The sequence below is a fragment of the Numenius arquata genome, chromosome 9 (genome assembly GCF_964106895.1).
Source record: "Numenius arquata chromosome 9, bNumArq3.hap1.1, whole genome shotgun sequence".
NCBI classification, from domain to species: Eukaryota; Metazoa; Chordata; class Aves; order Charadriiformes; family Scolopacidae; genus Numenius; species Numenius arquata.
The window spans coordinates 36,821,399-36,882,346 of NC_133584.1; the positions used below are offsets into that span (position 1 = coordinate 36,821,399).

Genomic DNA, 60,948 nt, shown 5'->3' on the forward strand with positions numbered 1-60,948 from the left:
CCCCAGAAAAAGCAGTGAAGTGAGGACAAAGGAATGTTCTGTGTTGATAACCGAGGACATGAACGGAAGCAGTCAAACTGGAGAACACTGAGGAATGAGTCGTTCGTTTACATCATGACCAGAAGGCCTGTGCGCTCTCAGCAAGAGAATGGCAACAAGGATGTCACATGTGCCATGCTTCCTTCCGCTGTCCCACCAGGAAGATGAAGATACCCCAAAAGAAGAATCATGGACAACAGACAGTAACCTTGCTGGAGGTTTATGGAGAATGCAGCTTTTGAGGATGAAATGAGGGCCTGGCATTCACTGTTCGTCGTTCAGCGTAAGACTCTGAACCAAAATCTGGACAGCATCACTTTGGGAGTGATTGTACCAGTTTGTTTGTTTTGAAGCTTTTCTCCTGGCCTGCATTACTTGTTTTGGTTTTGGTTTGTTGTTTTGGGGTTTTTTTGTGGTTTTTTTTTTTTTCCTGGAATGAAACACAAACAAAACCTGCCTGCCATCCCACTGCTCTGCTGCTGAGTCACTGAGCCACTCCATGGCTTTGAGCAAGCAGCTGGCTCACCCCCTCTCGCAGCTGTGCCTTCTGAAGGACAGGGTAACGAGCTATGCTTTGCTGATAACGAAAAAGTGAACATGAATGGAATTGTTCCCAGAAAGTAAATTACTAAACAAATATGCATTAACAAGTGATCCCAAGATGAAAATATGGTTGTGGGAGCAACTGCATTTCCACTAAGGGCCAGTCTTGAATAATGCCCCGCCTTATGAAAGGCTGAGAGTCACCGTGACAAAGCACAAGGTGTTACCACCGTTATTAAGGTGATGGTGACTCTTTTCATCCAGTGATATCGCAGGGATTAGCAGAAGATATGGCCCTTTCTGGGCTTTTGTTTGCTCCTGTTGCTGTTGCCCATGGCTGCCCTGCCTGCGGGTATGGCTGGAAAGATCCTGCTTCACAGTCGTATTCTACAAGCAACCAAGTGACTGAGCTTAACCAGGCAACATTTTAGTGGGGAGTATATTTTAAAGACATTGTTATAACAACTCCCAGACCCTTCATTTTAGAAGGAATACCACCAACATCCACACCATCAGGACAGAACCAGTACGGCGATGCTTTCTCATTTATTTGCTTACATTACTGTACATTTTACAGGCTCGGGATTCTTGACGAAGACTTTTATTGTGCACAACAAAGAGATGTTCTGACACAAAGAACTTGGACTGGGAGCCATCAGGTGGAAAGCAACAGGAAACAGAGACAATCCATCCCAGGCAGCAGTCTCAGCAAAGCAGCCACTCAACCATCATCAGGACTTTAGCAGGCCTGAGGACTTTCAGAGAAAATAAGGAGGGGGTTTTGAGGTGTTATTTTTCAGAGAAGAGACAGTGGCTGTGGGGAAAAACACCAGAAGTGCTTGTTTGAAAATGATCAAGTTGGAAGTGGAAATTTGCATCATAAGCTGATCAGAGGTAGGGCTTGACCTCTAAATGCTGAAAGGATTATTTTAGAAGTTGTTTTATCTGAGCAGTCACAGCACGCAGAGTTGTGGTGAGTTCATGGGAATAAGCAATTAATTCTGTGAGCAGTAAATCCGGTGAAGCCTTGTTTATTTTGAACTAGTGTCTTACTTTCTTACCCACCCAACACGATAACCCTGACAGCTCTCCTGACCCTAGAGCTCTGTATGACTTTCTCCTCACCTCAGCAGCACACTCCTCCTCTTCTCACGTGTTCTAAGTACCAGCTAGGTGAAAGGCAGCCCGAACTCCCTCCCTGTCCCAACAAGGGGCATGTGCTGGCTGGCAGCCTGATACCCACGGTGACTGGCCCCGCTGGGGCTGGTGAGCACACACTTCAGCTTTTGCCTCATTAAATCTCCTTTCTTATGTAGAGACAGTCCCCAGAAGTTGTGTAGAAAATTCCGCTATTCCACTCCTCTTCTTCGTCTCAGCCAACCATCCTAACTAAGCAGTAAAGAGAGAAAGGCACCCTTAGTTCATGATTCATCCCATCCCAAAATAGACATCTAAATCAGGTCACTTGAATCATGGTTAAAAGTGCCAACTAGTCTCCACTAACTGTAAGGACGACCTAAGGTGACTATCCATCTCAGATGAACACATTGATACTACAGAAGTCTAAACTTAGGTGAAATGAATCCTACCCCAATGCCTTTGAGCTGTGTGTCTCGCTGCGGCACAATGTTAAAGTGCGGTGGTTGGTTTAGAAGTTATTAGAGTGGGACAGATGAATGGACGTTGTGATCAGCAAAGCCTTCCTTCATCTGCATGCTAGGCTGAAAACCCAAAAAGTATTGCTGAAGAGAGAGAAAAGAGAAGTAGATTTGTGCATATTTCCACAGAGAAAGATGCTACATTCAACGAATGAGTTATTTGTTGGGTCACTCAGTCTGCTCTAGATTCCATGTCTGTACACCAGGTTTAAATATTTAAGGTCTGATCTCCCACCTACAATAAACTACATAATAAAAATAAATAATAAACTACATAAACCTGCACCCAATAGTTCCTACATAAAATTCACAGCTGCTCATTAAAGTAGAGAATACGTGGGAAAAGACAGCAAAGCTCAAATGAAGACAGAATTTTTTCTTTGAAAAAATAAATTCAGAAAATTACATTTATCCCTTTAATAGCTTTAAAAAAACATTGAGCTTCTATACAGCAGGTTTTTCAGTCTTCAAGCCATTCTCTACCACTTTTTAAGCTCTCTCCATCTGCTCAGCAGCCCCTGTATGCGTGTGTGTGGTTAGAGCGGGATGCCCTGTTGCTGGTGTCATCACCATCTTCCCAGCAGTTAAAACCACCGCACATTGCTTGACAGCAAGTACCAACAAGTTGACCTGTCCTACTAAGGTGAAGTAAGCTCACTTTCCTTTCTGTCTGTTGCAAACTTTTCCAGGAATTAACGTATATTTATCCAGTCATACATAAAGAAACAAGGTGATGAGAGAAAGAAGATGAAAGAGAAGTCACACGAGACATATGGGTTCCAACGAAATGAGGATATTCAGTTGTTCTGTGTTAGAAAACAAAAAGAAAACCAGACATTAACTTGTAACAGACCTTGAAATTTTCTCTTGCGTGCCCCCTTTTGAGGCCAGCCCGAGTTCCCACATGCCTCCATCTCTCCAAGCTCGGAGCTAGCCTGCAAAATCCCCACTAAGGGCTACCATGCAGATGCAGAAGTGCTCCACAACTCTGAATCGGTTTCTCAACACACAAAAAAGAGTCTCTATTTTGTGCAACTTCATTGTGAAAAGGCACCCTGAAACACACAGCTGTGCAATAAATGCTCACCACTTACCTTGTGAGTGAAATCCCTGGACAGCTGGGGTGGGGGCACCTCCCAGCATCTCCTACACACCACTTCTCATACTCAGCCCAGGTTGCCACATGCCCATCTCTGCAATTTTGGCGACCGCTTGGTGCTTGCGTCTTTGCCATCTCTGCAAGGGGGAAGTGAGGATCAGAAAGATTTCGCCAAGACTCACAAATTCCCGGTGGAGCTGGGAGGTAACAGCCACTCCCAGGCTCAGCCATCTCACGTAACCTCACCCCGTTAGGAAGCGCAAGCCCCCGGAGCCGGCAAGAAGAGACCACCTTGCATCCTCCTCCCCAGTTCCCCGCAGGGGCAGCTCACAGAATCACACAGAATCACAGAATCTTCATGGTTGAAAGGGACCTTTGAGATCATCGAGTCCAACCACAAAAAAACCCACAAAAAATTGAGGTCTCTCCACCCCCTCCAGCTCTGCCTCCCATGGGCACACATGTCCGTGGGGCTGGATGGAGAACCACATCACAACCCCAAGCCCGATTACAGCTTGCGTTTTTGTTGCCGTTAGCTGAGATTTCAGCCGGATCAATTCCTCTGCCATTCAGCCCAGGCTTGTGCAAACTCCAGGGAGAGGGTAGGAATGAGCAGGTGAGGGAGGCAGCGCTATATTTTTTAGCATCGATTCTGACTAATGTCAGCTTAAAAATAGAATTCCTACCCCTGAACCAGCTTCTCAGCCTTAGCAGAGCAGTCCTTCTCAGCTTTTTCTTCGTGAACGTGGGGGGCACATGACAGTGGCTGTAGCTGGGCCACGCAACTCATGCGGTTTGCAAATAGCAGCAGTTGTTTTGAATCACAGAATCACAGAATTGCCTAGGTTGGAAGGGACCTTTAAGATCATCTAGTCCAACCTTAAAAAAAAAAAAACCAACCAAAAAAAACCCACACCACAAAAAAAAACACCAAACAAACAAAAAAAAACCCCACCAACACTAAACCATGTCCCCCAGCACCATGTCAACCCGTCTTTTGAATACCTCCAGGGATGGTGCCTCAACCGCTTCCCTGGGCAGCCCATTCCAAGGCTTAATAACCCTTTCTGTGAAGAAATTTTGCCTAATATCCAACCTGAACCTCCCCTGGCGCAACTTGAGGCCATTTCCTCTTGTCCCATCGCCTGTGACTTGGGAGAAGAGACCGACCCCCCCTGGCTACACCCTCCTTTCAGGGAGCTGTAGAGAGCAATAAGGTCTCCCCTCAGCTTCCTCTTCTCTAGACTGAACACCCCCAGCTCCCTCAGCCTCTCCTCATAAGACTTATTCTCCAGACTCCTCACCAGCTTCGTTGCCCCTCTCTGGACCACTCCAGCCTCTCAATGTCTTTTTTGTGGTGGGAGGCCCAAAACTGGACACAGCACTCGAGGTGGGGCCTCACCAGTGCCAAGTACAGGGGGGCGATCACCTCTCGGGTCCTACTCACCATGCTGCTCCTGATACAGGCCAGGATGCTGTTGGCCTTCTTGGTGTCGTGGTTTCGGCCTAATTTACCAAAACCAGACCAACAGATGGCCCTTCCCCCCCCTTCTCCCCCCCCCAAAAGAGGAGAGAGGAGGAGAAAGAGATAAGGAGATTCAGAAGTTTAGAATGAACTAAACTACTTTAATGAAGAATTAATATTAAAATAAAAATAAAGAAGAAAATAATGAAATAGATACAATATATACAAAACCGTATCAAGCTCCCAGGATGACAGTCACGTCACCGGCAGGCACTGGGGAAGTCCCAGACTGGACTCAGTGACGGATGGGAACTGGATTCCAGCTCTGGAGTCAGGAACACACGGATCGGGATCAAAGGCAGATGAACAGACAGAGTCCTCTCCGGACGTCGGCCATCGCAGGAAGAAGGCTGACCCTTTGATCCCTCAGCTTTTATACTGAGCATGGGGCAGATGGGATGGAATACCCCAGTTGGTTGGGTTTGGGTCACCTCTCCTGTCCACTCCTTCCCGCCAATGTGACCCCTCTACGTTTTTCCGTTTCCGACCCTCTAAGGGGGCAAATAACGAAATTGGCTGACCTTGGTTGTTATAGCAATAAGTATAAGCAAGGGCCTCCCTGCACACCATTCCTTGGCATGGAGCACAAACATGGGTCTTGTCATTCTGAGAACGAGCAGTTTTCTCCACAATATGCCGTTAATTTCAGAGAGTTAGAGGAGGCCTAGCTAGGATGTAAAGTTACAGAACAGAAAATTGGTTCGGTTTTACTACAAACCGGGACACTTGGCCACCTGGGCACACTGCTGGCTCATGTTCAGCCGACAGTCGACCAACACCCCCAGGTCCTTTTCTGCCAGGCAGCTCCAGCCACTCTGCCCCAAGCCTGTAGCGTTGCCTGGGGTTGTTGTGACCCAAGTGCAGGACCCAGCACTTGGCCTTATGGAACCTCATCCCGTTGGTCTCAGCCCATCGATCCAGCCTGTCCAGATCCCTCTGCAAGACCTTTCTACCCTCCAGCAGGTTGACACTCCCACCCAACTTGGTGTCATCTGCAAATTTACTGAGGGTGCACTCAATCCCCTCGTCCAGATCATTGATAAAGATGTTAAAGAGAACCGGCCCCAGTACTGAGCCCTGTGGGACAAAATTTGAGCTGGAATGCAAACTGAAAATGCCAGGAGAGGAAACCCTCTCTGAAAGTATCCGCTTCAGAAAAGTCACCAGGTTTTCTAAAAGCTAAGGGAAGCAGTCAGCTGCCCGCATTGCATGGGACTCCTCCTGGCAGCCCCCGAGGGCACGCAGGCTGCTCTTTGGTGGGATGGGCAGGCAGAGGGTGAAGCAGCCAGGCTCATGGGCTGGCCCCTGTGGATCCAAGCACAGACCTGCCAAAGCTTCTCAGAAAGCTGGGGACCTCACGCTTTCCACTCTTCCAGCTCTGCTGCAGAAAGCCCAACCTGCCAGCAGCAAGGCTGTCCCCTGGCCACCACCCCAGCCCAGCAGCCAAGTAACCTGACACGTTCTCTGGGGACCCCTCTGGTTTGGCCAAAGCTGCTGTGTGCTTAGATGTTGTTTCCAGTGAATCTGCAGTTCCCTGAGAAAGGTTGATCTTTCATTGATCAATCTTTGAAATTCCCCTGGCTGCACCCACAGGCACCGGTTCCCCCAGTGGCCGGGGTTTCTGTTCATGGAGGGATGAATGGGAGAGGGAAACCTTCAGTGATTCTCTAGCATCGGAGGGCCACGGTGCCATAGGAGCACCTTCTCAGTCCCAGGGAACTGGCTCACAGAAATCCAATTCAGCTTGCTGGGCCCACTGAGAGCTGCAGAAAACTGCCATTCCATGGCTGTTGAGATTGGAATATTAGGACTTTGAGAAGTTTGAACAGCAAAAAATAGAAAAAAAAAAAGAGTGCATTCCCTATATTGTGTTAGAAAGACATACAGTTTAATAAAATGAAGACTTTCTCCAACGTCTTCAGAACTGTTTCTTATTAGCCTGGTGAAGGAGTGCCAGCTTTCTTTTGCTGATAGCATACCAGAGTTGTGCAATGACAGTCTGCCCCAGTGCCACACGGCTCTAGGTGTTTCATGCTCAGTATATCGTGCAAATACAAAGTTATTGGTTTGCTAGCAAGTTTGCTCATGTGAAACGGGGCCAACAGAGGATGACTGGACAGAAATTATAGGGACCTTTCACATTAGAGAAGGGCATGTGGCACATGAGATGTACCACGTCCTGAGACTAGGGACATTCAGAAAATCTGGAATCATGTTACAAACAAATTATGTTTTCAAATTTAAATTACCCTGAATTTCTATTTTTTGGAGAGGACTGTGATTACCTGGATAACAGTACATAGAGCTTTTTGCTCTGTTACTTTAATTATACTTCAAGTTGGTAGTGACTAAGCAACTTGACAAAGCCTCATTCTCCCCTCTGCAAAATGAGTTAGTAGATTTGGGCTGTATCAGACCATGACACGTGTAAAAGGCACCTCTGTGTGTGCTGCTCCTTGACATGAGCAGGAGAGATCTGGACAAGCTGCTCTCTCTGCAAGGGCTCCCAGGTCAGCCTAGACTGGCCCTGTCCTGGTGAACACATGAGAGACGATGCTGCTCCACTGTGACCTCCCCACAAATAGTTTGAAGGCTGCTGCCTCCTCTGGCTGTACACCCCCTCCTCCCCACAAACAGAAATGCACTTCAAAAAGAGAGTCACCTGAATTTCATTACGGAAACTATTTTTGCTCCTGAGACTCTTGTGCAAGCTTGCTCCCTGGAAGTACCAAAAGTCTGATTTCATCTGCATTTTCCACTTGAAGCTCTTGGAAATAATTTACAGTGCAGAGGATTAAACTAAACCAACTCACTAGTCAGAAGAGAAAATATCAGTTGTCACAATTAGTCTCTCTTAGACTGCTTCTTACCACTTTTGGACGGAAACTGGCAAAGTTGGTGGCAAAAGAGATCTATCAATCCAAATGAGGAATTAAAGTCATTTAAGAAGAACAGGTGCCATCTGGAAAACAAGCAGAGCGTTTATAATTAATTAAGGCTAAAGGTATTCATTTATTTGTATTCCAGAAGGCTGCCCTTGGGACTTTCCTGAAGATAATACATTAACATTAGAATGAAATGTTGAGATGCTGTCCAAACTTTTCACCTGATACTGAATTACAAGCTGCACATGCTGAGTCACTGTTTTTTATTAGCTCAGAGAAATAACGACATTGCTCAATGATGGAGACCAGCCTCAGTTTTACAAAGATAAGAAATGGATTAATTTCCTCCTGAAAGAAGTCCATAACCTTCTGGCTTCATTTGGTGATGTGTCAGCAGAAAAACCAAAATGAACTGATAAAAAGCATCTGCTCACTTGTTTTCTTAAAGAAGACCTTTTAGATTATTCCAAATAGCATCATACCTGGTCTCTGACTATCAAGGAATTGGAGAATTGATTTTCATAGCACTGCTGCCACGTAGTGATGCAGTTTACCATGATAAACATACCATATTGATTATATATAACCATAGTGTGGCCCACAGATACATAAAGAACAACCATAAAAGAAACCCACCCACAAATTTTAGTTGTTTTCAGCTGCAGGTGGTCCAAGGATCAGGAAGCTGAGATTTTAGGGGGGAACAAGAACAGCTATTTGGTTAAGGTGGAATTAGTCAGGTTGTCAGAAGTAACAGGGAGCACAGTCAGTATTGGCTGAAAGGGCATGGCAGGTGGTTGGAACTCGATGATCTTTAAGGTCCCTTCCAACTCTAACCATTCTATGATTCTAAGCTTTCAGAAGTGAAGATCCAACTGGTAGGTCAGTAATTAAAGCACAGCTTGATCCAGGAGAGCTCCTCTATTTGGTCAATGCTTGCCAGAAAACAACTAAATATTTCCATGGATTTTTGGCAATTACAATTACTTTTGGTACCATCCCCCAAAATAACAATGTTCTGTTCCCAAGTTGCAGTTTCTACGTGTAGATCTCTTAGTGCTTCAAAAGAATGAGAATAATTAAAATAGACTACATCCTTAGTGCACTCAAGCAAAGATTTCCCCATCAACTAGGACAGTTTCTGTCTTCTGATCCCTCTCAGTTTTAATACTATTGAATAATAGCTACTACCTTTATTTTACAATGGGGAAGATGAAGTGATGTGCCTTAAGGAAAAAGAACATTTCAATGATAAAATCAGTACAGAAACCAGTTTCTGACTGAGTTCTGTCTAGTGTGTTCTGACTGGTACCATACACTGAGCTGGCAACAGGAAAGTATCCAGAAGTTCACTTTCTGAAGATCCTCATTTGACTTTGCGAAACTTTTATAAAGCTGAAAGTTTTCACCCTTGGTATCGCGGAAAGTGCTTGTCATTAGCAAAGGTTGACAAAAAAGGTTGTCATTGCTGAGAATAAGAGAACACATGAAATAAGCCTTATTTTTTGGGGGGTTCAGTCACTGTTGAGAACATAACCAGGTAAGAAACATGCTGTATTTCCTACGTTAACAAAACTACAGTTGTTCCTTCTGGAGGCTCTTCAGTAGCTATGAATTTGGAGAGGAATTGCATGTTTGGAGAGGTGGGGTTTATGCTACATGAGAATCTCCTCAAATTCCAAGCATGCCACAAACATAGGTTATAAATGCTCAGGAGACCCTGCTACACCAGTCTTTGGAGATGGTTTGTGAACTCAGCAGAGTCTGACAGAGGTACCATCCCCAGGCAGCACTGGTGCAGTTGCTCCAGCTGGGCCCACCTCACGCTCTTGTGAAAGCTCCAAGGCAAGGATTAGGACAAGGACCAAACGGACTGGCAAAAGATACACACTTATCACAAAGAAACAATGAAAACGTAACTGGGCAGTTCTGTGTTGAGTTCATCTCAACTTCTTCTGGAGCCGGGAATAAACAGGTTTCTTTTACCAGCATATAATGTCTGAAAGGCAGTGGGAACACGTGTCTTAGGGGCTGACCTGCTGGAAAGCAGCTCTGTAGAGAGGGACCTGGGAGTCCTGGTCTTCCAAGTTGACTATGAGTCAGCAATGAGCCCTTGTGGCCGAGAAGGCCAATGGTCTCCTGGGGTGCATTAAAAAGAGCACAGCCAGCAGGTCAAGGGAGGTCATCCTCCCCCTCGACTCTGCCCTGGTGAGGCCACATCTGGAGTATTGTGTCCAGTTCTGGGCTCCCAGTTCAAGAAAGACAGGAAACTGTTGGAGAGAGTCCAGCGGAGGGCTATGAAGATGATCAAGGGAATGGAAGCACCTCTTTTATGAGGAAAGGCTGAGAGATCTGGGTCTGTTCAGCCTGGAAAAGACTGAGAAGGGATGTCATCAATGCTTATAAATATCTAAAGGGTGGGTGTCACGAGGATGGGGTCAGTGGTGCCTGGTGACAGGACAAGGGGCAATGGGCACAAGCTAGAACACCGGAAATTTCATCTCAACATGAGGAAAAACTTCCTTACTTTGAGGGTGATGGCATTGGAACAGGCTGCCCAGAGAGGTTGTGGAGTCTCCTTCTCTGAAGATCCTCAAAACTCGCCTGGATGCGTTCCTGTCCAGCCTGCTGTAGGTGAACCTGCTTTGTCAGGGTGGCTGGACTAGATAATCTCCGGAGGTCCCTTCTAACCCCTATGATTCTGAGATTGATTCTGTCTTAGAATCCTTTTGGGATTTGTCCCTACAGAGGACAGCCTATCTCTTAGTGCACAAGCTGAAAGGGCAGATGTCAGTGTTGTGAATCAAAAATGTCTTAACTTACTGAGGAATGCGTAAGTGTCAACATGCATGGTGTATACCTAGGAGGTCTGCATTTTCACCTTCCCTTTAGTAAACTTAGGAGGTTATTCACCACACACTCAGCAAACATGGGCCTACACTGAAAGAAAATTATTATTGCAAAGTCAGTCCCTCTAACATCATGAAATGCCAGAATTTAGCTTGCCTTTAATGTGGCATCCTGTTGTGCAGATATTATGATACACTCTTTTAACGGTATAACTGCATCATGCTCCTTGCAAGAGATCCCTTCTTCATTCAATGCGCAGGAAAAACTGAGATCTCTTAATGAGAATCTAGGCAGGATTTTTATTAGCACTGGTCTTCTGTATCCTCTGTTGTTTACTGAACTTGTTCCCAGTACAGGTCTGAATAGAAAATTAAAACTGTAATATATTATGTCATTATTCTGAAAGTTCAACTCAGCTGCAGCTGAGTGCTAAGACCCAGGAGCCTAAGATAAGAAACTTAAAAATGCAGACTAAGCAAGCTGTGAAAGCCTAGTTTTCAGGTCTTGTTTCCCCCAGGTTGTGTGACACAGCCATGTCCAGCTGCATTCACTGCGGCACTACTCCTTCTCTCCTTTAAAGTTCCCCACTCAACCCTCAAAGCCAACCACATTCTGCAGCAAACACAGGAGAGACCTTTCAGAGACCAGTGTGTTTCAGCCCAACCCCAGAAAACAGACATCTTTTACTCTGGCTGGGCACAGTTACGCCAATGTCCTCAGGCTGACTGACTGACTGACTGTAGGATGTGTTTGCGCAGTACAGAATCATACAGAGTACAGAATACCTGAAGGTATCAAAGGGAAATGTGAAGCTGGAAATCTGAAATTCCCTCTGATCTATCCCAGAACTGACCACCATATCCAATGCTTACATGCAGGCAGACACCCTCAAAGGTGGACAGATTGACCAAAACTGACAGCATAAGGCAAAGCATCCATTTCTCCTGTTTCCCAGGAGGCAATGTGAGTGATGCATTTGTGGCCCCGGGAGCACTGAGAGCTGCCTGTGAGGCAGCGACAACTGCAATGTGGGATCCTCCACTTTCAGACTACCGAGAGGTCCCGTACAGTGTACCAAAGAAAAAAGCAACACAAATAGCCTGTTTCTTACAAAGAAGCTAATGTGGGAACCCGTAATCCCTTTAAAGGTTTCAGAGAAGAATCTGTTCAGGAAAACCAGCAAGTATGCTCTCTGCGTGGGTTAGCTCTTTCACCCATGGCTTCCTAACATACCAGCTCTAGGGGATCTTCAACAGCGATGCAGGTTTCCATATGTAGATGCCCTCTCCGGTGCTTTAAGATAAACCGCCCAGCCTCCAGCCACCAACGCCAGAGGGCATGGGGCTCCGATAGCTCCTATGTCGTATCTGCTACCCTTGGTAACTTATGTGTGGGCACGTGTTTTGCTCCCCCTCAGACCTTTCACCGAGGCTATCAGTGTTTTGGCATGCACAGCCCATTCGCTGCCGTACAGCCGAGGCTCCCACATACCTGCCGACTGCACCTGCCTGTCTAAAGCAGGGTGCCAAAGGCAACAGTGAGTCATTGCCGTGTCCACCCCAAGACGCTGTTGCGTGAGGGATATGGGTTGTTCTTTCTGTCTTTTGTTTTTAATGGGGCTGAAGCTGTTCTTCCCACAGAGCTTAAAAAGTGGAAAAGAAAACCTCAGATGACCTTTCAGGGGAGAATGGGTTGGGAGGTGCCTTTTCTTTGACACTAACCTCAGCAGAAGAATGAGGAAACAGTCAGATAAGTATTAAAATGACTGATGAAGCTCCACATCAGATAACTGACCCCGTTTTGAAATAATATCATACTTTATTATTTTAGATTGAAAAACAGGACTGTTCAAAACCTAAAAGATTAAAGCTGCTCCAACTGCAGCCAATGGAAATATTGTCTTTGACTTCAACAGAAACAGAAAACATCTGAATTAAACTGCAAAAACTTTGAACACTGGAGTGATTACTAGTTGCTGCCAATCATTAGCTTTTCTCCTTTACCTCTGATTCAATCATATGAAATCTTTCATGGGCAGAACATTTCATTATCATTTCTTTATTTGCTGTCTAGCTTCATAGTTTCTCTAAGATTTTTGAGAGGAAGATAAAAAGCTGAGCTGGTTCCACAATCTATGGTAGGAAAAAACCCCACCTAACAAACAAACACAAAAAATGGAGAAAGAAAGCCTACCTAGGTCCTGTGAAGAAGGCAAAAGAGATTGCTGTAACGTCTTGGGCTATGTTACAAAATATGCAGACTTCATTGACCATCTTCCCTTAGAGCAAAGCCTTGTTACTGCTGTTGCTCTGGCTAATCTGTCACATTGCACCTCCAGCTTTGTCCACATCTCCTCACTCTGGGAAAGAAAAATTCATAGTGACAAATGAAAATAACATGTATGTGCAGGCTGGTGCTGCAGGTAAACCATGCACAAACAGAACTTGGTCTTTTGTTACTCAGGTAGTGGCACATTACCACAAAACAGATTTACCAGCTTGCCACTGATTTAAAGATCTTGTTTTCTTTTCCTCCTCTTTCTTTCCCTAGACCCATGTCCTGTCCCATCCTTTGCATTTAACTTTGGTGCTCTTCAGTATGTTCACAGTTTGAGTCAACTCCATACGCAACCACAAAACGATTCACCTTTTTTTCCTAGTTTTATATTCCTCTTGATTCCACTGAATTGAATTGACTTGGTGCAGGGTCAGAAACCACAAGCCGGTGCACGTGAAGGGAGGAGGGCCAAGGCAGGAGGAGAGCAGGGAAAAGGGCACAGAGCCTTTTGCTTTATGTGGAAATGAGCTGTTAGACCATCTCTAGCCCAAACGTGTAACTTCACCCATGGCAGCTTTGCTGCAGCCACTTTAATTCTTTGTTATGTTCCCTGTAGACCTGTCTGAGCAGAGATCTGCAGCCTGTCAGTAATTATATAGCCTGGATCAGAGGATTGAGCAATAATGTGATATATGGTGAACATAAAGAACTCCAAGAGAAAACTATCTTGGAGACCAGATATTAGATGTGTTTAGGGGCCTAAAATGTAGAGTAGCACCTATTGAGGTGCTTCCAAAGCACTTAGCTATCTCTTGAGAGCTGTGCATGTCTTCCCAGTTGTGCCATCTTTGCCTTCAAGAACCTGGCCCTCACCTCCACACAACCTCCTCGGTCATTTAAGACCGTGTCTTTCTTTCTACAACACAGTCTGAGAAACAAGTGTGGTAACAACACCAAAGACCCTGCAGCCCGTGGTCCACGGCTACTTCTAACAGCAGTGTGTGGGAGCAGTGGTGAGACAGCTGCCAGCAGAGATGTCCCCTCACACGACATGGTTTCTCACAGGGAGAAAGCAGAGCTATTGAGCTCATGTTCCACCCGTTCTTCAGGACCTGGAGCTCTATCCAGGGATACAAGCTGGCAAAGAAAGATACAAGTGGGGTGTAAAATTATTTGAATACCTGCACTACTCAATGGAAAGCCAATGTTTCCTCTTTTGATATAGTTGGTCTATTTGCAAATTGGCATTTCGGCTTCATTAGTATTTTTGGTTTACTCTTGAAATGCCTGGAACATGCTTATGCTTATTAATAAATCTAATCTTCTGTTACATACAGTAATAAACAGGTTCCTACTTGGGATTTTGAACAACTATTTCATGATTTAGTTAAAGCCTTTTCCTTGGTGGAGTGCCACAGAATTACACAGCTCTTACAAAAAGGAAGATTAGAGCAGACTGGTGGAACTGGAGTCATGAGAAATTTGAGAAGAACAAAGGTTTCTCACGGGATAATCCATATGACCAAAACCTGCACACAAGCATACACTAAAGGGAGGTTATAAGGTACCATAATTCCCATATCAAAGCCCAAGAAGAAAATAACTAGCATTAGACTGAATTATTTTGAGCATGGAGTCTTTTGGCTGTTTCTGCTCTTCTTCCTCCTAGCTCGGCTGGGATACGACTAGAACAGCCTGAGCGGAGCAAACCTTGCCACCTTCTTCTCTGTCCCTTTGCACCATGCGTGGATCCATGCAGGGCACAAACCCTGCCAGCAGCGCTGCCTTTGATGCTGCCACTCTACGACCCTAGTTTTGGAAGGAACCGGCTGGCAGCGGCTAATCCCATGGGCAAAACCCGGGAATCCTGGTGTCAGCACCACGGAGCGTGGGAGCGCTGTGGGTTTGGCAGGCGGATGATTGCTTTTTTACACAACTGTGCAAAGTACAGTCCTTGTGATAAAACATTACAGTACATTACAGGTTATTTGGGGCAAGGGTTACGTTTCCCCTAGTCTTATCTTGGTGCCTGATGCATTCTTTGGCAGAAATGGGGATTTGGACAAAGATTAAAGAAGATACGGATGCGAACAGCTGGGTTACCACATGGAGGCTGTATTACTGTTACTGGCAGTATTAGCAAGGGTTAGAAATGTGAGGCATATAATCATTTACAGGCACAGGAGAGAGACCAGGCAGTTATTTTCTATAAACCTCAAATACTGGAACAATGGAGCCTTGGGGGTTTAGTAATGTGAAGCACGGCTTAGGTTCCAACTCTTACCTCACCTGCTCAGCTTTAACTATTTCTTCATACATAAAATAAAAATATTCCTGAATGCCACCTGAAAGGCACATAGATATTACAGAGCCTGAGCTGAAACAGGGAATATGAACAACTGATGCATGAACCTTGTGCAAAGCAAGGTTAATAAACACAGCCTCAGTTCTATAAAGGTGTAGCACTCTTTTAAAAGCCTTTTGCATATCTTTATTATTTTATGATCATAGCTTCAGTATCAGCTGTTGAATGGCCAGGAGAATATGGTTTGTCAACCCTCCCAAGGGAGCGAGTCAGAGAAGGGGCGAGGACACAGTACACACATCATCTACCGGCTCCTCTGATCTTCCACACGGGGAGGTCAGTAGGTCACCAGGCCTCTCCGAATCCTATGTCGGGGGTTTGCCAGGGAATGGGCTGCCCAGGGAAGTGGTTGAGGCACCATCCCTGGAGGTATTTAAAAGACAGGTAGACATAGTGCTTAGAGACATGGTTTAGTGATGGTTTTTATCAGAGTTAGGTTGATGGTTGGACTAGATCTGAAAGGTCCCTTCCAACCTCAACAGTTCTACGATTCTATGAGTATACAGCTCAGACCAACGGGTTTCTCAGTAGTGCTGACCTTTCCAACAGCTCTCCTTGACCCAGTGCTCTCCCCTGCATTTCCTAGTCACTGGTACTTCTGTCTTAAACTCCTTTCTGAGTTACAGCCCACCAAGGATGCAATTCCATGAGCGTTCCAAGGCTGGTATAGGGCAGGGATGCCACTCCCCAGTTCCTAGCTCCCGTTAGCTAGGCAGATGCAAGCAAAGGGGACAGGATGAGAAACCGTGTCTGCTGAGACCCACTGCCCAATCCACTGCCTGGGGGGCCCTGCTCGAAGAGGGTCACAGTGGTGGGGACATGGTGGGAAGGGGAGCTGCATGCCTTGCCTCTGACCACTCTGCATTCCGCAAGCAGCCTCTCCTGGTAGGCAGGCTTGTCACCCTCTGCTGCCAGCGTCCACAGGGTGCTGTCACTACTCTTTCTTACACAGTAACTTCGTGGCAGACCGTATGGGAAACTGATGCTCTTACTCTACGATAACTGGATCATCCCCTGGAGCTGGGGGCCTACAGTTAAGGTTAGCAATGATTACACTACGTACTTCAATTAAGTATCCGGTATCCCACCCAAAGCAGCTTGACATCTCTCAGCTTGTCTACCTGTACACTAGACCACTTGCCACTTCCTCAGAGCTGCTATAAATAACGACAACATATTAAAAAGTGCTATAACTCTAAGTACTAGGCCAACTTTTAGAATTGTATCAATTAGCCCACTCAGAGAAATTTCACAAAAGGCATTTTCAATATCTTGTTTGACCTCTCTTTGGAATGGGGTCTCCAAAACATTTCGAACTTCCCCTTGGGAGAGAGACCCCACGAGGTACTTATCTGGTGGAAACACCTTGGAGGTATAAATGGTAGGAACAACTACCTACAAGGAATTTGCTGTAACAAATACTGAGGTTCTCTCTCAGTGCTCTCCTTTCTCAAATTTTCTTCTTACTGATTTGATTTTGCACTGATCGCTGTGTAATACCTTTAGAAAATCACCAACCAACCAGTTTCATCAGAGACAAGGAGAATGCCTTTCCAATATCTTTCAACTTTTCAGTAGAACTGCACACTCCATATAAAGTAGATTATACACAATATACAATATGAAGTAGATGAGATGAAAATACTCTGTAATTAAAGATTTGGAGATAAATTTGCAACTGAGGAAGGCGTAGTTGATCTCTGGAGATTACTCAGTGTGTGATTACTGTTTTCTCCACTCATGCTACTCAACAAATCCTGTTTTTTTCACTATATTCCTGAACGATATACTTTTGGTATTATGTCTGAAAATGGATTCATCTCCACTAGCTATCAAAAGCCAGAGGAACTAAGGTATGGCACTCAACAGAAGTTCGAGATTGCTTTTCAAGAGTTTTATAATGGCAATAGCTAAGTAGTACTATTACATAAAAGCCTGTAAATTATTATTTTTCTTGCCATGTGAAGAATGGGTTAGTCTTTAAGGAAAATGATGTCCTGGGTTATTAGAAAAGTACTGAAGGGTATTTGCTGACCGCCTCAGTCTTTCCAAATAGATGCAGTTCCTGAGACTGAGCTATTGTCAGGGACGTAGTACTTTGGACAAAAATCAATTGAAGAAAACTTATGTGTAATCTTTTTGTGACCATCCCTGCTTCATATTGACAAAAATGTTAAGTGTTCAAATCAGATCATTTTTTTGAGACTCTGCACTTACTTAGGGGCTTGGAAAGCTTTCACTACAGCTTTTGAAAAATTCCTATCAAATCCTACTCTGCTGTCTCATTTTCTTCCTGAAGGTTAGGTTGTTTCCTGCTGCTCTTTTATCTAAGATATGAGCACCTGTATGCATGGCCATTTAAAACACAAGAGGATTATTCCCATTTGCTTCATTGTTACATGACCAAAAGCCCACAGAATGAGCGATCTTGTAAAGATTGACTACTCTCACCAGAAATCCATCCACCATGACTTACGCCACAGTAACAATATCGAACGATGAAGGAGACAGGACTGCAACACACAAAAAGCTGCCAGGCAATGAACAAAATACACAAAGAGGGGAAAAAAGCAGATCTTATCCTGGGAAATTTGTGATATTTCCAGCTTTGCAGACCTAGTGCTGTGGCAGTTCAGTATTTGAGCTGGACCTGACCTGAATGCATATGGGTGTAGAAGAATTGGAGATTCATACTAGGTATCTACATACGTACCAGAAGTCTACTTTCTCTGGCGGGGAGACATCACTAGGTAAGGACGCATCAGACTGCTCCCAGCAGAGGAAAAGCTTGTGGCTCCAGGTTGCTGCCTGGCACAGGAACATGTCTCCAAGTGGGACCACTAAGCCCAGGCCACCCACCATGGCCCACTCCAAGGCAGGAGCGCAGCATGGTGCTACAGCCACTCTGCCCCTCGGTGGTATGGAGTGTACCCGGCACAGCAGCTCACTGGCTCTGCTTTTATTTCCCAGTCTGGAAAACACTTAAGGCTGAAAATTGGTGTTAAAACCAAGGTAAGAGCAGCTACTAATGCATCTGACTTTGGAATTCTGCTAAAATCTGTATTTTAGTCTTAGCTGCTAAACTTCTCTATATAAAATAAATATGCTACACTTTGAGTATGGCAGGAAAGACGAGGCCATTGCTAACGAGAAAAATATGATTTATTTATTCTACTTTTCAACTAACTTGCGAATACTGATAATCAACTAATATTTGGGGGTTTGTGGGTTGTTTTCAGGAGAAGCTAATCATGGACTTAGGACTTCTTGGTGTATCCACTTTTGGTGCAAGAAAAGTGCACAGACCTACACTCCTGCCTGTGGTGGGAATCCAAATAATCCAGAAATTCAGTCTCTTTGATGTGCTGCGCATGTGTCCAAATTCAGTTCTTTGTAAAGTTTAGCTGTCAACAAAGCCTTTGGAAGTACACAGCCCCCGTTCCAGGTTGTGCCTCTACTGTTTCTCCTATTCTCTGCCCAAAAAGAAATTTTACCGTTTCTGATATTGATGATGAATTAAATGGCATGTTAAAGAAAACAACTTGGCATGTAGAGAGGATGAGAAAGTAGTCAGTCTTCTGCTTTGTTACTGAGCACCTGGCATTCATTTATCTTATCTTCCAGAGTTATTATTTACTAAGAAAAAAAGCAATGAGATCAGCCTGTGGAAAACAATACAAAGATAGACCTCTAGTATAGACGTTCCAGCTTAGAAGACACCAGAAAGAAGATAAACTGGGAAATAATTTTTAAGTCCTTACTTTCTTTGGAAGTACTTTGTATCTTGAGGGCATCGCCAAAGAAGAGCCTCTTTAGGAGAGATTAGGACACAGTGACAGCTAAGTTGGTCAGCTAAGGACCAAGGGAACAGGTTGTGGCAGGAGAGAAGGTGAACTGGATGCAACAAGCATCCAACACTAGACTACTCTGAGAGGTAACAGCTCAGCATTTTGTGCACAGAATAACTCATACACTACAACCTCAGTTATTACCACTAACAGCATTCATGACATGATTAGATACGCCAGACTCAATCAAGGCACCATAATCAGGTATTGTGCACAGCAACAGAATACGTGGGCTACCAATAAACCAGAAATTCAAGTCCTTTGCAAAAGGGACATGCTGATACAGACTAAAGTGATGAAAAAATGGTGGTGATTTTCACTTTTGACATAAACGTATGAAACTTTATAGACTGAAATGCATGATTCATTCTTGTTGAAGTAAGAAACTCCAACTCTCAAAAACAGTTTTATGAATGAGAAATGCCACAAAAAAAACCCCTAGAAATGCACCACACAGACTCATGACAGAATCCTACTGCAGTTGTTTCCACACATCAGGTGAAAGCAATAAAAGGAAGTTTTAAAGCAATATTGAGAAGTCACAATACTGTCTTTCATACACTGAGAAGTTAGCTTGGCGAGGAATCAGTGTTATAACTTTGACTGGAAGAAGTCTGTTAGTCATCTTCCTCACTGTGCAGCAGGAAGACCTTCACTTGAAGATCCTTCAGAAGATCCTTCACTTGAATCTTTTCATGACTCCCCTCTCCCCACAAATAGACTATTTAATCCAAGTTACTAGTTGGCAAGACTTTCTGCATCAAGAAATTATTGCCTGAGCGCAGACCTTTCCAGTGCCTTACAGAGGCCTCCTCACTCAAAAGGAGGCAGTTATCACATCTGCCGCTCGCCTGAGTCAATTATACTGGACTCAGGTGCACATCATAAATTATAGACCTGGAAGCATAAGATTTTGAGCATAAAAAAGGGAAATGATCTTTTTTTTCTACAAAACATACCATTCCAAAACATGGAAAGTAGGTTGTTCCATCTGAAGTATTTTCATTTTATTCAGAGAATAACACAATATTCAGCAATGTCAACTCGACAATCACCTTGAACAATGCTGCTTTAAAATTTTTTGCAGATGATTCATGAAGTAAAACAAACCTTTCTTTCTTCCCTGCAATAACAGCCTCATTGCAAGACATCTACCTTTTACTGACAGCCAGTAAAAGAAAGGATTCCGTAGGAGTGGTCTCACCCATGAGTCTACACATCTTTCATCTCTCCCTGTGGGTATATTCTCAAAGTGCCAAGCTACTCTGCTTAGATTTAATGGCAGCTGATTTGAACAGCTTTTCAAATACACAAAAGACAAAGTGGATTATCCTCTAGAATTTCTAGGAATGTAGGAACATGTGAACCTTAAAGGCAGCTCCTCATTGTTGCAGTTGCCATGTCATATATTCTCCTCCAACCAACTTACTGCCATCGACTTCAAAGTACACGGGCCTTTTCCCTCGACTATTCCAACTGTAAAGCATTTCCAGGTCCCTACTGATCTTTATCTAATTTCTAACAGCTGATGTTTTTCTGATGGTTTTCAAGGCAGGGATCAGTAGGATCTCCTGTGATTTTGTAACTTCAGTACATAATTGTTTCTTAAAATATTTTTGTGTCCTGGCACAGATATTTCTGGATGCTGTCATGCTGCATCAACACTATCGTAAACAAATAGCTGAATCTCACCTGGAAACAATTTCTCCATCTCTGTAAAAAATAAATAACGTTTCCTTTTTACAACTTGATGCAGACAATTTGTGTTCCTTTTCATGCAACTTCTCCATTACGTTTCTGTTCTAAAACAGAGAAGAGAGGAGAACAAAAAGGAAAAGATGGAATTTGGTTAACTGGACATACAATTTTATTACAGCAATTATTCTAATTGCTTCAACTGAACACAAAGTTAAAAAAAGAAAAAAAAAAAACAAACCAGAAGATTGAAAATGTACTAAAGTCACACTCCCTGGTCACATTTCTCAAATAAATGCTATTTTGCTCTGTGATCAGTGGACAATGCTTCAAGAATGGGGAATAGTCCCTCTCTGGGACTGAAAAGCAGCTACTCAAGAGATAAGGAAAAAATAAAGTGGCCTAGTTGTTCAACAGATCTTGTTGGAGCAAAGGGAGGGTTTAAGGGGAATTTGGGCTGAGCCGACGCTTACTAAAGCTCCATGTTGGTAAGTTTAGGCAAAGGATGTTATTCAGGAGGAGATATTTCTTCTCCACAAAATGTTTTTTTAGCAAACCTTTTTTTTTTTTTTTTAATCCAAGTTGAATCCAGAAAATTTTCCTTTGAACTGTCCAGAGAAACTAGTCAATCGTGGGGCTGGGGATATTGGTACGGAGCTAAGCTAATAACATCATCCAAAGTACCGCTTGGATGTTTGGAGAAGCTTTTTTTCATATTAAGTGCACTGGAAGTAATTATACACGATCTTACATGTGCTGGAAATAATTATACAACATTACACATGTAGGCAGATATTATACAATGGTGGTTGAAGTCATATTTCATGTGATGCACAAATGAACGCTTCTGCATGTGATGCTCTCAGCCTTCGACTGGCTTACACTCCTCCGTGCCACGGGCCCCTGCAAAGGGAAAAGTCTATAGATAGCCCCGCGCTGCCAGAACACATACATCAGAACTGACAGGAAAAAGGCTTCATGTGAAGACAGTAAACACCTCATAAACTGAGCTGACTTGTCACATTGTTACGCTAAAGATTACACTGTGAGAAAACAGAGTTTACATTTTTATCAGTTTTACTGGTGCAGAAGGAAATTATCTAGGATTTCTGTTATAAATAAGGTACTAGCTCTATACTTGATAAGACCAAGCACGCGGGACTGGACATAGAGCAGATAATGGCACTGAAATAACACAAAAATGAGCTGAGTTTAAACGTGGAGAAAGACAGACAGTGAAAATGCACTCTTGAATTTCAGGTCGAAGAGCAGCATTAGTGGCCAGCGGAAGAGTACCAGCTGCGTAATAGCAGTCTGCGTTATAATAAAGCTGATCTTGGTTTGGAAATTTTGTGTACGTTGCTGGAAATGTTTAAAATCAATTATACTCAGCAGCACACTCAAAGCAGCTGGGATCATACCAAATACTCAACCCTTTCAAACGCTTCTCTCAACAACACAGTGCTCTCGCTATCAGCCAAGCGAACTGGGAGCACGGATCCTAAATAACCCAGACAGGCTTGCCCGGATTCGTAAGACGACAACGTTAAGTTTGCTCTGATACAATAGCGTTTGCTGCGAAACAAGGCTGGTCTGCCCAAGAAAAGGAAAGGGGTCAACACAGCTGGCAGAAAAGCCATTAGGTGCTACTTGGCCACATTTGTCACTGCTGGGGCTCCTCAGGTGCTCCAGCTCGAACTCAAAGCTGTGGAAAACCTGAGTCTGGGGTGGCAGTGTGGTGGCATCAGTGTTGAATCTTGATCTTTTGGTGCCACTGTCCTCAAATATGCAGGCCGTTGCATGAAGTCTCTTTGTCCTCTCAGACCTGAAATAAAGTACAACACAGCTTTCAGGTGATGGAGATGCCTCGTCAGACTCCTGTTGCCAAGCATGAGATTTTTTTGACTTCCTGATTTTTCAGAAATGAAAAAGGCTGTGGGATCTTTTTAACTAGAAATAGAAGATTGTTTTTTTCTCTCTCAAACTAACCCAACAAGCCTTCTCCAGATCAAGCCCAGAGAAGCTGTGGATGCCCCATCCCTGGAAATGTTTAAAGCCAGGCTAGATGGGGCTTTGAGCAACCTGCTCTGGTGGGAGGTGTCCCTGCCCATGGCAGGGGGGTTGGAACTCCATGATCTTTAAGGTCCCTCCCAACCCAAACCATTCTATGATTCTATGATCTACAACAGTACCAACAGCAGCGTTGCTTTGAGTTAGAGACCAGCCGGTAAAATTTTAGCCAGAACCATGAGTTTTAAAAAAGTCGTAAGTCCCTAAAAAGAGTGCATTTGAAATGAAATGCTTGTATTTTAATTATAATGGTCATTTCTTGTTCTTGTTCTGTCAATGCTGCTCTTTGTATACAAACTTAGGTCATTAAAAAAGGAACCAAGATATAAAACATTTTACTTTTGAGTGGTTTTATTTTAATATTTGATATTTTCCACTAATGCATTTTAGATTTATTATTGTAATGTGTTGGAAGCTTGTGCTATCCTTGAGGCATCTCATATCCTGGAAGAAAGACAATTAGGCAGTTCTTGTCAGTATAGTCATTCAGTTAATGAAATATCTAATAAAACAGTTCATCCATTAGTGGGCTATACCGCAATTTAGATCTTCTGCTAATTCTCAGACCCTTAGCTATGCAATCCTACTGCATACCAGCCATGCTTGTTCCCAGGACCCATGAAGAAAGAGCCCGGTGAATGTAACAAAAACAAGGGCCCAGGCATAATGATTTTCAGCTTCTCAGAAGTGAGAACCATTCTCTCCATGCAACGTTCAGTCCCTTATTTTTTGCCTCTTCATTTAGAAAACACTTTAAGTAGCACTGATAGGCCTCCCTTCCATTTTGTATCAACTATAAAACCATGACATGTCCCTGCTTCCCCTTTCCTGAGACGACGCCAAGCTGAGTGGTGCCGTTGACACGCCAGAGGGACGGGATGCCATCCAGAGGGACCTGGACAGGATGGAGAAGTGGGCCTGAGTGAACCTCATGAGGTTCCTGACCCTCCGGGAAGACCTAATTGTGGTCTTTCAATATATAAAGGGGGCTTACCAGAAAGCTGGGGACAAACACTTTAGCAGGGCCTGTTGCGACAGGATAAGGGGTAATGGTTTTAAACTGAAAGAGGGTAGATTTAGACTAGATGTAAGGAAGAAATTTCTTATGATGAAGGTGGTGAAACACTGGAAGGGATTGCCCAGAGAGGTGGTAGGTGCCCCATCCCTGGAAACATTCAAGGTCAGGTTGGACGGGGCTCTGAGGAACCTGATGTAGATGAAGATGTCCCTGCTCATTGCAGGGGTGGTCGACTAGATGACCGTTAAAGGTTCCTTCCAACCCAAACTATTCTATGACTCTGTGAATGCTGTTCCGATCCCCTCCAGACAATTTCCCAGTAACTATCTCATTTTTTAGCATCTCCATTAGCCAGGCCTTTCCTTGGCACCTCAGGATGGTTCCTCTGAGGAGACACGTCCCCGGGAGATGAGGCATCCCTCCACCCACCCAAAACACCGACAGGCACTGAATTTTTTTTGGCGATGCCTGCTCTGCCCTATCATAAACACATAGCAGCTTTCAGCCCACCCTCCACGTGGGGATATTTAATTATTTGGGGACATTTAATCACACCTTTGTCACACAAGACCCTCCCCCCCCGGGCCGCTGAGGTGAAGCCGCCATGAGGTGGCGGCCCCAGGCCCCGCCCCCTGGGACCCCGGGCGGGGCTCGCTGAGGGCGGGCTGAGGCGCCTCGCGCCCAGGGGGCGGAGCCTGCCGGGCGGAAAGTGCTGAGTCACGGCCTGACGCGCCGTCGCCGTCACGTGTGGCGCCGGCCTCGGCTCCCGCCGCCGCCGCCGCCGCGGCACAGAGCGCATCCCGCGCCGCGCAGGCTCCGGGCACCTCCTCGTTCTCCTCTCTTTCCCTCTCCTTCCCGCCGCCGGCTGCCCGGCATGGGGCTGCTGTCGCAGGGCTCGCCGCTGAGCTGGGAGGAGACGCGGCGGCACGCGGAGCACGTGCGGAGGCACGGCATCATCCAGTTCCTCCACATCTACCGCGCCCTGCGCGACCGCCACAAGGACGTCCTCAAGTGGGGCGATGAGGTGAGACTTCCCCCCTCCCCCCCGTCCCTGCCTCCGTCCCTCTCAGCGCGCCCCGGGCCGGCACACGGCCTTGCCGCGGCCTTCGCCAGCCGGCGGTGGGCTCCGGTGCGGCCCGGGCCCTGCCCGGCAGCGGGTCCGGCCGCCCGTTGCTCGGCGAGAGGGGAAAGTTCAGGCTGCCCCGGCGGGGCCGTTTTTCCGCTCGCCGCCTCGGGTTGCGCAGCGCGGTTGCACCACTGTTAACCTTGTGATTTTAAAATGCTAAAACAACTTTCGGTGCCTGTGTGAGGCGTCGGTAGATCCGCCTGAGGTGTATTCCCCGGAGCAACGGTGCCTGGCAGCGCTTGGTCATTCCCGTGAGTTTGTTTATTCTCTCTGGAGTGAGGTCTGATTAAAGCGCGTGTGTGTGTCTGCGCTCCAGGGTGGTGCCAGCTCAGCCTCAGAACCTCTTTTTGGGAGGGAAACAGGGACTGAGATGGACTCAGCGAACGGCAGCCCTCTCGCCGCACACCGGGTCCATTCGTGGTCCTGGCTTGCCCCTGTGGAAAGGAACTCGCCCAGCCTTGCTTTACCCTAGAGTCATCCAGGTGTCTGGGTCGAGTCAGTTTGCCTTTCGGACACAGATGGGAGTGATCGCTTGGGTTGTGACTTGAACTTTTTTACAGGTGCTTTGTGCCCGAGGACTGTAACTTTATCTGCGGGTCTTAACACGTGTTGCCCGTGCTGAATTGTGTCCCAGCCTGACAGCACTCTGTGAGGAACAGTCTCCCCGCTGTATTGATGAATAGGATTTCCTGAGAGTCCCAGCTCTCTCTGGACAGGCAGCAGCTTTGTGTGTGCTGGGCTAGAAGCCCACCTTGATCGTGGTGTTGGTGTGGTCCAGCATTTGTCACTTGGAGGTGTCTGTGGTGACTGCAGGAAAGTTGGGGGAACAGAGTAGGAAGCGAGTGATGTCGGGGCTTGGCCATTGCGTCTCCAACTCGTGTGCTCCGTTTCCTTTCTGAATGGCAAAGGCTGTTGTGAGAAAACTTTGAGTGGTACCAGTATCTGTTCACAGATGCTCTTTGCCAGAGGAAAATGCTGTTCCCCTTGTGCACCTTGAGAGTCTCTTAAAGTCTCTTTTCTTTTTAAGGAATTGCTGTCATACCTCACATAACTGAGCAAGGCAAGCATCGGAGCACAGGAACCACTTTCAAGAGGAGCGAGTGGGGGCTTGGCTGCTAAAACTTCTCTGTTGAAGGGACAACATGTCTAGTCTACACTGCAGGGTTTTGCAGCCAGAGTGATATGGACTTGGGAAATTTTAAATCTACTTATATTTACCCGTCTGACGTCTCTGTGTTCCTGCATCTCTTGCATGACTGAAGTTATGCTGACAGAAGAGCCTCACGAACAGTCTTACGTTCAGGAATATAGAAGGAGGAGAGTTTCCTTATTGCTCCAAGACTTAGCTTGAGGGTTTTCTCATCAATCTTTAAAGAGGGGTACTCATTTTTCAATGGGTGTTAGATTTTAGTTGTCCTTGCTTTCTCAGGGTGAGATTTCACAAGATAGGTAAGGTTGATCCATTAGTGAGCTGCTTCAGTTTCCCTCCCCTTGCTCCAGGCTTGTGTTTCTTTTGCCTTCCTTGCGTTGTTACTGGCTATGCGAGTTCAAGAAGTTAAACCAGCAGAAAACTTCTCCCATTCAGTTTTCTAGGGTGGATTGCTTTCTCAGCAGAGTTTCCACTGTTTCACTGAGAGATCCAACAAGTTCTGCTCAATATGAGGAAAGCAGCTGGAACGTGTGGAGGAAAGGGGCAAGCAGAACTATCCCCTGTAACCACTAGACCTGTGGCTAGTCGCTTGGTAAGCTTAGCTGTAGGGTCAGACTGCACCCCAGGAGCATCTTTCTTCCTTTGGCATGGGGACCATACTGAAGGAAGTATTTATGCTTGGTAAATGGTTGTGCGTTATGTTTAAGGAGATTCTCAATTTTCTGAAGTCATGCTCAGTGTGTTGAGAGGCAGGATTTCAGGAGCAGTGTGATTATTGCCGTTTTTCTGATACAGAGTTAAGAGCCACATTTCAAATTCCTGTGAACATTCAGAGGTTAGGTAAGCCAGTTCATCATCTACCTCTGATTTTCAGCAAATGGTAATAAACTCAGGTGTGGCAATTTATCTTTGTTCCACTGTATTGTGCAATTTATTTTTTTTTTTTTACATAAGACAGCATTTAGGAGTGTGTTAATGTACCAGATGCTTGTTGCCAGTCTGCTGCTCTTGTGCAAACACAAAACCACACCTGTCTCCTTAACTTATTGCAGCTGTGCTGTAGGTGGACTAGTGGGGAAAGTAATAAAGCTTGCTTTTCATTTTTCCTCTCAAATATCTAGTTATTAGAAGGTGGTGCCACATTTACATGCAGCTTAGATGAATCAGATGACTAGCTGGACAATTTTCATAAAAAGCCTTTTGTGCACTTTGACCTTCATGTGTAAAGTCATAGCCTGAGGGTGTTTTATTGTCGTTAAAACCTCTTGAAGATTGAAATCAAGAATGAAGATGACAGCCCTCACGTAATGAAAAAGATTAAATCAGCATAAACAAAATTACCTTTGTGTTTGAGAGCTGTTTCTGAGACTGTTTTACAAAAGATGTCGTTTTTTACTTCATTTTTAAGGAATGCTTATGAGAAAAAACCCAACTTTCTTAACATAAACTGAGTTTGTCTTTCAGGGCAGACGTGTGAATACTTTAAAGATTGTCCCCATCTAGCTGATGCCATTGTGAAAAAGAAATCCTGTGTTGGCTTGTGAGAACCAGCCTTTGCTTTGGATCTGTTTCAAACAGGACTCCACTTCGCAGTGTGTGTTTTAAGACTCCTTGTAAAAGCTGTGGTGGTCCTTTGGGGTGCTTGTAACCTCATAGGGACTCTATTCCCTGTCATCTCGGGGAATGAAACTGTTGGGAATCGTCGTATGCTTTCTGTTTCTTGCGTGCCAGACAAAAGTGTTGAGGCTAAGTGTTAACAGAGCGTTTGTGGTGGCATTTGTTTCGAAGGAAGCGAGGCAGCATCACAACTTGCATTGCAAAGTAGCATTCTCTAGTGCTCCCATCTTCCCTTGAGTAAAGAGCTGGAAAGGTCAAAACACTGGTTTTGCTGCCTCTTGAGAAGTCAGCTATCTTCTTGCTTACTGGATTAATAGAATCAAGGGGTTTATCAAACAGCTGTTGTGTCTTCTGAGGGCAGTTCTTTTTTACTTTGTTTTCCACAACCATGAAGTCTTTGAAGTGGTAAAAAAAAAAAATAAAGCCTACAAATGTGAGTGTAACAGAGAAAGAGTTGCTTAAAAAAATTTTTTTTCTATAGGTCTCTTTGAACCTGCATTTGTAGGTAAAGGTCCTTTGCCTCTTAGTTGTCCTTCTGCCTCATTTAAAACTGACAGTTGGCCTCCCTGTTCATGCTTGGCTTCTCTTGACTGTGGAAAATACGAGACACTGAACTATCTCATTATCCCTCATCAAACCCCTCCTTATTATTCTTGTCTTAATCCCCACAAAAGTTGGGCAACAATTAGATCTGCTGAGGAGGCCCTGTCACACTGACTGCTACGGTCTCATGGTCTCCTTGTGTTTTCATCTTCCTCTCCTGTCCAACAATGTATGCTTATCTTTGGATTTGCAGAGTAGTGGTCATTAAGTTTTGGTGGTTTTTTTTTTTTTTTTTTCCTGTGCGACCAATGCAAAAACCTGCAACTTTTCAGTACTGTGTTCTAAAAATTCAGTAGAGTTAGTAGGTGCTATGTGAGACAATTAGTTAGTGGTACCAAAAGAGTTTAAAGGAGTTTTGAGAACAAGGCGAAGTCTATTCTGCTGCTTCTCGGCTCTTGTCCCAGAAAGCTGTCTTCTGTGCCAGCGCGTTACCAATCTCGTGTGCTGTTCGGTGCCTCTCATCTGCTGATTGCATTCTCCTAGCTGACCCATGTTGCTTAAATTTCACTTTGCAGCTTAATGCAGATACTGGGATCAGACCAGTGGAATGGCTGGCCCTTGGCTAAGCGGCTCACTGCCGCTGCTTTGTGCTGAGCGTGTGTACGAGTCCACAAATCACGGCAGTTCGTGCATAACTTGCATATACATATGTATTTATACATATCTGTAATACTTGATTAAGTTTTTCTGTGGTCTGTTTTGCTGCCGGATGGGACAGGTTGGTTGTTCTGCATGCCCAACACCTGTCTGGACTGGGAAGAAACAGTAGAAGCAAGAAGAGTTGGAAAAGAAAAATTGGTGGGAACAAAGCCACAACGAAGAGTAAGGAGGAGCTGCTTCAGCATATGACAATATCGACAATGGCATGCTGGAAGGAGATCCACTCAGAAGGAGGGGTGTAGAAAGCAAGCATGGGCAAAACATGACCGTTTTATTTAAGAGTATATGTGAGCGAAATGGCAATCTGACTTGCCTAGCCTTGTTTAGTGAAATTGGACATAATGACCCTTTGTTGCTTATGAGTCTTGCTCCTGTCAGTGTTGGGATGTAGCACACAATAAGCATCTTTAGCTTTTAGAAAGTTGTATTTTTGGTGGAGACTTGAAGTGATTCAATTTGGAGGCCTTTAAACCAGGTTTGATAATGAATTGTATGAGGCAGCCAGAAAAATGTACCACCACACTGCTTGCAAGTTGAAGTCTTCCTGACTTAATTCTGGTTTTGGGTTGGTTTTTTTTTCCCCTACATGTTCTCTTTCTCAGTCTTTTTTTAACCTTCTTTTGGTCTGTCTTTTGTATTTTTAATTGAATTCCCCTCCTTATCCATTAACTTTTTTAATTATACCTTGTGAATAAGTTAAATGAGAACTAAAATGAACATTTGCTGTTCAGAACTTCCTCATGCGAGAAGTGAAGCAGCCCTTCTCAGATGCTCCAAAAAGAGAGACCAGAGGTTTCTTACCAGAACGTGCCAAAGATGTTGCCTCTGATTAGAAGGGGCATGACTCTACTTAAATCTTTCTTCTTTTTCTAATGAAAGGCTGAGCTGTGAAAAGAGTTCCTTTTCCTTTTGAATGATTCTTCCCAGGGACGTAGCTGTTGCATGAATTTATTGGCGCAGTTTACAGCCTGTACGTTTTGGGGGTTTTTTCAGGGCAGCAGCAATGCGTAAATGATATAATCAGTGATGTTGCGTTACAATCTGCAAAATTTCAGACTGGTAAAATAATTGCTGCATCTTAAGGAAATGGATTTGGGTTCAGAAGCAGTTTGAGGCTCCTGTTTGTCGTCACCCATTTAAAACCAGGAACAAACACTAGGGCATTTTTTTAACAATGGTGAATCTAGCTGACCAGCTGCATAAAATAAGTGTAGCTACTATCTCTAAAATACACAAATGAAGTTTTGGTCATCTCTTTTAGAGAAGACAGCAGTGAGGGTTGGGGAGAGACACTGTTGTGCTTTAACACTGGCTGGCTACTAAGCACCATGTGGCCGCTTGCTCACCCTACCCCTGTGGGATGGGGAACAGAATCGGAAGTGTAAAAGTAAGAAAGCTAAGGACAGTTCATTAGATAAAGCAAAAGCCACATGCGTAAGCAAAGCAGAAAGAATTTATTTGCTACTTCCCATTGGCAGGCAGGTGTTCGGCCATCTCCAGGAGAGCTGGGCTCCATCACACAAGTTACTGGAGAAGACGAACACTGTGACTTTAAACGTATCCCCCTTCCTCCTTCTTTATAGCCTGAGCACGATGTCATATGGTATGGAATATCCCTTTGGTCAGTTGGGGTCAGCTGTCCTGGCTGTGTCCCCTCCCAACCTCTTGTGCATCCCCAGCCTATTGACTGGTGGGGTGGTGGGAGAAGCAGAAAAGGGCTTGACTCTCTGTAAGTGCTGCTGAGCAATAGCTAAAGCATCCCTGTGTTATCAACACTGTTTGCAGCACAAATTCAAAGCATAGCCCTGTACTAGCTACTATGAAGAAAATTGAACTCTGTCCCAGCCAAAACCAGCATGCGCAGAAATGTTTAAATAGAGAAAAGAAAGAACTATGTGACTGAGAAAAGCAGCAGTAGGCTCAGAGAGTATCCTGGTGTACAAGAAAGGTGGCGTTCTTTTCTCATTTTACAAGAAATTTGATTAACCTCATGGAACAGCAAAGCACCAGATGTCTTTTTAAGATACTTACTTACTTTACTAAGCCTAGATGTCCTGGGGAACAAGATGCTACACAATAGCTCTGAAACAAAGATAGACACTTAACGTGGTTGACAAGAATAGACAGTTTATTAGGGTTTCTTTAAACTCCACGTGCTGCAAGATGTACATCCCTCTATCCATACCACTTAGATAATTGTCGAGTGACTTGTGGGGTTTCTTTAATGTTCATCTGAAACTTTCTAACTAACTTTTTACTGTATGTGTTATAAATAAAACAGAATCGCAAATAATAGTTGTTGTATTTTCCTGGCTGTCAATAATGGATCTTTACAAAAAAATCAGCCACGTCATTATACAGGCTCATCATCAGTATTATGATGATCTCACATTCTCACTTTGCACAAGCTGCTGCAAGATACTGGGGTACAGAAATGGCTTTTTTTATTTTTAAAGCTTTTCTTGGGAATCTCATGTTTATAATAAAGCTAACATAGCTTTCAGTCTTACAAAATTGTTTTTTACATTTGAGCTCTTGTCATTTTAAGACAATCGCTTCTAGTCACCCCCTCCCCCAGCAAAACTCTCCGAACAGAATGCGTTTTTGAATGTCTTTCATGCAGAAATTCCTCATGATGGCCCCCTGCCAAACGCGCCATGTGTGGATGCGTCTGAATGGGAGCTGTCTTAATCGATGTGCTTGCCGCATGGGGGAAAGCAGCACTCGTGAATGATTTGGTTATTTGTCACGTGTCTGCTCGTTCGTCCTTTCTCTCTGAGCTTTATTTGGCTAAATAAAGGGACAGTGGCATTATTTGTTTGCAGATAGATGTAGTGCTTCCTTGATGTGTTTTGTAGCCGTACCTGCTGTGTATCGTAGTGACGTTTCTGGGGCAGGGTCTGAAGGTACGGTGTTAATGCATCAGCTCGTGCTGCTTGGCAGCCTTGAGTGTATATATGCAGCCTCTAAAATGAGAACACTAATAGATGCAAATATGACTCCTTAAATCTTGACTTGAACAAGATAGGTGCCCTTGAAGAGTCGCCGTGTTTATTCCTTTACATGGATGCTTTGGCTGACAGTTGTGAAACTATTTTTTCTGCCCGGCTTTAATCCTCGTGTCAGGGAAAGCCTAAACTGAATTACGTCTAAACCTCTAGCTCTCAAAACATGCATGATGTGTTAACCTCCGTGATCACTGATTATTTTGCTTCGGCTTCCTCCTTCTCAGGTTTTCTGGGGCCAGATGATAAGGTACGTGAGGTTGTAGTGCAGCACCACTGACCTACCTGTGAGCTGTTGTCCATGTGACGGTGCAGGACACACTGTAGTTTATAGTGAGAAGCTTCTTGAAAAGCTAATTTTGCAATTCATGGTAGCTGGTTCGGAGAGGGGGTTTTGTTGTATGGTTTGTTGTTTGTTTTTTTTTTTTTTCCTAAACAAGCTGCAGTTTGTCATAGTGACCACCCCCCAGGGTATGCATTGATTTCCTCCTTCCCAATCTCGGATCATAGAATTGTCTAGGTTGGAAGGGACCTTTTAAGGTCATCTAGTCCAACCATCAACCTAACTCTGATAAAACCGTCACTAAACCATGTCTCTAAGCACTATGTCTACCCGTCTTTTAAATACCTCTAGGGATGTTGCCTCAACCACTTCCCTGGGCAGCCCGTTAGCCCAGATCTTAATAAGAGAAGCTTTAATTATCTGCCGTTTGTATATTTCTGATAGAGAAATACTCTATTCGCAGTGAACTTCCTCCTGTGGATGTCAAGTGAATTGCTATGGTCTTGTCATGGGATTGTTGTCTATTGCTTCAACGTAATTCCTCTTTTGCCACAGGATTTCCTCTTTGCCTTGCTGTGCAGACATGTTATTTTACTTAACAGTGTGAGAAAGGGTGAGTAGGAAGGATGAGTACAGGAAAGATTTTGTTGATGTTGCTTGTATTTTTCTTCTTGCTTTCTGATGCAAGAGGCAACTTAGAAGCTTGCAGCATCTTGTTTTACCGTTGAATAAATGGTCTTTTACTAGTCTATAAAAACACATAGCCTGTGGGGAATACAAAATATAGTTGTGCCAAAAACACTTGTTATTTTCTGCTTAAAATCTAAAAATTCCTAAGTGAGTGTCTTAAAGTTGTCTTTGCTACAGAAATCTAAAATTGACGTTATCCTAGTCTTCTTTTCATGGTATTACTTCAGGTGTTATGTAGTACAGTGGTCAAAGAAGAGACACATTGTTTGCTAGTGTGCCATGTCGTGTTCTTTAGAACCATGCAAATCGTTATAACCTCTAGATTTTAGTTTTCAGTAACCCGACTTCCTGATTTGTGGTGTGTGCAGCACAGGACATCCTCTAATCACTTCATATCATGTGCAGAAGAAGAAAATCTGCAGTCCTGATGTCGGCAACTGAGAGGGGGAACAGGCCCCTCAATCCTCTTCAGTTTTTTTTTATCTATGGTCTCTTTAATGTGGTGTAAAAGTTCTTAATTTTTTGCTTATTGTCAATGTAATATAAAACATCAGTTATGTTTTGTTTTTAGGGTATGGTTTCTGCGAGTCGGTTTCGTATAGAGCTGGAGACAGTGCTTTGTTCATTGGATCGGCCACTTCCAATCTGCTTGATCAAAATTAACCATTTTGGGAAATAAATTTGAATCTTGGTTTTGCTGTTTATAGCAATAATTTGAAAAATCTGCTACGACAGAGAATACCCCTAGTAACCTCGTGGGCATGGGAGTGCTCTGCCTTGTGCCAGTGTGCGATTTGGGGGCTTGCTGGCTAGAAATGGAGTAACCAGCTTCTGGGGCACTTCCAGACCTGTTTTCGTCCAAATTTCACTCCCTCAGGGCTTAGACTTGCCTTTGTGGGCCAGCAAACCTTTCATTAAAGGTACATTAGCAGCTAATTATTACTGTGGCTCTGTGTTTCATCACGGCAGGGGTGAGAAAATAACTGTATTAAAAAAAAAAATTCCAGAGTATTACACTCTATATCAGAAGTATGTGTACCTACAGAAAAAAATCTGCTTTTTCCATCTTAACGCTGAAAACTTGTGGCAGAGACTCTTTAATGAACAGTAAGATTATTAAAACTTTGCTCTTCTCTAGACTGTCATTTTAATGATACATGGTATTTTGATGATGCATTAACCGACCAATAAATGTAAGGAGAAATATTTTTGGTTTTGTTGGCATAATGGTGCATAATGGAACTAGTGAAATGGGGTTTGTTTCTTTGATGCTCTTGAGAAGAAAGTTTACCTTGACTTTATTTTCTATTGTATACACAAATATATGAGGCAAATTGCATGAAAATATTTATATTAAGTGTTGTGGTGGTTTTTGGTAATACTAAACAAAACCCATGACCTCGTTGGGTGTCTAGGAAAAAATTCCAATTATTCTTAAAGCTCAAGGCCTGAGGGGAAGGTATGTATGAGGAGTACATGTGGCAGTAGTTGTCCAGTGGAAGGTGAAGGAAACATCTGTCCTTGAGGAAAAGCGGTGGTCCATGTGTCACCTGTGATCAGTTTTTTTTTTTCTAAATCACAGAACGGTTTGGATTCAAAGGAACCTTTGAAGATCTAGTCCAACCCCCCTGCTGTGGGCTCAAAGCCCCATCCTGTCAACCTGACCTCAAACACTTCCAATGGCTTCCAGTGATGGGGCACCCACAGCTGAGATGGATGATCAGGAGTGTGGTAAAAGGTGAACGCAAGGATCTGTTTTTCATAGCTAGGGAGTGTACAGATTTACGTTGCTTTCCTCTCAAAAAAGCTTCTCCTCAGATCATTCTTAAACTTGTTTTCCTCTATTCTATAATCTTCTCAGCACCTTACTTCTGAGCTTACCAGAGTCCAGACGGTGTGCTTACCTGTGCGTTCATATGCAGAAAGACCTCTTGCTAATACTTTGAATATTAAAAGGACTTTAACATCAGCTCTGGAGCAGAGGCTTTACTCTCGACTATTAGATAGGTACTTAGCATGGTGATGTTGATTTGAGTGTGTGGGGGAGGATTTTGGTATTGGAAGGCAGACTACTGCCAAGGCAAGTATTTGGACAGTGATCGTACGTGGGACGTGTGTCGACTTTGTCCTTGTTCCTTAGAATTGCTACTAAAGAGTTGCTTGACTGATACTTCTTCATTTTTAAATAGTGTGCTTTATGCAGAAACAATATGTGTAATTATGGTCAAATAACTCAGGCATTCAGACACAATTTCAGACATGGTTACCCATTTCCAGAGAACAGTCATCTTCCACTTTGCCACCAGGCATATTCAGCCCAACTGGTTTGGCTGAATGCATGGAGAGTGGTTTGGCTCCTCCTCAGTTGAGGGGCTTCAAGGCCTCGCTTGTGGTTGCATTTGCAGAGGTGATGTCAAAGAATTTTCAAAAGCCTGGAATTTCCTTGGTAGCCAACTGTGAGAAATAATCATGACAAGTGAAGTAATGCTGTTCCGGGGTTCTGTCCTGCTGGCAAGCTGATTGTGCATACCTGTCCCTAAAGACACAGTGGTGGAGCGGGGCTGATGTGGAAATACTTTGTAGGTGCAGTACGTTGCAAATCTGTAGTCGGGAGGGAGGAAGCCTGTAAAGAATAGTTTTTCTTTGTGTTGGCTCATGGGTAGATCTGTTATACTCGGATTATTTGCTTTAACTGAGAATTTATTTGCTTTTTTAATGCATTGAACTTGAACAATTTTCTTAGGCTTACTGTGTGCGTGTGTCTGGACTTACAGCTTTTGCTTTACAATCTTGCTGGCCCAACTGTTGTTCTTTCTTCTGGTAAGGTGCCACAGCACTTCTGCAAGCCACGCAGACCTGGGCTGGTCGGAGAGGTCTGCCCACCGAAGCCGGGCTGAGTGTGTCTGTCTGCAGGGAGGAGCTGAGAGGCTGCCTTTCGTCCCCGTCAGCCTTGCAGCACGTGCTGGACGGAGGATAGAGATGCGTAGGGTTTGCTGCAGGGTGAGAGCACCAGGTGGGCACACAGGTCCCAAGTGGCCACCTCTCTTACCATGGCAGGATGCACTTTCCTAGCAATGCTGCTTGTCAGCCATCTGCATCAGTAATTTGACCTGGCGTGTATTTTGCTGCTTGCTAAGGAGACTAGGTAAAATCAGGAAGAACAGTGAACTCGAGCTGGGCAAAATGATGAATTATGAATGTTGGGTGAAACCCTGCATATTTGGCTTTCAGACTCTTGAATCTCTGTCAGGCGTGCTGATGCTTTCAGCTTGGCTGCAATTCTCTGAACTTTATTGTGAATAGAAGACATGTGAGAAGTCTGTGAACGACAAGCTGAAGTTAAATGTAAAAGCGTGTGAACTCGGAATTTGTTTCTTTCTTTCTAGCTGTAGGCTAAATCTTTTGATGAGCTTAAATTAAATTCTTTAAGGATGCCCATTCAGTCAGTCCCTCTGTTGGCAAGATACTGTGTGGGTTACTTGGAATTGTTGGCAGCCCTCTGAAGTTTTTTTTTCTTTTCTCATTAAAATTAATGGCAGACCTTCTGTGTGTTAACACAGCTTTGAAGATGTAGTCAATGTTTCCGGAGGCAAGAGCAGTAATTGTTTCTAAAGCTAGATGCATAAATTCAATATATTCACTACTGCACTTGGATTATGAAACATTTTGATTTCTTTGGTTTTGCTGTCTTGGCTTAATGTTTCTTTATGCTTTTGGCTTATTTTCTTTTGTGAAACTTATAATACAGTTCGTAGAGAAGTGCAGTGTTCACACCACCGTCTCATTGCAGTTAGATTTGGAGGGGGATTTTTAAGACAGCAGGCTAATCACAGTGACGTATTTGTGTAATGGTGGGCAAATGTTCAGCTTTGGGGTCTCTCGAAGGCAGCTGCGGTTCCTTTGCTCTGTCTTCTGCTACCAGCCCCACAGGTGGTGTGGTGGGAGGCCAGGCGTGTGGTGGGCTTGATGCCCCTTCATGTGTCCATCTTCATGACTTGGGAGAACTGTGCGCTCTTGTACCTCTAGTTCGGGCTGGGTCCGGGTGAGGATGATGCTTTTCCAAAGCAGGAGGGAATGATGTTGAGCACAGTAGGAAACTGGGAGGTATGAGAGAAGTCCATGATTATTGGCAATAAAAAGGGGCCGCTGCAGAGACTGGTACTAGGTAAGAAGTAAATCAGTGCTGGAGCGTGTTCTGGTTGACTATAGTCTGTAGTTATGTCAAGTAGATTATTGTGGCGTAATAAAAACACAAACCACAAAATACACCACACAAAGAGATACTGTCTTGCACAGCAACTAGAAATCATTATTTTTCTTTGGGGGATTAGCATTTAATCTTAAAAATACAGAGAATATATGTAATTGCTGAACTAGTCCCTCCAGTGTTTGTGTCTAATCAGATTCTGTAGAACTACAAACGCTCTTGGGTAATGCTGCTTGTGATTTAATCACAAGTCCAAGCAGAGGTTGTATTTTCTGTCACAGTAGCTGGCAGTAACTCTTCCATGAACACTGAAGCAACCAAAGAACATGAAGCCCACAAATCCACTTACCATGTGCTGGAAAACACTACGCAAGTTGCCTGTGTTTTTGGCAAGCTGATTTCCTATATGCACCAGACTTCTGTGCAAAATAGAAGTTGCCATGAGTTGGGATGCTGCAGCTTTAACATCAGCATCTTGCATGAATCTGAACTCCTGGGTCTGGAGCAGTGGTGTTTGGTAAGTACCAGCGGATGCACTTTTAGGCACAGCCAGAAAACAAAACTGAGGAGGACAGTGGAAAACCTCTTGACAAGTTCTAGCTTGCGGAACTCCAACCTGAATTTTTAACTACAGATTGATGTTTGTATTAGATGAGCTGTGCAAGTCTGGAGGCAGCGGTTTGAGAGCCTCCAACAAAAGGGGCTGCGTCTCACCACTGGTCCAGCCAGCGGTTTTCAAAGCCAGTACCCCTGTGATGCATCTCCATGTACGACTTCTGCTTTTATGTGGTAAGCAGTATATCACACCTGGGGGCTATTTTGTCTTTCACGCTTCCCACAACAGTGCAAAGCATCCCCCTGCCAAATAGGTGTCAGGAAATAAGGTGTATCAGTAAGGACTGAAGGGCTGTAAGGTCCAGGTGGCTGTTTGGTTGCTATGCTGGGTAATGCTCTAGAAGTCTTCACTGGAGCTTTGATAGCAAGTACGCATGGAGATTAGAAAGTTTAGCATGAGGGTGTTCCAGATTAGGCTGCTTTCAGATAATCTCTGTTAGGGAAACAATATTCTCCAGTGCTGGGAACATGGTGTTGGCACCGCTGTCATTGGCAGCTTGTTGGATTGAGTTCTCCACTGGTGGGAGCAGCTGTGGACTGCAGCCTGGGGCAGGGACTGGGTGAGGAGGCAGAGGTCCTGGGGCAAGGTATGCTGCTGGGCAGGAGGGGAAGGAAAGGTGGCAGCAAAGCTGAATCAAGGAGTGGAAACCCCCATGCTGTGCCAAGAGCTGGAGTGTGTTAAATGGCAGGAGTGATGCTGTCTGTAACAGCTGTGGGCTTTCCCTGCTGTGAAATGAGGCTCTGTGGTGCTAGTCTTAAATAGCTCCCAACAAGCAAATGGATGTCTTGTTTGTAGAATGACTCTTTTCTTTTTTTTTTTGGTTTGTTTTTGTTGTCATCAGCAGAGACTGTAACTCATGGGATGACAGAAGGATGTTTGTGGTTAGTAGCTTGCATAGGAATTTAATTTTTTTTGTCTGAAAAATAATGCGGAGGCAAATACAAACTCGGAAATATTTGTGAAATACCTACGATTAGAAATGGAGGGAAAAACTTTTCAAAGCTGATTTCAAGGAATTTCAATTCTTTAATCAAGATAAAATAAGCATCCAGCCATCTTCTGTGGTATTATTTACTGCGTTCACAGTTAGTGATGGTTTTTAAGCTTCTGTAGAGAGAAAGTTCAGTCCGCCATCCCTTTTATTTTTCTACTTGGTGCTTAAAATTATGGGCCAATGTGTTTGTATGTGAACAAAATCTTACCATTTAATTGTTTGTTTTGTTTTTATTATTTACAAGGTGGAATATATGTTAGTAAAATTTGACCATGAGAATAAGAAAGTGCGCCTTGTGCTCTGCGGTGAAGAAGTTCTTCAAACACTGCAAGACAAGGGGGAGAAGGTAAACCCCAAGTGAGTAGCTGTTTCCTGTTTCTTTTTTCTCCTGTTACGATACCGTACAGAATTTTGTAAGTAAAGCTTAACTTTCAAGTATGCTGTTGGTAAAACTGTAAGCCGCGGATACTGATATTTTCAGATAAAGTTGGGGTGCAGGAAGTAAAATATTTTGAGCACAGTTGCAGGCAGTCTGTGCACTTTGTGTTATGACTTAAAAAAGAGGAGGATGTCACAGCCTATCGAAGTTGCGGTGTCTTGCTCTGGTTTTGTGTGTGCACTGTGTTCTGAGGAGAGGAGCGAGTGAGGGCTGTGTAGGGAAGCCTGTTGTCTGTAGGAGCACTCTCTCATTTTTGGTAGAATTAGGAAGGTAAGTGTAAGGATGGCAGAACACCTTACCCTCTCCCATGGAGTTTTCAGGAATAACTGGATCGTATCTCTGCTTCAACTAGCCAGAGAAGTGCGAATTGCCTTTTAATTGATGACAGCGGAGGAATGAGAGTAGAGACAGTGAAGTTCTTTGGCTGAAGAGAGACAAAAGCGGGTCACAGCACACAAGAAGGTGGAGAAACTCTGCTGTTGCAGTGAATGGCTTTTGTGCCCTGGGCCTGTCTGCTTCTTTCTAGGTACCTTAACCTCATCTTCCAGTAAGGCTTCCCTGTCTGTGTTCCTTGGTAAAGGGACTATTGAAAGCCTGCAAGAAGGAATCCCTTTGCTTTTAGACTCAGAACTGCTACTGCCAGAAGAGCAGTAGGGGAGATGTGTCTCAGCCTCTGGTAATGTGCTCCGTAGAGATGGTACGGCTTCACAAGGGGATGGGAAGGTATTACATTTCAGGGGTGACTAGATGCACTCAATTTAGTTTCTTAACCTGATAAATTTGTGAAACAGGACCGCGTATTCACAGGCAGTAGAAAGAAGAAATTGAGCATAACTTTTGCCTTGCCTTGTACTGTGGAAAAAGTTCAATGTTCTATATTTTCCAGTTAAAACCCAAAGAAACAAGGCTTGAGACAGATACTAAAGGCAATTGCAGTTTGACATACGCAAATCCTACTTATTGCACTGTACAGCAACACTTCCTACTGTCAAACTGTACTGTAAGTCCTTTTCACTGCCTCCAAGCAGTGAAGTATGTTGGAACATTCGCTGTGTTACTCTATCAGATAATCAGCTTTAGGAGATTTTTCTTGCAGGTTGCATTCATTTCTGAAATTCTCACAAATAATCTGGGGTGGTTTTTTTTGAAGCTGTAGAAATTTTTAAACAAGGATATTATTTTATTATAGCCACCCAACACTCTGGCGACCAGAATACGGAAGCTATATGATTGAAGGGACACCTGGGCAGCCATATGGGGGAACCATGTCTGAATTCAACACTGTGCAAGACAACATGAGGAAAAGACGTCAAGAGGCTGCTTCTGTGCTCAAAGAAAATGAGGCTGTTTGCACTGTGACATCATTTCCAAGGTGAGATGGTTGTTGAAATGTAATGCTGCGTTTCCTATTCTCCTTACACTTTTTTTTTCTCCTTATTACATATAGCTAAGCTGTACAATGAAACCAAGCAAAATATGATTAAATTGGAGTACTTTGACTTAACGTTCTGGTCGTTTTCTAAAATTTTTATCGCAGTGAGACAAACAAATAGGCATCTTTTATAGGTTACGTCTAAACTGTGATTTTTGTATTAGGAGAGAATACCTGTATATTCATAACAAAGTATTTTATGTAGTCTACCATTTTGAATTGATAGGGCAAATCATATATAAGAGGTTTCTCTTTACCTGTTTTGCAGGTTTTGATCTTTATAAATAGCAGTTTTGTAAAACATGGCTAACCTGATCTATTTTTTAACACTACTTTTTCCACTCAAGCACATGCAAACTTGTTTTGGTGGCTTGTACCACACAGTAGAACAGGAATGTGATTGTCCTTACAAAATGAAGACTTGAAACTTCTGTAATACTGTACTTACTGAATGTAGAAAGGAGCGCACCTCTCCTGGGTTCATAACACCCTTACAAAGAGTGGATTTTCTCCTTTTTATTGTTGTAAAGAGATTCTGGAAGAATGAAATTCAGGATGTACTTCATTACCTAGGAGAAACTGTACTTTTTGACCTTCCTTTCAAACATAATTCTCAGCAGGGGTTTATTATGTTCATTCTAACTAGCTTGGTCAGTCGAGTGAAGATAGTTATGCTTAAAATAGCACAAAAATTCCTGTGCAGTAGAAAGGAAGCATCTAGCCTTACTGGCTGGTTTCTTATATAGTACAGAATGCAATGGCCCTAAATTTCCATCCTCTTTATGGGTGCTATACTAGGTATCTTTAAAGTAATAAGCACTTATTTGAAGTCCAATGGTTAAGTAGTTCTCAGTGTGTTACAGAGCCAATGTTCTTTTGCCCTGCAACCTTACAAATAGATTATGTCAATTAATTTCGTATACAAACATTTTAGGAGAGGAGTAGTTCATTGCTTTATAGATACAGATAAATACTTTTTACATCACTGAAGGAGCAATACATTGGACTTCAGTGAAAGCCAGTAAATAATAAAATACAGTTTCTTTATTACTTACGGATCATCCCAAACATAGCTTAGGGAGAGCAATCTCGGAAGGATGAAACTATTTAGTTTATTTCTGCCTTTTGCTGTCTTGCCGTTCAAGTCCTTGTTGGTTTGACTGGAGCCTTGCTAATGTGTAATTCTGAGATTTTGTGGCTTTGGGTTTTTTACTACATTCTCTGTACAATAGCATGTACGTATGTCTGTGCATATACATGTGTGTATAATAAAAAAATCCGTGCATCTGAAAAGACAAAAAAGCTTGTCAGAGTGCTGATAGAAGAATGGTAAAGAAGGCTTATTCAAATTAAAATAAGTCTATTAAAAATTAACAACCCTGAAAATGCTTAAATATTAGAAAATACTAGTTTAAAGCTAAATGAGTATCCCTAGTTCCTGAATTTGTGAGCCCTTGCTACAGGGCGAGAAAGCAGTTTTGTTTCTTGAGGACTGAGTGATGCAGTTTATAATGTTGCATTTATGTAAGGGATGAAGTTGGGCTTAGGTGTTGTAGGACAACTTCTATGCTTAAACCAAGAAGAAGAAAACAATAGTGATAAATACTATTTCCAGAAATGTGAGTGTTTCCTAGTATTTTAAGTAGTTTGCTTGTAATTGTGTCAGCTAACCCTTTTTGTACATCCAAATCCTAGAACCTCTTGAGATAGCACAATCTTCAGTCTTTGCACTGTGCAGCATGGAGAAATTACTCTTCTGCAACTTTACCTCCAACTTCTCAAATGCTCTTTTTTCTCAATTTTACTGAAAACCTACTTATTCTTGTTTCAGATGAGCATTAAACTTAAAATGGTGGTTCCAAAGGAGAGGGTTGTATTCTGATTTACTTGATATCTTGTCAGCATTTTATACCTAATAGTGTAATTTTTTCTTTGCTTATTTAATTTCTCTCATTTATGGCGTCTTTCAAAGTTCCAAAATAGCAAACTGCTGTGAGACTTGGGATGTGTGTATCACTTGAAACTGCTTCCAGTTCTTACCGAGTTGGTTAGGTATGTCTTTTTAACAGTGGTAGATTGCTGGGAGCAGAGCTGGATAAATTAATTCAGCAATCAGTGTTTACCTCTACCCTCTAGAGAAACTGTAAGGCACAGAATGCAGCTGCATGTCGGTATTAATGACAGATGTTAACACACTAAAATGAGTGTGTACTCTGTATAATACTGTAAAGTTTCTTGCTTCTGCCACTGAAAAGTTCCATGTTTACTGTCCCATGATAAAGTAGTGGTTTGAAAAAAAAAAAAAAAGACACCATGGAAGCTGGTTGTTGGCAAGCACTGACATTTTAACGGCAACTGATTTAAGACCTCTTTCTGGCAATTCCACATGCACAGGTAGCAGTCTTGAAAAGCACTTCAGAAATACTTTATGGTAGATGCAAGTTTTTTAAGAAAAATCTCTTTTTATTCCTTTGTCTACTAGAATCCTTCTCTCCGATTATCTGACTGTTTTAAAATCATGGTCTGTTTTCATTACAGCTTGGTTCTTGTTGTGTTACATAGGTTAGGGTGCCCTGGGTTTACGCTGCCAGAATATAAGCCAACGCCAGTAGAAGGAGGAGCGTCAAAATCCCTCTTTTTTCCAGATGAAGCCATCAATAAGCATCCTAGATTTAGGTAAGAGTATTCTGGGAGTGTGAATGAGAAGCTGAATGCTTTTCTCTGCCTAAATATCATAGTAGTACCTTCAACTTCTTTACATTGCTAAAGTAGAGAGCTACATGGCTAGTTCCTGCATATATCACAAGGACATGGACAGAGATGGTTGTGATGATACCTATTTTCTGTCAAAGTGACTTAAGAAGATAAGCTGTTCAGTTCAAGTAACTTAATATAGTAGTTCATGCCTTTATGGGGCAAAAGGTGTTGATTATACTACTGCAGAATTGTTTCCAGTTTAAAATCCCATGGCTGAGCCCTTCCATCACAGTTAATCCATCCCTCACTCGGGTATGTCACAGCAACATTGCAGTGTACTCAGGAACTTGCCCTAGATACTACGAAGTTGAGTGTGGTGTCAGACTACTTGTATGGTCTAAGAGGGATTTTCATTGTAAGGTGAGACTTAAGAGGATGAAAATCATTCTGTTTAAAAACTAAGCATGCCTTTTCACTCACCGCTGTATTCTTCAGGTCAGTAGCCTGAAGTAAAAAACCTGAAGCCCATCAAAATAAGACTGACTACTGAAGAAAAACTTGGTGTTGTATCTGTTATGGTCTACCTTCAACTAGAAAAAGAAGTATCCTGAAGTAAAATGTTCAAAATAAATAGAAAGTTGACATTCTGAAACCCTGAGAATTACTGAGAAACTAATTTCGAAAACATTTGCATAAAGAGAAACTATCAGATACTTCAGCAAACTTTTTTTTTTGCTACAGTACGCTGACCAGAAACATTCGTCACCGAAGAGGAGAAAAGGTTGTGATAAATGTACCAAGTAAGTAAATTCAGTCTATTTTTCTTTTTTTAAAGTAGTTGATCAATCTAATGCTCTGGGTTACTGAGTGCCTGCATTTTCCACACAGTCTTTAAGGATAAGAACACGCCATCACCATTTATTGAAAAGTTTCCTAATGATGATGGAGAAGCGGCAAAAGCAGCAAAGCCAGACTATATTTACATGGATGCTATGGGTTTTGGAATGGGAAACTGTTGTCTTCAGGTAAAGTGTATTTGCTTTCAAGATATTACTGAATGTTGTCTTCCCTAAACGCTTCCCTTTAAGACCTGCCTTCTGTCTAATTTCTCTAGCATAATTCAGCTGGTGTGGCAAAAGAGGGAATAAAACAACAAATTTAATCTTATCCCTGGTGATGTAGTCTTAAAATCCAGGTTTGTTTGTTTGCATTACGTTTATTTTCTGTTAATATTCAAATGTAATTGGATGCCTTGATGAAAGGGTTTCTTGAACTGGTCAAAACCTGTTTGATCAACCACCTTCTCCTGGAAGTCCAGCACTTCAAGTGTGAAAGACCATCTTTCACTGTGGTATTCTTTAAGGCATGACCAAAGGACACTGTGGGAATGGAAACTGAGCTGTCTTGTAGGAATGTGTGGTATTTTTTTAGTTATTCATTTTAGGTTTTTTCCCTCTTCCCCATTCATAGAACAGCAAAAGCAAGGAGTGACAAGAAGTCATTGGAATATCTTTAAAAATAAGTAGCTTTCGCCTGTGTAATTTTATTTACAAACAGCATGAACTCCTGCATAGAATTTCTCAAATATTTTTAGCTATCTGCTAAGAAGTCATCTGCTTGTGCCGTGAACCTGCCAAATCCATGTGGGTAGCTGTCTTCTGTTACTGCGTGGTGGGAGACATTTTTGGTTCTGTTTTCTGCCATTAATGCTTGCCCACTTCTTACTGTTTTCATTCATTTGCCTGAGTTACTACTATTTTACATTATCCTCCGTTTAAATCCGTCTGCTGTATCTTGGGAGCGCTTTAATTCTTCCAATATCTGTTTGTTTTAAATGTTTCTATCATAGTAAGCTCATGCTAGGGGCTGATGGTTTAAGTAGTAGCCATGTATTTGACTTGATAAAATCTGCCTCTTACCGCTGCCATCTTGGAAGCAAGGTAGGAAGAAGCTAGTGTTAAGTTTCTAGGGGATTAAAGGAAATTTTCCAAATTCTTTTTGTTTCACAGCACGGGCAGAAATAACCCCCTTCAAAGCATTTCCTTTGATTGAGAAATTGCAAAAGCTGAATAAATAGAATGTTCTTGACAGCAGCTAAGTATGATTTCTTGTCACAAAGGGTAATGAAGTAGTAAAGTGTATATAATACTGCATGTTTTTACAAGGTGTGAAGTTTGATATGGTCTATTTTGTACCATCTCTTTCGTACTTAATACGAATAAAAGAAATACATACATACCCTTCAGTCCTTGTATGAACTTGTTTAAGAATACATTAAATTTCTTTTTACTGAATACCATTTTACTGTTCCCCATTCTTGTAATCAGTGGTCAAATTGGGTAGTTTTGTTTTCATCAAAGGGAGAATGAACACAAGGCTGGCAGGTGCTATAAGCAGCTGCTTGTGTGTCAACTGATAATTCTTGATAATTAGAACTCTTGAAAACGTATTCCCCACCTATTTTCCATAAGGTAGTTTGCAGTATGCATACTCTTCTGTTGTGTTTTTTTTTTTCTCACTAAGCACCAAGCAACACCTCTGTTTGCTATGTTTCCAAGGTTATAAATAATGTGCTGATGAGCTTGGTTGGGACAGCCCTTGGTGACGGTGGGGTGGGAGGCGCTGCCCCTGGGAAGGGCAAGGCAAACCCGTTGGTGCTCCTGTCCCTTTTGAGGCTTGGCGTCCCTATGCCTGCCGAGCCTTGCGCTCGTGGCTGCTGCTTGCCGCAGCCCTTGCAGTGCCTGCAGCCCTCCTCTGGAGAAGACTGCCATGCCCTTTTCCTCTGTAATGCGGCGTTTGGCTAGAAACCAGGTGGAATACCAGATGTAATGCGATTTGGAATAAACATAAAAGGGAAGGGGAGGCGGGTATCACAGTGTCAGGGGGAAGAGTGTAGGTGTCCTGTCCCAGTCCAACCCCTAGGCAGGCTCCCTAGTGCTGGAAGTCCAAAATTAGTGATGAGAAATCATACTTAGCTGCTGCTTTGCAAGAGAATTAAATAGTCCTGTCTTTTCAAAGTGTGGGGTTTTTTTTATTTTTCTGATACCCACTTGAAGGATAGATACAGAAGAAGCACTTTCTCTACCGCACAGCATTTTTCTAACTTTGGATGTTTTAACGAATGTTGGCTGCAACACAAATCCCATATTCCCCCTACCCTCTTAAAAAAATAAAAATAAAAAAAAAATAGCCTGCCACTGAGTCCAGGAGTGAACTAAGGAGTTTTTGGGTTTGGGGAGTTTTTTGTTGGTTGGTGGGGTTTTGTTTTTTTAAACTTACTTGGGGCTTCAGTGGCAGACTGAGAAGAACCTGTGTGTTTTGTGGGACTCTCTTATAGTAATCTGTAGAAGAGGAAAATCTGTGCTTGGCTGGCATTCTTCAGTACAGCAAGCAGTAATGATGATGTAGAGCTGAAGCCTGTTGTACAATATTATGGTAGTGGTACAGGGGTACACTGCCATCTGAGTTATCCTCTATCTTTAAGTGTGTAAACTGCAGAGAAGGAAAGAGAGGCTTTTAATCTGCTTAGTGTCTTTTAGCAGTTGGAGGTGGTTGATTCCCCTCCATTTTTTAAAATGCATAAAGTGTTGGTTTGGGAAGTCTGGAGGGTAAAGTCTGCTACTAGAAATGTGTCTCATGTTTGATGCTGCTCTGAGTTAATTTCACCAACAGTTGCAAAGAAGTTATATTTTTCCAGTAGCCTATGTGTGGTAGGGCTTCCACATCATTAATGGCGTCTACAAATAACATTTCTTTCCATGATTTGCTGTGTCCTTGTCTCTAATGCAGGCAAAACTTGACGTTTTTTAAAAAATAAAAAAAGTTAGAGTAGACACAAAGATATTTATTTTTGGCAGTTTGGCAGGATCAAACAAAGGCGTCTTGAAGTGTTCTTTAAAAGTAAATGTTACATCTAAAATACTTTCTGACTGTTGTCCTAAGTAAGTTAGTTCCTGGCTTATTTCCTGAAGGTGCATTACTGACGTGTGTGTATTGTAGATGTTAACTCAGTTTTCTTTGTTTCTGGCAAGTGTTGGTATATTTAGCCTCAAAGCTGAAGCATTGTGGTCCAAAATCTCTTAACAAACACGGGAATGGTGTGGAAAGAAGCTCGTGATTTAAATGCAGCTGATAAATGGGGCAAAAGTTTGTCCAAGAATTGGGGTGTGGGTACCCATACAAAAAACCCCACCCAAACCCAACCAAATGAGAAAAAAAAAAAAACCACCTTAAAACTCTTGATATTTAAATTGCTTTATTATATCATTGATTCTAAATTTAGGAAGGCTGTGCTTGCATTATGGTTATAGAAATTGTGATAGCACTTGTACTTCTTCCCACAGGTAACATTCCAGGCTTGTAGCATTGCTGAAGCAAGGTATCTCTATGATCAGCTAGCCACGATCTGTCCCATTGTGGTAAGTAATGAACTTCTATTACATCAGCTCTTCGTTGTTTAAAAGCCACTACGTGTGGAAAAAAAAAATTAATTTAAATTTAAAAAAGAACCTTGAATGCTACTCACAAATTTGGTATTCTAGGAGAAGTCAGTCTCTTGCTAGATTGTCACATGAGCGGTGTGGTTCATTTACTGTCCAAATGACACCACAAAACAGATGATGTTTGTTTCTTCTCCTCTGTCCTCCTTCCCATGTGCATGACACTCTTGTTGAGTAGTTCTAGAAATAGATTTGGGACAGTTTTTCATTAAAACAAGACAAGGTCACTCCTTAAAACAATTTCTATTTTTTCAACTCTGGTCTGGTGTTAGAGAGGGTTTCATCTTAAATTGTTGAAATCTGTCCCTTTTGTGAGCACATGGTCATAAGCAGGTGTTATAAAGTAGTGGTGTGGTCTAGGTGGTGAGCAGATCCTGCTCTGGGTGAGGTATGTTCCAGCTGTGCTGCTGAGGTGCTTGGCCAAACAAAAATAAAAAGTTTAAAGATTGCTGGGTGAACTAACAGAGTCTGGAAGTGCGCAAGCAGAATACTTGCTGATTTGTCACAAAATTGCTTCTACCTGTATCATCTTTGTGTTCCTTAAATGCTGATCTGTAGCGGTAATATATCTGGAGAGAGTCAGATGCTACTTCATTAATACTAACCCTTCATCTAGGCGTTTTCTAGAGATAGCAGTTGAGAGATTTGTGGTTATATGGGCTTTGGCTGTATATCACACTGAAGTGTATGCTTCAGTTACTTCTGGACCAGCAAGTTTCCCTTTCCAGTGGGGTTGTATTTTGCTTTTGGTTCCTTGGCTGGTCCTTTGTTTTCATATCGGGCTGTTTTATTTTAGATGGCGTTGAGTGCTGCATCTCCGTTCTACAGAGGCTATGTGTCTGATATTGACTGTCGCTGGGGAGTGATATCTGCATCTGTAGATGATCGAACAAGAGAAGAGAGGGGGCTAGAGGTAAGTAATGTTAGGTAGTAGATGTCTGGGTTTTTTCAGGCAAAAAAGTTAACTTTCCTTTAGTATCAAATTCTGTTTATGCTGATCAGAATCCCTAACGAGGGAACATGACAGTCTTTGTGGTAAAGATAGGAGAGATGGTGTAAAGATTCGCCTTGGTTGTACAGTTCACGTTAGCATATAAATATATATTTTTAGGTAGGGAATCCCAGTAGAAGTGCATTCCCTCCTCCACAGTTTGCTGAAAAGGTCCCCCTGTGATGAAACTTTGCAGTCTGGGCTTGAGCCCAAAAAGCAAAAATTACTTTGCATTAAATAGCAGGTGCTGCTGAGTAATCCAGTATTATAAACTAGAACTATGTGAAAAGAGCCAGTTGTCAGAAGCTGAACTTAAGGAATTTCTCCAAGCAGGAATTGGCATTCAAGGCACTTAAAAAATCACAAGAAATAACAAAAAGTAATTTTTAAAAGATCTACTTAAAATGGGTAGTTCAAGAAATATTTGAAAAGCATCTGTAACAAAGTGTGCATAGTGAAACTGTATTGGCATGTGTTGCAATAGGTATAACAATGCTTTCCAGTAATGCTTGGGGTAATGGTATATTACATCAGGGAAATGTTTCCACTTTTAGAGAATTCTAGTCAATGTGCGATGACTGACTGTTTTTTCACTCAGATACATACATCTGCAAACAACATAGTCATAATTCCAAGATCACTTTCTATTAAGCCTATTTAAGACTCGTGCTTTGAATAATTTTAATAGAGGCTTTAGGGTGTTTTAAACAGGATATAATTCTCACATAAGTGTCATTAGTGAGCAAAACTTAGGTACCATTGTTAACAAGCTGTTAAAATATTGTATTCTTAAATTATATAGCCACTGAAGAACAACCATTATAGAATCAGTAAATCCAGATATGATTCCATAGACAGTTATCTATCTGAATGTGGTGAGAAATACAATGACATTGATTTGACAATAGACAAAGATATCTACGAGCACCTAATAAAGGAAGGTAAGTGTTTGCTTCATTATGAGCAGGTTAAGAATTATGCTTGCAGTGTGTGGGGATATTTTATGGTTTTGTTCTTGTTTGTTTCAATCATTGTGCATCCCTCAGAGTGACTCCTGCTCAGGAAGTATCTGTGTAGCATGGTCTTGAGAGGTGGCTTTTTTTTTTTATAAGTATTCATTTGTAACAGAAACTGTCCTAATTCCAGCTTGAGAAGCTCAGTGTTTGATGCATTAATGTTTTATCTTTGTGGAGAGAGTGGAATTGATTTAGGAAACATGGCATAGAGGTGCATCAGGAAACGGGAAGAATAGCAGCCACACCAATACTCAGCTGCCATTTCCAAACAAGAACCTGTTCTGTTTTTATTTTTTTCTCTTTAATCATTTTCTTCCTTCCCAAAAATCATCATTTAAACTTTAACAGGATGTGGTGGGTTGAGGTAGCATTGCAGAGTTGGATGTTTTCAGTCTTGTAAAACAAATAATTTCCTAGAACCTGCTTTTCTATGTGTGAATTGTTTGTTTGAATTTTCATTTTGTAGGTATTGACCACCTTTTGGCACAGCATATTGCACACTTGTTCATTCGAGACCCATTGACTTTGTTTGAGGAGAAAATACATCTAGATGATGCAAATGAATCCGACCACTTTGAGGTTGTGTCTGATTTAGAGGAATTTAATAAATATATACATAAAATTGCTTATTCTTTATAGTACTGCTTCATTGGAGGATGGCTATAATGGCTAAGATATTTTTTTTTTTCCTGAGTTTAACTTCAGCTAGTTCTTTAGCATATGACCTGGCATTTATAAGCACCTTTATTTCTTTGTTGTATCATTTCTTTAGGAGAAGGTGGTGGCTTATACTTTAAACCCAATAAAATATGAAGAGCCCAAACTATAGCTATGTATATAAGTGTTATGGGGAACCATCTATTTTTATGGCTTTCTAAATACTGTTTTGTATGGCATTTACATATAAATATCTCTTACAGAGCTTTATGAAATAATAGCTATGGTAATATTAGGTATCTTTAGTTTGAGATGCATCAACCCCTCATTAAAAAAGAGAAGTCAGCTAAATCTCAGCCCCTAGTATTTTATACATAATCCTCAAACAAAACAGCATAAGAAAGCGTAACACTTTTGCTCCTAGGATGGGTACTTAATGCTGTGGTTTATAGAAAGTCATGCCACTTTGTTTGAAAGCGCTTTCTCTAACTTGATGGGCTGGTCCAGGGAAAATATTACGACTCTAGTTATCTGCTTGTTTTTCTTTGATTATATTATAGAGTGATGCATAGCTTGACTGTGACAGATTATTTCATGTGCTTTGCAGAATATTCAATCTACAAACTGGCAGACAATGAGGTTTAAGCCACCTCCTCCAAATTCAGATATTGGATGGAGAGTGGAATTCAGACCTATGGAGGTAAGGAAGGCGTCGGTATGCACACAGTTTCCTTTTAAGTGGAAAAGTACCAGGCTTTCTGCCATCCAGTGTCAAACCCTTATTACTTATGCTGCGTTTTCTCCCTTCTGAATTGCTAGATGCAAGTGAAGTGGACAGCAGTGTTTAATCAGACATGGACTGTGGGAATGTAACTGACAGGAGAATCCACTGCAGCACAGCAGAGCATGCTAATGGATTTGGGCTGATGGGGAAAGGAATTAGGCTTGTATTGAAGCAACAATAAACAAAGCCTCGTTTAGCTTCTAGGGGCTATATTTCTCCAGCACTTTTCCTGATACTGAACAATTCCACTGGCATTGTTTGTTTTTTCACAAGTTATTTTACAGCTGTCTGTTTCTGAGCTCTCTGAATTTAATCCCTTTAAAGTGGAAATTTAAAAGCTATTGTACATTTGTAATTACACAGAGTGCCCGAAGGTGCAGGTTATTAGGCAGTCTTTTGAAACACAGGCGTGTTTTGGCATGGGATTAAAGGGTTAGTTCTGACGTATGTGTACGCACTGTGCATTTGCAGTCACTGCTGATGATTCCAGCTCGTGCATCACCATTGCTACCAGTAGAGTGTGTGTAAATGCAAGTACTAACGTGAATGTTCCAGTCAGACTGTTTTAAACTCTCCCAGATATTTATCACTTCCATGGGTGTCTTCCCACTAAAGTAGTTTAATCCTTTCATGTCTAGGTCCAGTTAACAGACTTTGAAAATTCTGCGTATGTTGTATTCGTCGTATTGCTAACCAGAGTGATTCTGTCCTATAAACTGGATTTTCTCATTCCTTTGTCTAAGGTAGGTGTGAAAGATCAGATCTATTGGAGCTAAATGCGACATAGTTCCATCAGGGCTGATTTTTATCCTCTGCAAGCTAGAAAGTAATATTTTTGCACTTACAGAGAACAGTCATTTTTATTTTTCTGTCAGTTTTCATCTGTACTAGTACTTTGAATCAATTTCAACTCTACAGTACTAAACAAATATTTTACTGCTGTCTCATGGAATTAATCTTGTAGATAAATACTGTGGGAATTTATGTGGTGTCTAACAGTGTCTGACTACTACAGAAATACCATTGTCACAGGACTGTTTTGAGACTGGGAAAGGGCACGCTTCCCTCATTTTACACGTGGATATCAAAATAAAAACTTTATATATTTATTTTAACATGGCGTTGCCTATGTTCCCTATTCTTATTCTCTATTTCGTTTGTATCTGGTGGAGAGGGAAAGGAGTGGGAGGTGTCCCTGACCATGGCAAGGGGGTTGGAATTCAGATGATCTTTAAGGTCCCTTCCAACCCGAACCATTCTATGATTCTGTGCTTAGTGTTACACAGTATTTGAGTGAAAACAAATACTGCTGATTCTGGTCACAATTGTGACTTGTGTTTGGGCAGACCAGCTGTGCAAAAATGCTCTTTTTCCTTAATTTTGTCCTCACAATTGTTGGACTGCTTTGGGTGAAACTGCCCTTGCATGTCTTCTTTCTGAGGCACTTGACCAGAAAATGTCTTTTTAAATAGATAGTCCTGCAATGTTATAAGTAACTTTAAAAAAAGTCATGTAGTGCAGAAGGCTTCTGACAGACTGTATACTAGAAAATGCTGCCAGCGCTGGCTACAGCATAGCAGTAGTGTCCTGTGGCTTTTCTTAGTGTTTTTAATTAAAATGGGGAAAAATAATGAAGTTGTAAATTAACAGTAATCATACCATACAGATGGTATGATTTCTAAAAGGAGAAATTATCTTCCTGATGTCAGGGAGTTTGGACTTCATAAATAATAACGCAGAGTGCATAATTATGGTGTTGTTTGGAATGTCTCAGAAGCGCAATGTTTTTAACTAGTGAATACTGGTTCAGAGCGAAAAAGAGATCGGGTGCTGAAAGAACCTCAAAAGAGGTGGGGGCATAAAATTGCTTGATCTTGCCAAGCAATTTGGCAGGTAATGCAACACAATTGCACAACCATTGGTAAGCCTGCCTCTTTCAAGTGAAATAATCCCGGTTTATGGGGCTAATCTCACACTAATCTTCGCTGTCTGAGTGCGGTTGTGCTCCCGTCAGCTAGGACCGGAGTTCTTTCAAACCAGCCTGTTGTGTAAATAGCTTTCATAATACAAAATGAAAGTTAAGTAGTAAGTGAAGATTTTTGCACTGGCCTTAATTAAAGGTCAAACAAAGAATTCGGGAAATCATATTGCTGCTTCTGAAGACAGTTCGGTAAAGCTAATGTCCAAAAGCTGTGTGGTGTTAATTCCTTGAGAACATACCAACCAAAGAACTTGGACAAAGTCTTTCATTCAAAAAGATAGAGCAATGCTTATATCACTTGCAGAACGTATGAGTTAGCGCTTTGTAGTTTGTAGGCTTTCTGAGAAGCCTGCAACTTAGAACTTCTTTACTAGCAGTCTAAATTTATCTGATTTCCTAACAGATGTTTGGGTATGGAATAGATACGATTCCTGTACAAAGTTACTGGAATTCTGTTTCTGAAAGTTTGTTTAATGCAGTGGTAACTCTTCTGAAGACTTCAAAGATTGTGTTAATAAAAGCAGTAAACTATGGCTAGGGAAAGGGCAACTTTCTTCTTCTGTACTCATTTAAATTGCATCCAAATACGCAAAGAAGTCTGCCAGATGGGATGCAACCTGTTAATCGCAGCTGTTCCTGTGTTTTCATCCAAACTTAAGAGATTAGCATAGCATGTTCTAACATAATACCGTTACTTTTTTTTTTTTTTGCTGGAGACCTAATTTCACAGAACGTCATCTCTTTGTGGTTTTCCCCAGGGCTCCTGAAGAATGAAATAAAACTTATCTCCACAGCTTGGCCTTGTGTGATGAAATTATAGGAAACATAGTAGATGTTTCAACTACTAAGACTAAAATGTGAGGGTTTGGAGAATCATACTTTTCTAAAATGTCATAAATCTCTGAAATACGTCTTTTGCCAGGTGGACGAAAACATGAAGGTGGCCCAGAAAAGAGATGCTGTTCGGCAGGGAATGTTTTACTTCAGAAAAGACATTTGCAAAGGTAACACAAGAAGAAATCTGATCAGCACTGTTGTGGGTGTTTAGTGCATCTCTTGCCTTCTAACTGTTCCTTCCTTTCCCTTTGTTGCCCATGAAGGTGGGAACGCTGTTGTGGATGGATGTGGCTCTGCACAGAACGGGACGGGCACCGACGCAGAAGAGTACACCTTAATGAGCATTGATACAATTATCAATGGGAAGGTCATAGCCTCTTCTACCTGGAACACACAGCTTTCCCCTGCATTCCGCCCTCCCAGAAACTAGGTTGAACGTGTTTTATGTTGACTCTGTTCTCTTACACAGGAAGGCGTCTTTCCTGGTTTGATCCCAATTTTGAATTCCTATCTTGAAAACATGGAAGTGGATGTGGACACAAGGTGCACCATCCTAAACTACCTGAAGTTAATAAAAAAGAGAGCATCTGGTATGTTTGACACTTTTGGACGCTGATCTTCCTGGCATTTTTCTACTCGGTAATTGGGCTGGTCTCTAGTTTTCAGTTGGGTGAAACTGGTGGCAGCTGTGGCTGGCTGGTGAAGTGTTGAAGCATAGGAGCAAAGGACTGGAGTGTGTTCTCTGGCTTAAGTCTGGTCCTGTCTGATGATAAATGTTTTGGGATCCATTTTAGAACTTTAATTAGGAGCAATTGATACAGTTACACTGATCTCTAGGCTGTACTTGTACCTCCAATCCAACATTTCTCTTTTCAGCACCGCTTACTGCTGCTTTTGCAGTGTATTGTCCACTTTGTAGTAGTTTGCAGATACACTAATCCCCTCTGCCTGTCACTTGAGTGTTGTAAGAGTATGTGAGGCTGGGTCTGATAGCCTGGTGTGACTCCAAAGGATTCATAAATCCAAATTCTGGTATGCTAGAGCCTGGGACCTAGGCTTTAGCTCCCTGATAAGTAGCAGAACTCCTTCAAGGCAGAGCAGACCAGGCTCATACCCTGTTTTTATCATGTTCAGTGTTTTCAAAGACAGGTGGTACAATGATTCTTTGTGCTCCTTTTTAAAATGCAGCAGTATAATGAGTGAAAGATGCAGGCTAAAATTGAATTGAGAACTGGGCGCGTAGCACAGTCTGCAGCAGCTTTATACCTTTCCATGTGCAAATTCCTTGTATGCTTGCCTTGCTGTAAATTTAGCAAGACAGTTAATGTTAATCTCATGGGTCAAGACATCTATATTTTTTTTTCCCCCCCAATTTTAAACTAAAGTGTGTTGCATTCCTTTTTAATTCTTGAAAATTGCTGTAGGAGCTCTTGTAAAGAAGCTTGTTGTAAAGACCTTTTTTAAAGCTGAGGAGGAAATCAGGGCTTTCTCTTGCCTGGTAATTCAGTACTTCAGAATGTTATCAAGTTTTAATTAATTGCAGCTTTCACTTTAAGTGTTCTTTCCTAAGGCTGCTTGTTTGTAGGAGGCTTCTCTCCCTCAGGTAATGTAGACAGGGATTTGATGCTTGGCTTAACTGAGGGAGGGAAGAGAAACTGGCAGGAAGAAAACGTCTAAGGCACATCAGCTCTCAAAATAGCAATGCTTTCAAAATCTTCCGTTGTTTGTTGTTGGATATTTTTTTTTTCCTGTTCAGAAAAATGCCGTTGAAAAAACAAGAAATGCATAAATGGGAGGGTTTTTCTTTTTTCCCCCCAAGAGCTAATGACCTGGGCTCAACACCCTGCGGCAGCTGTTCCCCTTCCAAAGAACAACTTTGCTACCTGGTGCAAAAATGCAGGCATTGCAGAAGTCGGCTTGTGTATTTACACAGACTTAAAAGGTGTGGGAGTGATGTAGATAAAGAGCCTAGGGTTTGTATCTTAATTCTGATGAACTGAAATGATTTTTAAATGATGTTTCACAAGAATCAGAATTCGCAGAATAAAAGGCATTAGGTTTTGTATTCCTGTGCCACCGTGTTTCTCAATTGTGAGCTTTGGATTATTCCAGTTTACTTTCAATCTTAAATCAAATGTTCTTTAACTGCAGCCTGTCTAGCACGACACATGTCCACAAAGAGCAGCCATTTTTCAGATTTCTCTCCTCAAGTGGTGAACACAGAGCACTCGTGAGAGTTAAACACTGGCACCTCAGCTGCTGTGGCTTTAACCTTGCCCTGACATAGTTCATCTCTGCTTCATTCGCATCTTCTCTCACAGCCCAGCTAGGTGTTGCCCTCCTGGTCTCCATCCAGCTGGGGAGTAACTGCCACCACTCAGTGAGACTACAGATTGGCTGACAACCACCAAGTATTTATGAAAATGGTGTTAAAACAGATGCTTAAAGATGAAAGATGCTTAAAACAAGCATCAAGTGATCCTTGTCCGGGTGGGCTCTCCCAGCCCCTGGCTGGCTGGGTGTAGGTGCTTTGTCGGCCGAAGGTGGTGGAGTAATCATGGTGCCCGATGACCATTCACAAACATGATTTTAATGATCGTTGCCTTACCCGTCTTGAAGCAGTTATACTTTGGGTCCCAATAAAGTCATACAATAAGAAATGCCACAATTTTATCATATGCTCTTTGAAAAACTTTAATTCCTGTAGTTTTGCAAGCTTAAATGCTCTTCACGGTCACCTCATGGTACGCCTTCTAGTTGCTGTGTTGTAGGTCAAAGTTTCTCTACTCCTTTCCTATCAACGTTCATGACTTTGCAAACTTCTTGGGTACATTGTTTCTTCTAAACTTGTAGTCCCCTTTCTCTTGTTTCTTCTCGCTTGGAGGTTCTCACACCTTTCCTCAGTCTGTGGTGCCTTTTCCTGTTACTTGTATGTTCTTTGAGAGTTGCACGCTGCGTTCACCGTGAAGGTGCTGCAGATTCACACTGGTACAAAGGATGGGGAGCGATTAAGCTGCCTGACCACTAGGTGTCTGTGTTGGTGTTAGCTGGACCGTTCTTCTGTCTCCTCCTGCGCTGGCGCAGCGGCTCATAGTCTGAAAATGTCTCTTTATGCTCCACTCATCTCCTGGCCCCATCAATTTTCTTGCAGGCCCTGCTTTGCATTGGTTTGAGAAGGTTTTTGTGTGAGTTTTTAGTGCCTTCAACAAATAATGCTTCTTGGGAATATTTTTTTTTTTTATGCCTTCTTTTTATATAGAAGAGTAAAGTCTGGCCTCTCTTATTTAAAACATGACTTGCAGGTTTTGAGGTGCACTTATTTCTAATAACCTTTTTTGTTCTGCTTTTCTTTCCTGTACTTCTTGCAATTTTTCTGATTTGTGTTTGTGTACCTCTGTTCAAAACCACTGGTAGGATATCTTTAAACTGTTTTGGATGCTTTTTACTTTTTATTTGTGTGTTCCTCCTGGCTTACTTGAACTTGGTTCCACTTTTTATAATATTCTTTAAACCAAAGATTTCTTGCAAGTCAAGGAAGCTCTTGACTCTTTCCAGTCTTACAAGAAAGCTGAGGTTCTAGTAGGTTTTCTAGGATCTTCGAGCATCCCATCAGGCTACCATCTTACTGTCAGAGTTAAGGTTAACTAGTACAAGTTTAAGGCTTCTTGCATATGCTGCGTTCAGGAGCAGGATTCGGTAGCCTAAACGCTGGTGTCCTGCTGGCCTCCAGCTGCTACTTCATAGGGATGCGGGTCTCCTGCAAGGGGTGTGTGCCACTTGGTGACACACATTTGATGATAGAAGTGTCGGGGACCCTTAGGCACCTGCTGGCCGCCCCACGGACTGTACAGTGAAGCAGAGGCAGGGTGTGCAAACCAGCAGTTGGTATGATCGGGATCCTGCCCATTTTTTTGCTAGGGGAGCTGCCAGAGGGAGAAAGAACAATTAGTCAAGGTAGACAGAACAAAGCTAGCAGCTGAGTTGCATGGGTCAACTACAAAATAATTTTATATATATGTAGTTGTAGAGGTGGTGTCTGTTGGGTCGTCTCAGCCAGTTTCTCTATTAAATGACACGTTTAAGACCTCTTGCTGTTACAATCTGTTGGTAACAGCTGTTCCAGTAGCTACTTCTCTCTGCACTGTCTCGTTACAACATCTGAAAGTTCAAAGATTGCACCAGATGAATGGGTTTTAGATGGTATGTGAGCTTAATTATGCCTGTGGATTAGCCATATTAAAAAAAATTATAGGAATGTTTTTCTCGCAAAAGCATGGACTATTCATTAATGGTGTATAGAGCGCATAGAACTGCAGGTGTCATACTGCTAAATTAGATGTATAAACTGAAACTTGACTTCCTCTTGCCCACAGGAGAGTTAATGACAGTTGCCCGATGGATGAGGGAATTTATCGCACAGCATCCAGACTACAAGCAAGATAGCGTGATAACTGATGAAATGAATTATAGCCTTATTTGGAAATGCAACCAAATCGCACAAGGCCAGGCAGAGTGTCCTGAACTATTAGGGGTAGGATTTAATAAGAAGCAAAGTGGAAACAAAACTGGCTCTTTGTAATGAATGAATGTTTCTTAAATAATAGAAAGTTTAAGCCTTTTAGCAAAGCACTAGCAAAAGATACTGTGAATCTGGTACAGTTTCATGGTGTGAAGACCAAAACAGGGATACTGCACTATAAAATGGGCCAATCTGCCTAAATATTTGTTTAAGGCATCCTAAAATGGGCATATTCTTATTGTTAAGGTTTATACAATGTACATGTAAATAGTAAAATATTTTTATGATTAACATCAATGTATTTTAATAACATTGTATCTAAAGTTATTGTGAATTAGCTTGTAACTTTTTTATGCTTATTCTAGAAAGAAAAATTGTCCTGAACAGCTTTGTAAATGTAATGGTACTTGTACATTATATGCATTCCAGTTACTGAATGTTTACTGTAATTTTTTTTAACCTGGAATGTGCTACGTAATCTACCTTATTGTGTAAGAAAAAAAAATAATAATATCTTCTGGACCTAACCGAATCGCACTTCCTTCCATTTGGGTTTTGAAAGTATGTAAGAACAGATAAATGCATGTGCATCCCATTTGTTAATCCTTGTGGCAGTTGCTCAGCTGTCACAAGACCTGCATCCGCTCCCAAGCTGTGAAACTAGGAGGAACAGGTCTGTCTTTATTCAGATAAGGCAAGTCTGGCTGCAGATGCGTCGTTATTTTCTTCCCTCCTGAAGTAAATTTGTGTGGTAGCGCAGTTCAGAGATTTGCCCGACGATTTAACAAAAAAGCAGTGATGGGGGAGATGCGGTGAAAGAGGGGAGGGAATGGGAGCTGAACATAAAGCTCTCTTTACAAAGGAGCCAGAGACCCGCTCTGGACTTCTAATTGCTTTTTCTCCCACGTTCCTGCTGTTTCCACAGTCGACAATGACCACAGCACAAAACCAAACACCTCTCCCTTCCTCCTAAAGGTTGAGTTTCTCATTTGTCAGTCATTATAAATATTTTTGTCAGCATGTTTATTGCCAATAATAAGTAAACTTTACGTAGGTAGCGGCGGTACCTGCATAGCTGTAGGTACGGGCAACTTCTTCCCCTCTAGAAAATAGTTATAAAGAAATCATGGAATGCACTAATCCTTTGAATTGGGAGCCAGTGCTGGAAGTGACTGTAAAGTAATTAAAATTTAGCCATTGCAACTTGTAAATAAAGCAAACTTTAAGGGGCCTTCTTGATTTAGCTTCTTAACTGACTTCTAGAAGCGAATTGCGTTATGGGTAGATGATGCAAAGCTTAATGCAAGCATATATAAATACCTAAGGTGTAATGATTGTTTTTAAAAAAGAACTAACAGAGAAATTGCAATGGAGAAGTGCACTAAGAAGAAGCTTTTATGTACCGATACTAGACTTCGTTCTGTGTTCACAGGTGTGCTTTAGAGAATAAAAATAAAAAATGCTTTCTTTCTGCGGTGGTGAATTTGTTTTAATGGGGATGTAGGCATATGCTAATTTAGTTTCTGTAATAAGGAAATAAAAATAAAATTTGCAGTATGTGTTGGTCACTTGCATGACTTGAACCCGCGTTTTCAGATTCAGAAAGGGAGGCGCTGCATAGCCCGCGAGTACAGCTCCTCCTCCCCGGCCTGACTTTGGTCACAGTGAAACTTCTCAGGGCTGATGGTGAATGGTCTGCAACCCTGCCATGGTCGTGGTAGTGTCTGTCTGATCGCACAGCACCAGGGGCTCTGCTGAGTGGAGAGCAAACGTTCCATGAGCCAGCAATGTGCCCTTGTGGCCAAGAGGGCCAGTCGGATCCTGGGCTGCGTAGGGAAGAGTGTGGCCAGTAGGTGGAGGGAGGTCATTCTCCCCCTCTACTCTGCACTGGTGAGGCCACAACTGGAATAGTGTGTCCAGTTCTGGGCTCCCCAGTTCAAGAGAGACAGGGAACTACTGGAGAGAGTCCAACGTAGGGCAACTAAGATGATTAAGGGATTGGAGCATCTCCCTGATGAGGAAAGGCTGAGAGAGCTGGGGCTCTTTAGCCTGGAGAAGAGAAGGCTGAGGGGAAACCTTATTAATGCTTATAAGTACCTAAAGGGTGGGTTGAAGGATGATGGAGCTGGACTGTTCTCTGTGGTTCCTAGTGACAGGACGAGGGGCCTCTCGCCAGTGGTTCCCCCAGCCCTTGAGCAAAGCCCTGGAGATGGCAGCAGCAGCAGAGCGCGTCCTCCCCGCCCCTGGTGCTAAAACCCACGGAGCTCTGCTCG

General features: G+C 42.6%; 1 protein-coding gene across 2 annotated transcripts; it reads left to right on the plus strand.

Moving 5' to 3' along the window:
• Positions 1-24,746: 24,746 nt before the first annotated feature.
• GCLC (glutamate-cysteine ligase catalytic subunit) lies at positions 24,747-60,242 on the plus strand. Of its 2 annotated transcripts, XM_074153204.1 has the most exons (16): positions 24,747-24,896; positions 39,068-39,180; positions 40,452-40,634; positions 43,257-43,370; positions 44,133-44,191; positions 44,280-44,416; positions 47,735-47,809; positions 48,687-48,803; positions 49,684-49,822; positions 50,364-50,476; positions 51,162-51,254; positions 51,977-52,081; positions 54,242-54,323; positions 54,420-54,523; positions 54,626-54,746; positions 58,530-60,242. In XM_074153204.1, exons 1-16 carry the CDS (start codon positions 24,747-24,749, stop codon positions 58,733-58,735), a joined length of 1,911 nt encoding a protein of 636 aa, XP_074009305.1. In that variant the 3' UTR covers positions 58,736-60,242. The 2 variants fall into 2 exon arrangements, with proteins under 2 accessions (XP_074009305.1, XP_074009306.1); XM_074153205.1 differs by lacking the exon at positions 43,257-43,370.
• Positions 60,243-60,948: the final 706 nt, after the last annotated feature.

Coding starts and splice junctions, on each gene's coding strand:
- GCLC (XM_074153204.1), top strand. CDS start 24,747: ATGGGGCTGCTGTCGCAGGGCTCGCCGCTGAGCTGGGAGGAGACGCGG. Junction 43,371..44,132: donor AATAAGCATCCTAGATTTAG/GTAAGAGTATTC, acceptor TTTTTGCTACAG/TACGCTGACCAGAAACATTC. Junction 49,823..50,363: donor CGAGCACCTAATAAAGGAAG/GTAAGTGTTTGC, acceptor TTCATTTTGTAG/GTATTGACCACCTTTTGGCA.